Source organism: Erinaceus europaeus, chromosome 13 (genome assembly GCF_950295315.1).
Source record: "Erinaceus europaeus chromosome 13, mEriEur2.1, whole genome shotgun sequence".
NCBI lineage: Eukaryota > Metazoa > Chordata > Mammalia > Eulipotyphla > Erinaceidae > Erinaceus > Erinaceus europaeus.
The window spans coordinates 61,276,912-61,341,087 of record NC_080174.1 but is presented as its reverse complement, the minus strand read 5'-3'; the positions used below and the strand labels follow the sequence as shown (position 1 = coordinate 61,341,087).

Below are 64,176 nucleotides of genomic sequence, written 5' to 3'. Positions count from 1 at the left end.
CTACCCAATCTATTTTTTTTAAAAAGAATGGAACAAGTTCCCGGAGATAAAAAGAAAGAGAGAGAGACCTGTGGAGAAAAGTGGCAAAATGACTATGGTAACATAAGAGAGAGAGAGAGAGACCTGTGGAGAAAAGTGGCAAAATGACTATGGTAACATAAGAGTTTTCTGGGCACTTTTGTTACCTATTAAGGTTGGTGACTGTTAATTACTTTATAGTAGCAAGAAACCTACCTGGCTTTGTGAAATACATACACACACACACACACACACACACACACACACACACACACACATCTGAGTTGACCTGGGTTTGTATTTCATCAAATAGATAATCTAGAAGGACAAAGAAGCTGAGGATCCTGTTGTAAGAGAGACTATGCAAAAGGCTTTCTTGCCCTGGGGGGCCAGGTGGTGGAGCACCTGGCTGAGCACACATGTTATAGTGCGTGAAGTCCCATGTTGGAGCCCCTGGTCCCCACCTGCAAGGGGAAAGCTTCATAAGTGGTGAAGCAGGGCTGCAGGTGTCTCTCTCTCTCTCTGTCTCCCCCTTCCCTCTTGATTTCTGGCTGTCTATCAAATAAATAATAAAAATTATTTTAAAATAAATATATTTTTTAATTTTATATTTATTTTACCTTTTGTTGACCTTGTTGTTTTATTGTTGTTGTAGTTTTTTTTTGTTCCTTTTATTTATTTTTATTTATAAAAATGTAGTTATTGCTGCAGACCTACTTCACCGCTTGTGAAGCGACTCCCCTACAGGTGGGGAGCCAGGGACTCGAACCAGGATTTTTATGCCTGTCCTTGCGCTTTGCACCACGTGCACTTAACCTGCTGCAATACCACCCGACTCCCGTGTTTTTTTTAAATATTTATTTATTTACTCCTTTCTTTTTAATATTTATTCATTCCCTTTTGTTGCCCTTGTTGTATTTACTCCTTTTCGTTGTTGTAGTTAATTGTTATTGTTGTAGTTAATTGTTGTTATTGATGTCGTCGTTGTTGAATAGGACAGAGAGAAATGGAGAGAGGAGGGGAAGACAGAGGGGGAGAGAAAGATAGACACCTTCAAATCTGCTTCACTGCTTGTGAAGCAACTCCCCTGCAGGTGGGGAGCCTGGGGCTTGAACCAGGATCCTTACGCTGGTCCTTGCGCTTTGTGCCACCAGCACTTAACCCTCTGAGCTACCACCTGACTCCCATAGATAAATATTTAAAAAAAAAAGACTTTCTTGCCTAAGACTCTGAAGTCCCAGGTTCAAATCCCAACCCCCACCACAAGCCAGAGCTGAGCAGTGCCCTGGTTTTAAAAAAAATTAGTAGCCTAGGAGTTGGCAGAGTGGATAAAGCATTGGACTGTCAAGCAGGAGATCCTGAATTCAATTTCTGGCATTGCATGTGCCAGAGTAATGCTCAGGTGCTCTGTCTCCACCCTTTCCACCCCCATGATTAATAAACAAGTATCATGGACTTTAGAACCTAACTTGCATAAATGAGTGTAAAAGGGACTGGAAGTTCCCAGTGAAGTCAGAAAGCCCATTTCTTGGACAAATTGGATGAGAAATTTGTGATCAGAAGGTACATGTAGCTTGACTGGCTCCAGGTAGTGATAAAATCCACACTATTACCATGACGTTTGTGGTCAAAATTAGTACAGAAGACATTCAGTTCACTGACATGACCAATGAAAGCCCTCCAGATTGTGGCAGGATTGAGGAGTGGGAAAAGAAAGAGAATACTTGTGAGTTAGGTACCAAAATTAAGCAGGTTGATGCTTGAAAAAGGAGAATAGGGACGGCAAGAGAGCTCTCTTGGATAGTATATTTTATAGGGGCCAGGCCATGGCACACCCGGTTAAGTGCACATAGTATGAAGCACAAGTACCCACTCAAGGATCCAGGTTCGAGCCCCTGTTCCCCACCTGAGGGGGGATACTTCATGAGCTATGAAGTAGGTCTGCAGGTGTCTTTCTTTTTCTTTCTTTCTTTTTTCTTTTCTTTTTTTTTTTTTTTTTAGAATTTATTCATGAGAAAGACAGGAGGAGAGAAAGAACCAGACATTACTCTGGTACATGTGCTGCCAGGGGGTCAATCGAATTCAGGAACTCATGGCTGAGACTTCAATGCTTTTATCCACTTAGCCACCTCCCGGCCCACTCTTCTTTTTTTTTTTAACCAGAGCACAGTTCAGCTCTGGCTTATGGTGGTGCAGGGGCTTGAACCTGGGACTTCGGAGCCTCAGGCATGAGAATCTATTTGCATAACCATTATGCTGTCTACCCCTGTCTGCCCAGTGTCTCTTTCTCTCTCCCTCTTTATCTCTCCCTCCTCTCTCAATTTCTCTCTGTCCTATCCTTTGAGCTTAACCCCCATCACACTGAAGGAAGCTTCGGTGCTGTGCTGTCTTTCTCCCTATCTATCTCTGTCACTGTCTTTCTCTCTGAAAATGTCAACTGGAAGGGTGAAACCCCACTGATGACAAAAAAAAAAGGGGGGCTAAGGGGTGGTGCATTGAGTTAACTGTATAGGTTACCATGCACAAGGACCCAGGTTCAAGTCCCCATTCCCTACCTGCAGAAGAAGTAAACCAGATTTTTAGGTGTCTCTCTGTCTCTTTCTTCTCTCTATCTCCTCTTCCCCTGTCAATTTTTCTCTGTCCTATCGAATAAAGAAAAAGGAAAATGGACACCAGGAGCAGTGAATTTCTTATGCAAGCACCATGCCCCAGTGATAATTCTTTTAATATTTATTTATTTATTCCCTTTTGTTGCCCTTGTTGTCCCCAGTGATAATTCTTTTTAAAAAATTATTTGAAGAAAAAAGAAAGGAAGAAAGAAAAGAAAGAAAGGGGGGTCGGGCGTAGCACAGTGGGTTAAGCGCACATGGTGTGAAGTGCAAAGAGCAGCGAAAAGATCCCGGCTCGAGCCCCTAGCTCCCCACCTGTTGGGAAGTCGCTTCACAGGCAGTGAAGCAGGTCTGCAGGTGTTTCTCTCCCCCTCTCTGTAGTACCCTCCTCTCCCAATGTCTCTCTGTCCTTTCCAACAACGACATCAATAACAACAATAATAATAACCACAACTATGATATAAAACAACAAGGGCAACAAAAGGGAAAAAGGTAGCCTCCAGGAGCAGTGGATTTGTGATACAAGCATCGAGCCCCAGCAAATAACCCTGGAGGCAAAAAAATATATATATATATAGTTTGTTTTGATGAATAAAGCAGGTTAATAGCAGACAATATGAACAAGGGTAAAGATCAGTACAGCTGAATCATAATGACTTTCAAAGAAGCAAGGTGTTTTTTTGTTTTTGTTTTTGTTTTTTCCCCCAAGGTTATTGCTGGGCTTGGTGCCTGCACCACGAATCCACTGCTCCTGGAGGCCATTTTTCACCCTTTTTGTTGCCCTTATTGTTTAGCATTGTTATTGTTGGATAGAAAAGAGAGAAATGGAGAGAGAAGGGGAAGACAGAAAGGAGAGAAAGGTAGACACCTGCAGACCTGTTTCACCACTTGTGAAGCAACTCACATGTAGGTGGAGAGCCGGGGGCTCTGACTGGGATCCCTACACGGGTCCATGTGCTTTGTGCCACGTGCGCTTAACCCACTGCACTACCACCCAGCCCCCAAAGCAAGGGTTTTTATTTTTTAATGGAATAAAAAACTTAAGGAACTGGCTTTGGTTTTGGTAAAACAAAACTAGCCTTTCTCCCAACTCTGAGGTCCTTGAAATAGGAGTATAAGCAGCTTGGGACGGTTGCAGAAGTAGTGCCAGGGGTAGGACCAACTTTTGGAGCAGGCTAGATGTAGGCAGAGCCACTGTGGGAGAAACTAAGAATGAAGGAGACCTTGTCAATCAGAAACAAAGGTTTTTTAGGGTAGAGTCATGGTAAAATTGGGAAGTAGGAAGTCTAAGAAATCAGGTCATGAAAGATGAAATAATGAAGGAGTGAAGAGAATGTGGGTAGAGAGATAATGGTTGGGGACCAGGTGGTGTGCACCTGGTTAAATGCACACATTACTCTGTACAAAGACTTGGGTTCAAGGCCCCAGCCCCCACCTGCAGGAGGAAAACTTTACAAGCAGTGAAGTATGGCTGCAGGTGTGTCTGTCTCTCTCCCTTTTTACCTCCACCTCCCTCTCAATTTCTCTCTGTTCTAGCAAATGAAGTTTGAAAAAGAGAGAGAGATAATGGTTGGTGTGTGGGAGATAGCATAAATATTATGCAAAGAGTGACCTGAGGGGGTGGGTGGTGTGCACCTGATTGAGTGTACATGTTACAGTGCTCAAGGACCCAGGTTCAAGCCCCTGGTCCCCAGCTGCAAGGGGAAAGCTCTGCGAGTGGTGAAGCAGGACTGCAGGTGTCTCTCTATGTCTCCCTTCCTATCACCCCCTTCCCTCTCAATTTCTGGCTGTCTCTATCCAATAAATAAATAAAGATTTTTAAAAGTTTTTTTTTTTAAAAAAAAGTGTGGGGAGTCAGGCGTAGTGCAGCGGGTTAAGCGCATGTGGTGTGGAGTGCAAGGATCCCTGTTCAAGTCCCTGGCTCCCCACCTGCAGGGGATTCACTTCACAAGCAGTGAAGCAGGTGTGCAGGTGTCTATCTTTCTCTCCCCCTCTCTGTCTTCCTATTCTCTCTCCATTTCTCTCTGTCCTATCTAACAACAACGACATCAATAACAACAACAATAATAACTACAACAATAAAAAATAACAAGGGCAACAAAAGGGAAAATAAATAAATATAAAAAAATATTTTAAAAAAGAATGGTCTGGGAGTGGCGCAGTGGCTAAGGCACTGCATTCTCAAGCAAGAGGTCCTGAGTTCAATCCCTGGCAGCACATGTACCAAAGTGATGTCTGGTTCTCTCTCTCCTCCTATCTTTCTCATTAATAAATTAATTAATTAATTAAAAAGATTATGCAAAGAGACTCTGATGTCTGAGGCTTTGAAGTCCCAGGTTCAATACCACCCCCCCAGCACCACCATAAGCCAGAGCTGAGCAGTGCTCTGGGAGAAAAAGAGACAGACAGACAGACAGACAGAGAAAGAGAGAAAGAGAGAGAATGCTTGGCCTGTCTGGTTATATTTTGTGAAGAGAACATGAAGGCCAGTGTATGGAGTAGAGATGGGGGCATAAGTATATCTGGAGAAAGGAAAATTGTGCTTTGGGTAGAGTAAGGCTATGTCTAAGGTGAGGATGAAGAGGGCTTTCTAGGAACGAAATGAGAGAAAGGAAATCTAAAGGGAGAGAATGGGGCAAAGATGGAGACAGAGACAGGTGGAATCTCTAGAAAAGCGATGGGCTGCAGGAGGGTGTGGGAAAGGGTATGGGTGAGCAGAAGGTAGGAGTCTGGAGAAGACAGTGACAGTCTCTAGGGCATATACTGAGATGAAAGTAAAGGTGAAGATATCCTCATTGGCTGGACTTGAAGATTAGAAAGAGAATGTTTCAGGGCCAGGTGGTGGTGCACCTGGTTAAGCATACACATTGCAGTGTGGAAGGACCCAGGCCAGGCCCCTGGTCCCCACCTGCAGGGAGGAAGCCTCAGAAGTTGTAAAGCAGGTCTGCAGGTCTCTCTCTGTCTTCTCCCTATCTTCCCCTCCCCTCCCAATTTCTCTGTCTTTATCCAGTAATAAATAAATAAAAATATTTAAAAAGAGAAATAGAGAAAGCTTCATGATGGGGGAGTTTTGCAAGTAGAACATTAGGCTGGGAGTTTTGCAAGTAGAACATTAGGCTTTCATGACTGAGGTTCCTGGTTTGATCCCTGGTAGGGCATTTTGCTGGAGTGTTGCACTAACTCTTCTCTATCCTCTATCTATCTGTCTATCTATCTATCTATGAAACTATCTCTCATATATAATAAATTAAATCTTTAAAACAAAAAAGAGATATTTTTTCTGTTGTCTCCTCTCTCTGTCTCTCTCTCTCTCTCTCTCTCCCATTCCCTCCCTCTCCTTCCCAATGGAAAACCAAGAATAAGAAATTCAAGAAGGTTTCTGTCCTATCATATAGTGAAACTTGCAGGAGCAGGAGCCAGTGACTTCCTTGTTGTCTCCAAGGCCTTTTGAGTCATTGAGGTAGGTTAGCAACTCATGCCTTGGATACTTTTTTGTTTCAGAAATATTATTTGAAGGGGCCAAGTGTTGGCACACCTAGTTAAGCACACATATTATAGTGAGTAAGGCTGAAGGTTCAAGCCCTTGGACCCCACCTTCAGGGGGAAAGCTTCATGAGTTGTAAAGCAAGGCTGCAGGTGTCTCTCTGTCTCTCTCCCTCTCTATCTTCCCCTTCCCTCTCAATTTCTCTCTGTCTCTATCCAGTAATAAATATATTTTTTAAAAGAAATGTATGTGATTAGAGGGAAGGGAAAGCCCTCTGAGGAACTTTATTCAGAAACAATGCCTAGTAACCTTTTGTTTTTTAATAGTTCCTATTTGTTGTGAGGAACCTTTGGTTTATTGTGAGAGCTGAGGTTTTTAAATTTTTGTGATTTTAGTTTCCCTGCATGAAAAAATAATCATTTGGCTGTCATAGAAGTGACTTATGGCTGAGTCCAGATGTATTAATCATCCCTGAAAATGAAGAGGAAATTAAAGCAGAGAGTCCACTCTCTCTGGGCTAAAGACAGAGTAGATTTGTTGTCCTTGCAGAAGACCTTGCCAAGGTTAAAGGCCACAAACAAACCAATTTGGACTGAGGTTTCTAATCTGGATTTTAATTTCATGTACTTTGATTTTTTTTTTTTCCAGACCATTTTCTCTCCAAGGTAAAATAACGACTATTTTAATTGGCTGCCACTTTCAGAGAGGGATTCCAGTAAGCATGATGGCATGCATATATTTTTCTCTGGCATTCCATGTGAGCTCCAGTTCTTATGGTCAGGTTGGTGAAACTGGCTTTTACTGCATGCTGCCTGCCATGATCAGTTGACTATAAATTAAATACTCTTTTCCAAAAGCCATTTTCCATTAGTGCTAATTTGTTTGCTTCTCATTTCCACTGATCATTAGAGTCTCTAGTTGTGAGCACCAAATTGGAAATAATTTCTTTGACATTTCAATTTTTTCTCCCCTTCTTGAATGCCATTTGGCTGCAGCTAAAGAACATTATGGTTTGCAGAAGAACAGTTCACTCCAATTACAATTTAACTGACCGTTCATGGCACTGAATTCCTGTCCTTAGTGTCCAAAATGACACTGCTGCTGACATTGCTATTTCCTGTCATGGCTGTAAAATGCCTCATAGACTCCACACTGGCCTTAGATGGAGATTCTGCTACTCTGCACATGGAAGCTTTGGGGATTTGGTAGTTTTATGGACCTACATATCATGGACATTCAGATATAACCAACTACACAAGAGCAGGCTGATTTCTTCACTCATTTGCCCAAGGAGCATTTATTAAACATCTATTTTGTGCCAGGCATTATGCCAGACACTGGAGTCACAGAGATAGGAAGGACCAGCCCCTGCCCTTGAGGAGCTCACTCCTCAAGGTCAATTTTAAGGGTTTTTTTTTCTTTTATCTTTCTTTCTTTTTTTTTTTTTTTTTTTTTTACTATCAAAGATTTACTATTTCATCAGAGAGAAGATACTGCAGTATGAGATAGAGAAATCAGAGCAGGGGCCAGGTGGTGGCGCACCTGGTGGAGCACACATGTTACAGTGTGCAAGGACCTGGGTTCAAGCCACCGGTCCCCACCTGCAGGGGGAAAGCTTTGCAAGTGGTGAAGCAGGGCTGCAGGTGTCTCTTGCCTCTCTCCCTCCCTATCTCTCTCTTCCCTCTCAATTTCTGGCTGTCTCTGTCAAATAAAGATAATAAAAATTAAAAATAAAGTTTTAAAAATAAATAAAAGAGAAATCAGAGCAGAGCTGCACAACTCCAACTCCATCACTACCTCAGACTTTCTGTAGATAGATAGAGGGAGAGAGATGGCAAAAGAGAGGGACCACCACTACATGACCCCACCACCTGTGAAGCTGCCTCCTGTAGGTGCTCCCATGTGGTGGCCAGGAGCTCAAGCTCAAGTCTTTGTACATGATAAAAGTGTGTACCTTACTGGGTGAGTCATCTCCTGGCATATATATATATATATGTGCATGCTATGGATACAGCATAATGGTTATGCTAAAGACTTTTTAAATATTTATTTATTTTAATTTTTATTTATAAAAAGGAAATATTGACAAAACCATAGGATAAGAGGGGTACAACTTCACACAACTCCCACCACCAGACCTCTGTATCCCATCCCCTCCCCCGATAGCTTTCCTATTCTTTAACCCTCTGGGAGTATGGATTCAAGATCATTGTGGGATGCAGAAGGTTGAAGGTCTGGCTTCTGGAATTGCTTCCCCACTGAACATGGGCATTAGCAGGTCGATCCATACTTCCAGACTGCTTCTCTCTTTCCTTAGTGGGGAAGGGCTCTGGGGAAGCGGAGCTCCAAAGCACATTGGTGGGGTTGTCTGTCCAGGGAAGTCTGGTTGCATCCTGCTAGCATCTGGAACCCGGTGGCTGAAAAGAGAGTTAACATACAAAGCCAAACAAATTGTTGAACAATCATGGACCTAAAGGCTGGAATAGTGCAGATGAAGTGTTGGGGGGTCCTCCATTTTGTAGATAGCTAGTAGGCATAGTTTAGTTATATTTCAAAGGGCCTGTGGCTATACTAGTTTTTTTTTTTTCTCTTTCTTTTTCTTTTTCTTTTTTTCGCCTGAGCCTGAAATCTGATATGCAGTTGGATCAAAGTTATTGGCTAAAGACTTTTATGTCTGAGGCTAAAAGGCCTCGGGTTCAATCCCCAGCACCACTATACTCCAGAGCTCTGGTGAAAAAATAATAGGGAGTCAGGTGGTAGTCCAGCAGGTTAAGCACATGTGGCACAAAGCGCAAGGACCGACGTAAGGATCCTGGTTCGACCCTCCAGCTCCCCACCTGCAGGGGAGTTGCTTCACAAGTGGTAAAGCAGGTCTGTAGGTGTCTATCTTTCTCTCCCCCTCTGTCTTCCCCTCCTGTCTCCATTTCTCTCTGTCCTATCAGACAACGACATCAATAACAACAACAACTACAACAATAAAACAACAAAGGCAACAAAAGGGAATAAATCAATATTTTAAAAATTAAAAAATAATAATATTAAATAAATAAATTGTGTGTGTGTGTTATAAGAGAAGATCAGAACACTATTCGGTTCTGGCATATGGCACTACCAGGAATTGAGCCTGTAGTCTTCGGAGCCTCAGACATGCAAGTTAATGCTCTAAAAGATGGGCTATCTCCTCAACCTGATCTCATTGAAAGAATAGATCAAGGAGGAAGACGAGCAGCCGTGGAGGTGGTGTAGTGGATACAGCATTGAACTCTGAAGCATGGAGTATCCCAGGTTCCATCCCCAGTATCACATGTGCCAGAGTGACGATTTTGGGTCTTCTTTCTCTAGTGTCTCTCATTAATAATTAAATATCTTGGGGGAAGAAAAGGAGGAGGAAGAGGTGACTACAGGAAAAACGGCAGTTGAGAAATTGAGACTGGCAGAAGGAAATCTTAGGACATTCATGAGCCTATGAGTTGGCAAAACACCTCACCTGGGTGAGTTCTGTACCGGAGGAAGCTCTAGTGTTATGCTGTCTTTCCCTTTCTCAGTGCTTCTCTGTCTGTCTTTGTTTCTATCTGAAAAAGTCAGCCCAGAGTGGTGAAAACCGAATGAAAAGAAAAAAATAAAAATAAATAAGTAAAAAAAAAAAAAAAAAATCTGTGATTTTGGCTCAAAGAGTAACCAGTCCAGGGCAAGAGGGTGGAGGGACTGGGAGATGGGGGTACTAGGTAACTTAATGGTTATACAAAAGACTGTCACTCCTGAATCTCCAAAGTCTCAGTATCAATCCCCCATACCACCATAAACTAGAGCTGAGCAGTGCTCTGGTGAGAGAGAGAAAGAGTAAATTGAAGTAGAAAGAGGTCTGTGGAGCAGAGGTCTCCAGGGAAAATATGAACTGATCAGCTATGGATTAGATATTTGGGGAAAATCATTGTTCTCTGTTTGGAATATTTGGAAATAAATAGCTCTAAGCACTTGGAGAACTAAGCTACTGAAAAATCTGGATAGTATAAGGAAAAGAAAATGTAATAATATGTTTACAGTTTGAGTGAACAATGTTTTCTTGGTCAACAGTGTAAATACTATTGATTTAACTATAAATAATATTGTGGGAAACAATATTGTGAGAAGAAGAGAGAAGTGGGGGTTAGAGTGGTGCTAGAGAGCTAATTCTTCAACTGTCAGAATAAGAAATAAATATAGTCTAAAACTGATAAATCAAGTAATTGTGATGTATTAGTTTGCTAGGATAATTGTGATGTATTAGTTTGCTAGGACTGCCATAAACAGAGTTATCACAATCTAGCTGACTTAAACAACAGAAATTTATTATGTCAACATTCTGGAGACTCCAATCAAGGTGTCTTAAATCCAGATGTCACAGGACTGGTTTCTTCTGAGGTCTCTCTTCTTGGTTTATAAATAGCCACCTTCTGATATCTTCACTGTGCCCTATTGTCATCTTATAAAAACACCAGGTATATTGAGTTAGATTCTGTCCTGATGACCTTATTTTAACTTAATTACCTCTTTAAAGAAAAACCTTCCCCTCAAATATAGTCCAATTTTGAGGTGCTGGAGTTCAGCCTTCAATATCTGAATTTGACTATAGAGAAAGGCACAATTCAGTCTTATAAAGCCATACAAATTCATTATTTGGAAACACAATGGCAAATACCATAAGAATAATGCAGAAGAGTCGAAAGTTGCTGCCAGGGGCTGGGCGGTGGCATACTGAGTTAAGTGTACATACTGCAAAGCGCAGGGACCTGCTCAAGGATCCCTGTCCAAGTTCCCAGTTCCCCATCTGCGGGTGATTGCTTCACAAGCGGTGAAGCAGGTCTGCAGTGTCTATCTTTTTTTTTCCCCCTTTTGTTGCCCTTGTTGTTTAACATTGTTGTGGTTATTGATGTCGTTGTTGGTGGATAGGACAGAGAGAAATGGTGAGAGGAAGGGAAGACAGATAGGATCTCCCCCTCTCTGCCTTCCCCTCCTCTCTCAAATTTTCTGTCCTATCCAACAACAACAAAACTGGGGGAAAATGGCTGTCAGGAGCAGTGGATTTATAGTGCAGGCACTAAGCCCCAACGATAACCCTGAAGGCAAAAAAAAAAAAAAAAAAAAAAGTTGAGGCTTAGGAAATGGTGCAGTGGCTAGAGTACTGGATTTATGAGATCCCAAGTTAAGTTCTCAGCACTGCATGTGCCAGAGTGATGTTCTAGTTCTCTCGCTCTCTTTCTCTCTCTATCCTGTCTCTTTTTTTTAAAAAAAAAAATTTTTTTAAGAGGAGAAAGTGGCTGACTTTGAAGTGAGGCTAGAGATGGCAAAGAGAAAAGCAAACACTATTATTTTTCTTTTTTATCTGTTTTTTAAAATTTATTTCTTTATTGGGGAATTAATGCTTTACATTCAACAGTAAATACAATAGTTTGTACATGCATAACATTCCCCAGTTTCCCATATAACAATACACTATGTCATTTATCATCCTTCATGGACCTGTATTCTCCCCACCCACCCACCCACCCCAGAGTCTTTTACTTTGGTGCAATACACAATTCCATTTCAGGTTCTACTTGTGTTTTCTTTTCTGATCTTGTTTTTCAACTTCTGCCTGAGACTGAGATCATCCCATATTCATCCTTCTGTTTCTGACTTACTTCACTCAACATGATTTTTTCAAGGTCCATCCAAGATCGGCTGAAGACGGTGAAGTCACCATTTTTTACAGCTGAGTAGTATTCCATTGTGTATATATACCACAACTTGCTCAGCCACTCATCTGTTGTTGGACACCTGGGTTGCTTCCAGGTTTTGGCTATTATAAATTGTGCTGCCAAGAAACTATGTGTACACAGATCTTTTTGGATGGATGTGTTGGGTTCCTTAGGATATATCCCCAGGAGAGGAATAGCAGGTTCATAGGGTAGGTCCATTTCTAGCCTTCTGAGAGTTCTCAGACTGTTCTCCACAGAGGTTGGACCAATTGACATTCCCACCAGCAGTGCAGGAGGGTTCCTTTGACCCCACAACCTCTCCAGCATTTGCTGCTGTTACCTTTTCTGATGTATGACATTCTCACAAGAGTGAAGTGGTATCTCATTGTTGTCTTTATTTACATTTCTCTGACAATCAAAGATTTGGAGCATTTTTTCATGTGTTTCTCGGCCTGTGGTGAATATTCTGTCCATGTCCTCCCCCCATTTTTGGATGGGGTTATTTGTTGTCTTGTTGTTGAGTCTGGCAAGCTCTTTATATATGTTGGTTATTAAACTCTTATCTGATGTATGGCATGTAAAGATCTTCTCCCATTCTGTGAGGGGTCTCTTGGTTTGGGTAGTGGTTTCTTTTGCTGTGAAGAAGCTTTTTAATGTGATGTAGTCCCATAGGTTTATACTTGCCTTAGTCTTCTTTGTAATTGGATTCATTTCATTGAAAATGTCTTTAAAATTTATGTGGAAAAGAGTTCTGCCAATATTTTCCTCTAATTATTTGATAGTTTGTGGTCTAACATCCAAGTCCTTGATCCACTTGAAATTTACTTTTGTATTTGGTGAAATACAGTGATTCAGTTTCATTCTTCTGCATGTTTCAACCCATTGTTTCCAACATCACTTGTTGAGACTCTGCTTTCCCCATGTAATAGTCTGGGCCCCTTTGTCAAAGATTAGATGTCCATAGGTGTGGGGACTCATTTCTGGGCTCTCAATTCTATTCCACTGGTCAGTGTGTCTGTTCATGTTCCAGTACCAAGCAGTTTTGATGACAATGACCCTATAATACAGTTTGAGATCTGGGAGTGTGATGCTTCCGGTTCTGTTCTTTTTTCTCAAGATTGTTTTGGTAATTCTAGGTCTTTTCTGGTTCCAGATAAACATTTGTAGCATTTGTTCTATTCTCCTAAAAAATGTGCTTGGGATCTTGATGGGGATAGCATAAATTTGTAGATGGCTCTGGGTAATATATTCATTTTGATGATGTTAATTCTTCCAACCCATCAACATGGAATATCTTTCCACTTCTTTGTGTCTTTTTCAATATCTTTGAGTAATGACTCATAATTTTCAGTATACAAGTCTTTCACTTCTTTGGTTAGGTTTACTCCTAGATATTTTATTATTTTTGCTGCTATAGTAAAAGGAATTGATTTCTGGATTTCAATTTCTTCTAACTTAGTGTTTGCATAGAGGAATGCCACTGACTTTTGAATGTTAATTTTATAGCCTGACACCTTACTGTATTGCCTGATGATTTCCAAAAGCTTCTTTGCTGGATTCCTTAGGTTTTTCCATGTATACTATCATGTCATCTGCAAATAAGGAGAGTTTGACTTCTCTTCCAATCTGTATGCCTTTAATTCCTTGCTCCTGCCTGATTGCTATGGCAAGAACTTCCAACACTATGTTGAATAGTAATGGTGATAGTGGGCAGCCCTGTCTAGTACCTGATCTGAGGGGAAATGCTTCCAGTTTTTCACCATTGAGTATGATGTTGGCTGTAGGTTTGCTTTATATAGACTCCACTATCTTCAGGAATTTTCCATCTATTCCCATTTTTTGTAGTGTTTTGATCATAAAGGGATGTTGTATTTTGTCAAAGGCTTTCTCTGCATCTATTGATATGACCATGTGGTTTTTGGTCTTGCTTTTGTTGATGTGGTGGATCACATTGATTGATTTACGTACATTAAAGCAACCTTGCATGCCTGGGATAAACCCCACTTGGTCATGATGAACTGTCTTTTGATATACTGCTGTATCCGGTTGGCTAGAATTTTGTTTAATATTTTTGCATCTATGTTCATCAGAGATATTGGTCTGTAATTTTCTTTTTTGGTTGTGTCCCTGTCTGCTTTTGGTATCAGGGTGATGTTGGCTTCATAGAAGCTGGCAGGGAGTATTCCAGTGTCTTCAATCTTCTGGAAGACTTTTAAAAGTAGAGGTATTAGTTCTTCTTTGAAGGTTTTGTAGAATTCATTTGTAAAACCATCTGGTCCAGGACTTTTATTTTTGGGGAGATTTTTGATAACTGTTTCAATTTCATTAGCTGTGATGGGCCTGTTCATGGTATCTACTTCCTCTTTACTTAGTTTTGGAAGTTGGTAGGTACCTAGGAAATCGTCCATTTCTTCCAGGTTCTCTAGCTTGGTGGCATATAGTTGTTCATAGAAGCCTCGCATGATATGTTGAATTTCTGCAGTGTCTGTTGTGATATCTCCCTTTTCATTTAGTATCCGATTTATTTGGGTCTTTTCCCTTTTTTGTTTTGTGAGTCTGGCTAAAGGTTTGTCAATTTTGTTTACTCTTTCGAAGAACCAACATTTACTTTCGTTGATCTTTTGTATGGTTTTCCTATTCTCAATGTTATTTATTTCTGCCCTAACTTTAGTGATTTCTGTCCTTCTGGTTGCTTTACAGTTCCTTTGTTGTTCTTCTTCTAGGTCTTTAAGATGTGCAATCAGGCTGTTTATTTGTGCTTTTTCTTGTTTCCTAATGTGTGCTTGTATAGCTATGAACTTCCCTCTTAAGACTACTTTAGCTGTGTCCCAAATATTTTGATAGCTTGTGTCTTCATTTTCATTGAACTCTTGAAACATTTTGATTTCGTCCTTAATTTCCTCTTTGACCCAGAAGTTGTTAAGAAGTATACTGTTGAGCTTCCACATTTTGGCACTGTTACTAATCTTTTGTTGATTGTTAAGTGTTAGTTTAATTCCACTGTGGTCTGAGAAGATGCTTGGGATGACTTCAATGCTCTTGAATTGGCTGATGCTGTCTTTGTGGCCTAACATATAGTCTATCCTTGAGAATGACCCATGTGGATTTGAGTAAAATGTGTATTCCAGTTTCTTGGGATGAATGACTCTGAAAATGTCCAATAGTTCTAGTTTATCTATCTCTTCATTTAGCTCCCTTATGTCTTTATTGATTTTCTGCCTGGATGATCTGTCAAGTTGAGAGAGTGGGGTGTTGAAGTCCCCTACTATGATTGTGTTACTGTTAATATACTGCTGTAGCTCTTTCAGTAGAAGTCTGATGTATTTAGATGGCTTCTCATTGGGTGCATAGATGTTAATAATTGTTAAGTCCTCTTGATTGACTGATTCTCTCGCTATTATTTTTCTAAATAGCAAGTGCGGAGCTGGTCATCAAACACAGCCTGATTCCAAATCTCATACATAGTCTTCCACAAAATTCGGAGCTCCTCCAGGGCCTGGAAACCCTGTATTTACCATGGCACTTTGTTTTGGTTTTGTTGTTGTTGTTTGTTAAATATTTCATTTATTTATTAATGAGAAAGATAGGAGGAGAGAGAGAATGAACCAGACATCACTCTGGTATATGTGCTGCCGGGGACTGAACTCAGAACCTCATGCTTGAAAGTTTAATGCTTTATTCACTGCACCACACCCCAGACCACACCATGGCACCTTCTCGTTTGTTTGTTCTTATTTTGTTTTTTTTTTTTTTGCTTTTTTAAAATTTATTTTCCCTTTTTTGTTGCCTTTGTTTTTGTTGTTGTTGTTGTAGTTATTATTGTTGTTGTTGATGATGTCTTCGTTGTCGGATAGGACAGAGAGAAATGGAGAGAGGAGGGGAAGACAGAGAGGGAGAGACAAAGATAGACACCTGCAGACCTGCTTCACCACCTGTGAAGCGACTCCCCTGCAAATGGGGAGCTGGGGCCTCCAACCGGGCTCCTTATGCGGGTCTTTGGCTTTGCGCCACCTGCACTTAACCCACTGTTCTACCACCCATCTCCCTGTTTTTATTTTTTTTTTTACCAACTTTATTTATGTATTGAATAGATACAGTCAGAAATAAAGAGGAAAGGGGGTGATGGAGAGAGACAGAGAAACACCTGCAGCCCTGCTTCACCACTCTCAAAGCTTCCCCCCTTCAGGTGGGGACCAGGGGCTCAAACCTGGGTCCTGTCCTTGTGCATTGTAACATGTGCACTCAACCAGATGCACCACGTTCTGGCCCACAACAGCACTTTGTATAGTTCCATATAATGGGCCTTCCCAACACACTACTAACCTAGCGCATCACTGTGACATTTAAAGCTGCCATCTTTTGGCTTTATTTTCCTGTTTGAAATATAAGAACACGGGAGTCGGGTGGTAGCACAGCGGGTTAAGCGCATGTGGCACAAAGTGCAAGTACCGGCATAAGGCTCCCGGTTCGAGCCCCCGGCTACCCGTCTGCAGGGGAGTCACTTCACAAGCGGTGAAGCAGGTCTGCAGGTGTCTCTCTTTCTCTCCCCCTCTCTGTCTTCCCCTCCTCTCTCCATTTCTCTCTGTCCTATCCAACAATGATGACATCAACAACAACAATAATAACTACAACAACAATAAAAAACAAGGGCAACAAAAGGGAAAACAAATATAAAAAGTTTTTTTAAAAAATATAAGAACATGGGTTGCAAACAATTAAAATATAAGGACACAGCAGGTGGTGCAACAGCTAGAGAAACTAGACATGTAATGGTGAGGTCAAGTGTTTGAACCCCAGCACCACATATGGCAGTGATGGTCTCTCTCTCTCTCTCTCTCTCTCTCTCCATCTCTCCATTTTCTCTTTCTCTCTCTCTCTCTCTCTCCCACTCTCTCTCTCATTTAAAAACAAAAAAAAAATAAATGATTTTTTTAGTCACCAGCTCACTGGGGCTTAGTGCTTGCACAGTGAACCACCACTCTCATCAGCCATTTTTCCTTTTTTTTTTTTTCCTTTTATTTGATAAGACAAAGAGAAATATAGGGAGAAGAAAGAGGGATAAAGAGGAGAAAGAGAGACACCTGCAGGCCTACTTCACTGCTCTTGAAATGTCCTCCTTGCAGGTAGGGAGCAGGGATTTAAACCTGGTTCCTTGAGCATGATTATGTGTTTAATTAATGCCCCCCACTGCCTAAGTAAATCATTTTCAATAATAGAAAAGAGACCAGGTGATAGCTCCAGTAGAACTGTAATACACAGAGACCCAGGACAAGCCCCCAGCAACACATAGGAGCAACATGCATGGATGACACCAGGAGAAGTTTCACAAATAGTGGAGTAGTGCTGTGCAGTCTCTCCTCCCTCTGCCTCTGTCTCAAATTAGCTAATTAATTTATCTATATTTTACCAGAGTTTTGTTCAACTCTGGGTTATGGTAGTGCTGGAAATTGAACCTAGCATCTCTCTTGCCTTAGGTGTGAATCTCTGTTGTGTAAACTGCTGTGTCATTTCTCCCAGTCACTTTATCTGAAATGTAAAACTGGAGGGAAAAGAGTCTGCCAGGAGCAATGGAATCATGCAAGCACAAAGCCCCAGTGCAAAAATAAAATAATAATAAAATACAAGGAGATAGACAGTCTAGATTTGAGAGAGCCTGGAAGAACCTTAATGTAAAGCATGCAACTGAAAGTTTCCCACCCTTGCTATCCTGGAATTCTGGGTGCATCTTTGAGCTTTGATCTCAGAAAGAGCCCTTCCACATCAGGGCAAGGACACAGAAGACTTTACTGCCTGGGGACACTAATAATGATGCTTCAATCACTCTTCCCTGCAGCCCAGATCACCACACTCATCCCATTTCTTATGACCAGTTTGGCTATTGAGGATGGCCATGGGCATTTGGAAGTTATCCGGCCTAGGGCTATAGTACAATCTCAATGATTGACAGCTGCTCCCAGGGGGCACTTTGGTCATTTTTGTGTTTCGGTTGACCCGTAGCTGTTCACCTCACCAGCGAGGCTGACAAGACTGCATGATTGTCACTGTCCCCAAGGCTACATGGACACCCTTCCTGAGAGCGCATAACCAGTATCCTCGGGGGAGCAGTGGAGGTGGGTGTGTATGCATGTCTGTCTCAGCACACCTCAGATTATTGCTTCCTAATAAAATTCTCATAGCTGGACCCCATCAATATCTCAAATACATGTGAGGAAACGTTAATTTAGAATCAATTTTAGGGTGTTTCAGACTGTAAAGTCCTTTTAACTAGATCTCTGGCGAAGATGTAGAAGCACTTTATGGGACTGTAAATTTCATGTTGAACAGTCTTCGTGAAATACACATCTCCCCTACACACAAGCTGTTCTCTCCATATCAATCATGGCCCCTGCAAGTAATGTTTCACAAATATTCTGTAAACCACAGAAAACCCAATGATAATGTGAAATATGACTTTCACTTGTCTGTTAGACAAAAGAATCACACATGCCTCTCTCCCATCAGCACTAACATTTGTTATGGATAATAACACTTTCAATCACAACTATTTTTTGGAAAATGGGCTTATTTTAAACCTTCCCTCCCCCACTAAAAACACTCTGCCAAGGACACAGGCTCCTACAAACCACAGCTCATTAATCCAACTATGGAATGGGAACTCCTTTTTTTTCCCACTAACTTTTCTTAACAGTTGTTATGAGAGTTACTATGAAAGTCCTCTGTATGCAATGGATAAAGTGTTGGGACTCTCAAGCTTGAGATCCTGTGTTTGATCCTTGGTTTCACATATGCCAGAGTGATGCTCTGGTTCTCTCTGTCTCTCTGCCTCTCTCATAAATAATAAATATTTTTAAAGTCCACTATACAAGATTAGGGAGCAGTTTTAGCTGGGTCTAGGTCCCCAGAGACCCCAAATCTCTGACCCAAAGGAAGCTTTCATGGAACCTGTAGTCTTTTTAGTTGGTGATGTTATCAAAGAAATCAAAGAACTAGTTTTATCCTTCAAACAATGAACATTGCCTACCTTGTTAGTCTTAATTTTATTACAACACAACTAGAGATCCTCCTTGTTGGAGTAGCAGGTGAGCAACCTTAGGGGGTATATTTTGAAAGTCACCAATTCACATGGGTGACAGGATTACCTGTCTCTAGTTGATTGCTGGAAAAACAAAATCCATAGAGGGCTAGGAGACAGCTTAACAGTTATGCAAATGACTTTCAAGCTTGAGGTTCTGAGGTACCAGGTTCAATCCATAGCATCACCATAAACCAGAGCTGAGGTAGAGGGGGGAAGAGAGGAGGAAAAATCCATAGAGTCCTCCAGGGCTTGTATAGTTCTAATCTATCTGTCTTCTCTCCCTCTTTAGCCAACTTCTGGACTGACTAATCATGACTTCTATAAAGGAGCAGGCAGCAATTAGCCGCCTCTTGAGTTTCTTACAAGACTGGGACAATGCTGGCAAAGCTGCAAGAGGTGTCATCCTCAACAATTTCATTGAAGCCAACCAAGGCAAGACTGCCCCAGAACTGGAGCAGGAGTTTTCCCAGGGAGCCAGCTTGTTCCTGGTGCGCCTGACTACCTGGCTTAGACTCAGGTATCCTTTGCTGAACAGGAAAAAAATAAAGTTGTTTTTTTTATTTATGCATTTTTAATGAAAGAGAGAGAGCACTATTCAGCTCTGGCTTATGTTGGTCCTGTGGATTGAACCTGGGACTTCTCTCAAGCGTATATCCTACTCAGCTCCTGGCCACTGTGGGGAGTATGTTGTATGAGTGCAGGAATTGCATCCGTTCAACTCACCTCTGTATTTTTTAACTTTTTTTCCCTTTTTGTTGCCCTTGTTGTTTATCATAGTTGTTGTTGTTGTTGTTGCTACTACTGTCGGTGTTGTTGGATAGGCAGAGAGAAATCAACAGAGGAGGGGAAGACAGAGAAGGGGAGAGAAAGATAAGACACGTGTAGACCTGCTTCACCGCCTGTGAAGCGACCCCCTGCAGGTGGGGAGAGGGGTTGGAACCGGGATCCTGATGCGGGTCTGTGCGCTGTCTGTCATGTTGTTCACACAACTCTTAACATGAACCTACAGTTATCAGTTATAGTGCCTTTGAAGGTAAACATCAACACAGCTTCTTTATGTTTTACAAGATTCACTCTCAGCTACTTCACCCACTTTTCCCCCTCAGTTTCTGATTCTTACACATTCAAGATTCCACCACTCCCAGGTTGGTTTATTTATTTGTTTTTTTCAGATAGACAGAAAGGGAGTGAGGGAGAAACACTGCTCCACCATACCTGGATCTTCCCTCAATGCCATTGCACTCTCATGTGGTGAACCCAAAGCTTCACCCAAGGTAAGGTACATTCCCTGTCAGGTGACTATCTCCCTCACGGCTCCCAAACTTCGTTTTTTAGCATTGAACTTCGAATGGGTTGTTGGAAAAGCTATGACATATTTTTCTGGCTTTCTATGCAAAAATGTGTCATGGCTTTTCCAACAGCCCAATAGAATAGATTAATAAAGCTAAGGATTTATATATTATAACAATTATCAGTTACTATTTTTTGAAATTTTTTAAAAGTATTTAATTTATTCATATTTTGGATAGAGACAGAGAAACAGAGGGAAGGGGAAGACAGAAAAAGAAAGAGAGAGATACCTGCAGCACTGCTTCACCGCTTATGAAACTTCCATTACGGGGGGGGGGGGGACTGGGGCATGAATCCAGGTGCTTACACATTATAATATGTACACTATACTGAGTGAGCCAGCAATGGCCCCCATTTTTTTTTAAATATTCTAAGCACTAAGCTTTCTTTTGTATAAATAGTATCTCATTTAAACATAACACTAAATCTAGAAGGTGACAGAATCCAATTTTTTTTTCCCAAAGTCAGAGCCCCTTGCATGCTCACTTTCTCTGTTCCATGGGTAACTTTTTTTTAGTTCATATAGAGCTAGAGACACACAGAGAGGGAGAGACATCAATGTAGTGCCAAGACTTGATCTGGGCCTGCACATTTGACAAGGCATTCACCTTACCCAGTGAGATATCACGATTTACTTTTTTTAAGTGATAAGGGTATAAAGAAGTCAAGGCCTCACACATGCACTGAGCCACCTCCCAGACCTATTTTCAGTCTGTATTTTGAGAGAAACAGTCCAAAACACAAATCTATGGAATTCCATGGGGTTCCACCCATTTTTTCTCTGTTGTTGTTCTTTTTTTATTTTTAAAAAAATATTTATTTATTCCCTTTTGTTGCCTTTGTTGTTTTATGGTTGTAGTTATTATTGTTGTTGATGTCATCGTTGTTGGATAGCACAGAGAGAAATGGAGAGAGGAGGGGAAGACAGACAGGGGGAGAGAAAGACAGACACCTGCAAACCTGCTTCACCACCTGTGAAGCAACCCCCCTACAGGTGGGGAACCAGGGGCTCGAACCGGAATCCTTATGGTGGTCCTCGTGCTTTGCACCACCTGCACTTAACCCACTGCGCTACCACCCGACTCCCCTCTGTTGTTGTTCTTTGTTTGTTTGTTTAATACATTTTTTTGTCTTAAGGAGAAAGAGACAGACAAGGAGAAAGAGAAAGACTAAAGAGAAAGAGAGACAGAGAGAGAGAGAAAATGACATGACCAGAGCACTGCTTAGCTCTGGCTGAAGGTGGTACTGGGGATTGAACCTGAGATCTCAGGCATGAAAGTCTTACATCACCACTTTGCTGTCTCCTCAACCCTTCTTTGTTGTTTTAATGATTTTTTTTTTTTTTTTAGAAAGAGTGAAAGTGGGCTGGCTGTTGGCACATGGGGTTAAACACACATAGCACAAAGTGCAAGGACCTGCCTAAGGATGCTGGTTTGAGTCCCAGTTCCCCATCTGCAGGGGGGGGTTCCTTCACAAGTGGTAAAGCGGGTCTTCAGGTGTCTATATTTCTCTCTGTCCCCCTCTATCTTCCCCTCCCCTCTCAATTTCTCTCTGTTCCCCCCCCAAAAAAAAAAGAAAAAATGGCTACAGGAGCAGTGGATTCATAGTGCAAGCACTGAGCCCCAGTGATGATCTTGGAGGAAAAAAAGAGAGAGAGAGAGAGGCCACAGAAATGAAACTTCCTTTCAGTGCAGTAGTGGTAGGTAGGGCTTAAACCTGGGTTAAGTGCATACCAATACAGTGCCCGGCCCAAGTGAGCTATTTTGCTGGCTCTTGACCCATTTTTACCCTTGGCACTGTCCATGACATTCCCATGTGGTACCAGGGATTGAACCCAGGGCTTCAAGCTTGGTATGGTATGTGCTGTACTATTGAGTCACCCCTCTGATCACTTGAGCACTAAATCACCACCCTAGTGTGATATCATTCCATTTTATAGCTTATAAAGATGAGCCTTGGGCACAGTGGAAAAGGCATTGGACTCTCAAGAGCAAAGCTGCACAAGTTCCATCCCCAGCACTGTATTGCCAGAAAGATGCTCTGGTTTTCCCTCTATCTTTCATAAATAAGTCAGAAAGAAAAAGAATGAATGAGAGGAAGGAAGGAAGGAAGGAAAAAAGGGAGGGAGAGAGGGAGGGGAAGGAAGGAAGGAAGGAAGGAAGGAAGGAAGGAAGGAAGGAAGGAAGGAAGGAAGGGTAGGTAGTATAGAGACTCTCATGCCTGAAGCTCCAAAGTCCCAGGTTCAGTCCCCCACACCACCATAAGCCAGAGCTGAGCAGTGCTCTGAGAAAGGTAAAAGGGAAGAGAAGGAGGAAACGGAAGAAAAAAGGAAAAAGGGGAAAGGGGAGAAAGGACTGGGCAGTGTGGTACACCTGGTTGAGCAAATGTATTACTGTGTTTGAGAACCCAGATTCAAGCCTCTGTTAACATCCACAGAGGAAAAGCTTCATGAGTGGTGAAGCAGTGCTGCAGATGATTCTCTTTCTCTCTTTTTCTCTCCCCCCCTCTAAATTTCTCTCTGTCCTATCAAATTTTAAATATATATATCTATTTATTTATTTTGGATAGAGATAGATTGAGAGGAAAGGTGGAGGGAGAAGGTGGTGGTGCACCTGATTGAGCACACATGTTATAATGGATAATCACTGGGTTCAAGCCCCTGGTCCCCACCAGCAGGGGGAAAGCTTTGTGAGTGGTGAAGCAATGCTGCAGGTATCTCTCTGTTTCTCTCCCTATCTCCCCACTGCTTTCAGTTCCTGGCTGTCACTACCCAATACATAAATAAAGACTATAAAAAATTTAAAGAGAAATGAAAGGGGGAGATAGAGAGGGAAAGAAAGAGGCATCTGTAGCCCTGCTTCACCACTTGTGAAGCTTCTCCCTGCAGGTAGGGACCAAGGACTTGAACCTTGGAGCTTGTGCACTGTAATGTGTATGATTAACCAAGTGTGCCACCACTAGCCCCTGTCCTCAGAAAAAAAGAAAAAGATAGAAGGAAAGAAGGAAGGAAGGGAAGGAGAGAGGAAGGGAGGAAGGAAAGAAGGAGAGAGAAGGAGCAAATAAGCAAAAATGACTGCTGGGAGTCATGAATTCATCATGTAGGCACCAAGCCTGGAAGGAAGGAAGGAAGGAAGGAAGGAAGGAAGGAAGGAAGGAAGGAAGGAAGGAAGGGAGGGAGGGAGAAGGGAAGGGAGGAGGGAAGGAAGAAAAGAAAGAAAGAAAGAAAGAAAGAAAGAAAGAAAGAAAGAAAGAAAGAGGGAGAGAGAGAAAGAAAGAAAGAAAGAAAGAAAGAAAGAAAGAAAGAAAGAAAGAAAGAAAGAAAAAGGGGAGTTGGGCGATAGCAGGGCGGGTTAAGTGCAGGTGGCGCAAAGTGCAAGGACCAGCTTAAAAATCCCTGTTCGAGCCCCCAGCTCCCCACCTGCAGGAGAATTGCTTCACAAGCTATGAAGCAGGTCTGCAGGTGTCTATCTTTCTCTCCCCCTCTCTGTCTTCCCCTCTCTCTCCATTTTTCTCTGTTCTATCCAACAATGACAACATCAATAACAACAACAATAATAACTACAACAATAAAAATAACAAGGGCAACAAAAGGGAATAAATATGGGAAGAAAGAAAGAAAGAAAGAAAGAAAGAAAGAAAGAAAGAAAGAAAGGGAAAGGAGAGAAGAGAGGGAGGGGAGTAAGCAAATGAACAAGCCTTGGGGACTGAGAGGTAGCTCACCCAGTACACTCTTTAATTTTTTTATTATCTTTATTTATGAGATAGTAACAGCCAGAAATTGAGAGGGAATGAGGTGATGGAGAGGAAAAGAGACAACTGCAACACTGCTTCACCATTTGCAAAGCTATCCCCCTGCAGGTGGGGCTCGGGGGCTTGAACCCAAGTCCTTGTGCATTGTAACATGTGCACTTAACCAGGTGCACCACCACCCAGCCCTGTAGAGTATACTCTACCATGCACAAGGACTTGAGGTTCAAGCCCCCAGCCACCATATAGAGTACCATGCAAAGGGGAAGTTCTATAATCAGTGGAGCAGTGCTGTGGTATCTCTCCTCCTCTATCTCTCATGTTCTATCTTGAAAAAAAATGGTTTTGTAAGTTTGACCTGAAAAAAATGGACCCACTAAGGTGCAAAGTATGGCAGAAAAAAAAAAAAAAGAAGAAGAAGAAAAGAAAAAGAATGAACAAAAGAAAGAAGGGAAGGAGGGAGGGGGGAAGAAGGAAGAATAATCTCAGAAAGGCTGAATAATTGAATTATTTACTAGTAGGTGGCTGAGAGAAAATTTGAAATGGGTCTTTCTGGCTCAGCACCCAAGCCCCTTCCACTACACCTCAATGTGTCCATGCAGTGGACAGTACAGACCCACTGCTCCACCCTCAATACCATCAAAGGAGTCTGTCTGCAAAAATTGTCCCACTCCCTCCCTATGTCTGTAGGCCAGAAGGCCTAGCTGTAAGAACTCGGACTGAGTCAGACTGTCTCACTCCAATCCCAGTTAACCTGGGGATTTTTGGCAAATTATTAACCTGATACAGTTTCCTCGTGAGGTAAATAGAAATACTAATAATACCCACTGCAGAGTGTGGTGAGGATTAAATGAGACGCTGAAAGTAAACCATTTAGCACAGTACCTGGCACACAATAGCTGTTTCCAACTTGATAGCTACCACTAATATTCTCGAACTAGTTGATGGAAATAACAGAGCAAAAATCTGCATGGCAACTAGTTATGAACACAAGGTTAGCCTAGGACAAAAGGAAAAAGAAGGTGGCAAAAGTTGGTCTACCTAGCTGGGAACTGAAGAGATGAGGAAGACACACTGCAGCAGGGTTCAGAGGGAGCAAGATGGAGGACAGTGCAGGGCCCAAGAGATCCCCTAGAAGGGCCCCCACTGTCTGAGGTAACTGGCGACAGACCCAGTTCCAGAGCAAACACAGTTTTCACAGTGAAGAGCCTTTCCTAATGAGCCAATCTGTCTCTACTTCTATTGGCATCCTGGGAACCAGGGTGTAGCTGAGCTAATTTGCCTCATACCCCCTCCCTTCCAAACCCCCCCCCCCAACAAAGCACCATTACCTCCAAACCATTACATTAGCCTTTATCAGTCTTGGAAGCTCTCAGTCATCCTCCATGAGCTGCAATAATTTCAGCTAATTTCTTAAGTGTTCTAAGAGCCTGGATGTGTTATGAGCCTAGTAATTGTTGACTTTTTCTTTTCTGTTGTGTGATTTCATACCTTGTATCTGAGCTGATGCATGCTCTGGGTACTTTATTATCGTTGAAGCCCTTTGCAAAGGCTCACATTAAAAAATAACATTAACTGATGAGTTTGTTTTAAATCAGAGGCTAATTTTTCCACGAGCTCCTATTTTTCCTATTAGAGAGACATGCAATTCTTCATAAAGATAGTGACCTCCATATAAAGCTTTGAGCAAGTATGAGATTGAGAATTAATGATGAAACTGGTTATGTTTAGAGTCATCTAAGAATGAAGCACAAAGTAATGAACTATACTGAGCCCCCAGGGTGCAGTGGTCAAGGCATAGAAAAGCTTGGAAAGGGAGTCGGGTGGTAGCTCAGCAGTTAAGCGCAAGGACCAGTGTAAGGATCCAGGTTCAAGCCCCCGGCTTCCCACCTGCAGGAGGGTCACTTCACAGGCGGTGAAGCAGGTCTTCAGGTGTCTTTCTCTCCCCCTCTCTGTCTTCCCCTCCTGTCTCCATTTCTTTCTGTCCTATCCAAGAACGATGACATCAACAACAGTAATAACTACAACAATAAAACAGGGGCAACAAAATAAAATAAATAAATAAATAGAGAGAGAGAAAGAAAGGAAGAAAGGAAGGAAGAAAGAAAGAGAAGAAAGAAAGAAAGAAAGAAAGAAAGAAAGAAAGAAAGAAAGAAAGAAAGAAGAGAAAGAAAGAAAAGCTTGGGAAAATTGACCACCGCTTTCTCCACGCCACTTTCACTCATCAGGGTGAGAAGTCAATGACCCAGAGTGACTGAACTCACCCAGAGGAGCTTCCTAGCAAACCATGAATATGCCTACCAGTGCCCCCACCCCCTACGCCATGATGCTACCTACCACTTCTCCTTCCACCTAGTGGCTCCTCTCAGGTAAAAGGCACAATTCAGTGACCTAGGATGTGCAGTGGGTAAAGCGCTGGACTTACAAACACGTGATCCCAAGCTCAGTCCCCATCACTGCGTATAGTGAAAGCTGCTCTCATTAGTCCTCTCTCTCTCTCTCCTTCTTTCTCTCTCTCTCTCATAAATAAATCTCTCTTCTTTTTCAATATTTATTTATTTATTCCCTTTTGTTGCCCTTTTTTTATTGTTGTAGTTATTATTGTTGTTGTTACTGATGTCATTGTTGTTGGATAGGACAGAGAGAAATGGAGAGAGGATGGGAAGACAGAGAGGAGGAGAGAAAGATAGACACCTGCAGACCTGCTTCACCACCTATGAAGCGACTCCCCTGCAGGTGGGGAGCTGGGGCTCGAACTGGGACCCTTACGCCAATCCTTGCACTTCGTGCCATGTGCACTTAACCCGCTGCACTACCGCCCAACTGCCAAATAAATCTTTCTTTTAAAAGGGTGGAGGGTGGGGAGACAGCATGATTATTATACAGTTTCCACACCTGAGGCTCCAAGGTCCCCAAACAATAAACCAGAGCTGAACAGTGCTCTGGTAAATTAATTAATTAATTAATTAATTTTAAACACTCAGTTCATTCACTTAATCACTCTGGGCCATAGGGGATATCAAGAATAAGACAAAGTGTCTGGTTTCTGTGTAAAAAAAAAAAAATGCCTTGAAGTTCACTCCTTAACATGTCATACAGCTATATGACTGGTTCATGTTTAGACAAGCTTCTACAGTCCATTGGCATCTTCTTATCAGCTGTCAGCAGGTGAGTTCAGTCCAAGAGGGGTTCTAGGACCCCAATTTCACATTATGCCCAGAATATCTTTGACATTCACACCATATGAGACCATGACCTCTAGTTATCTTTGGGCTCCTAGTTACCTTCAAGATGGATCCAGAAGTAGTGTCAGCTGTGGCCCTACTCTGACTGTTTCTCCATCCCATGTTCCCTGATGGTACTTTCCTTCAGCACCCTCTTTGTTGTGAATTACAGAAAACCAGCTCCTACTGAACTTGTGAAAGAGAGGAATTTATTGACTTGCTTAATTAAAGAGCTCAGATGGCATACTGTCATCTCTTCACCTTGCCAAGACCATGGGCCCATGAGTGGAAGAGGTGATTCCAAGGAACAGTTGAGATGATATTTCAAGAAGACAAGCATGCTGGAAAGTCAAACTCAGGAAATGTCTATATATTTAACTTTGGCATTCCCTGATGGAAGAATTTCCAAATTATTATGTCAATTTACCCATCATTTCTTGACTAGGGGACAAAGTATATAAAGGAAGGACACTAAGATTCCTTAGAAAGGTTTTTTATCAGAGTCAGGCAGTGGCACACCTTGTTGAGCACAGATGTTATGATGCACAATGACCCAAGTTCAAGCTCCAGCTCTCCACATACAGGGGGGAAGCTTCACTAGTTGTAAAGCAGTGCTGCAGGTGTCTCTGTCTCTATCTCTAGCTCTATAACCACCTCCCCTCTCAGTTTCTCTCTGTGTCTATCCAATAAATAATTTAAATTTTTTAAAGTTCTATACCAATCACTTGACAAGTGTTTTGTTTCTATTTGTTTATCCCTCTGGACAGTAATCGGTACCTTTTAGAATTTCTTGAGGTTGGCGGTGTCCTGACACTCTTGGAAATACTTGGACTGGAGAAGATCAAAGAAGAAGACAAGAAGGAATCCATCAAACTACTTCAGGTTATTGCAAACTCTGGCAGGAAGTACAAAGAGCTCATTTGTGAAAGCTATGGTGGGTACTATGTATGACAGTATATCCCAAAGGACCTGGGGGAAATGATGGCAGCACCACCACCCCCTACCACTGTAGGAAAATGCACCATTGAAAGTGATTTCTTGGGAAACATTTTGCATAGTGGACTCAGCTCCTGCCCATATCACCACCACTCAGCCATAAAGAGCTGAGTTCAAGGCCTGTGTACCCTATATTACTGAGCAGCTTCCTAGATCCAGACCCTCAAGTATGAGAATCTCTTTGCATAACCATTATGCTATCTACCCCTGCCCCATCCACGGATCCATGGTTTTGTTTTGTTTTGTTTTTGTCTTTTGGAGGGGAAGGGTGGAGCTAGGAGGAGAGCTACCACACACCACTCCATCATTTGTGGAGCTCCCCCTTGGTGCTGTCCATGGTGCTCCCATGTTGTTACCAGAGTTCAAATCTAGGACCTCACACATGGTAAGCTGTGCACTCCACCAAGTGAGTTATATTCTGGCCCTATTTTTTATTTTATTTACTTTTGCACCTGGATTTTCACATGTGCCTATATGATTCCAGTCCTCTCAGCAGATTCCTTTTTTTTTTTTTTTTGATAAAGGGTGAAAGAGAGATATAAAGAGAGAGAGAGGGAGAAAAGAGAAGGAGAGATGCTTCAGCACTATTCCACCATTCATGAAGCTTCCCCTTGGCATGGTGTGACCTGGGGCTCAAACCCAGATCCCTATGAGAGAATGCCCTCTGTCATGTAAGCAATCTCTCTGTCCTTTTATTTTTGTAATGCAGTGCTAGAAATCAAACTCAGGGTCTTCTGCATGTGAAGCATGTGCTCTACCAATAAGCCATCTCCCTAGCCCAATTACTTACTTATTTATCTTTGAGAGAGAGAAAAAAAGAGTGAGAAATCAAAGCACTGTTCTACCTTCTATGAAATTCCACTTGTTTTTGTCATTGTTGCTCTTTTTTTATGGTGCCAGTGACTGAACCCAGGACTTCAAGAAGGTAAGGCATGTGCTCTACCAGTGAATCACCTCCCAGAGTCCCTCTTGATTTTAAATATATGCTCCTTCATGGAAAATGTGTTGAGTCACTGCCTAAACCTTTTTCACAGTTAGGTGAGTTGTGGATAATTCTAGACATAAAATTGAAACAAGATTATTAAATATAGGTGCTGGATATATACTTGGGAGTTGGAAATACAGAGGTGAATAAAATACATTCCTGGAGGCAGGTGGTGGTGTACTCAGTAGAGCACACATGGTACAGTTTGCAGGGACCTGAGTTTAAACCCCCAGTCCCTTCACCAGAAAAGCTTCAAGGTTATTGAAGCAATGTTGCAGTTCTGTCTTCTTCTCCTTTTTCTCCTTCTTCTTCTTCTCCTCTATCTTCTTCTCCCCTCTCAATTTCTTCCTATACCTATACAAAATAAATAATATTTTTAAATGCACTCCTGCCCTCAAAATGTTTATGATATGGTAAAAAGGATAACTAACCTAGTTGTTTTAGGATGATCTACTAAGTATTCTCATTGGCACATAAAAAGGAAATGCCATCTCTTTTTCAAAGGACTTTCTTCTCTGCACCTTCAACATAGTTTTCTCTCTGTATTCCTATGCCCTCTCTGAGCCTGACTGTATTTAGTCGTAAGATGGGACCAACACAGGATGACAAAATAGTTCACTTGGATTGTGCACTGCTTTGGCATGTACATGACCAGGTTCAAGCCTGGCACCCATCACATTGAAGAAAGCTTTGATGTCATGGTCTCTTTCACTAATCTCTTTCTCTCTCTCTCTCTCTCTCTCTCTCTCACCCTCTCCCTCTCCCTCTCCCTCTCTCTCTTTATTTTAAGGGGTGGGGTGGTGGAACTGGGGTGGGGGAGATAGCATAATGGTTATGCAAAGAGATTATCATGCCTGAGGCTCCAAAGTCCCAGTTTCAATCCCTCAATAGCACTATAAGCCAAAACTGAGCAGTACTCTGTAAAAGAAAGAAAAAAAAGAGGGGATCGGATGGTAGCACAGTGGGTTAAGTGCATATGGCACAAAGCACAAGGACTGCCTATAAGGATCCTGGTTCAAGCCCCCGACTCCTTACCTGCAGGGGGGTTGCTTAACAGGCAGTGAAGCAGGTCTGCAGGTGTCTATCTTTCTCTCCCCCTCTCTGTCTTCCCCTCCTCTCTCCATTTCTCTCTGTCCTATCTAACATCAACATCAATAACAACAGCAATAATAACTACAACAATAAAACAACAAGGGCAACAAAAGGGAATAAATAAATATATTTTTTAATGTTTTGGGAGGACCAGGTGGTGGCACACTGAGTTAAGTGCACATAGTCCTAGGCTCAAGAACCCACACAAGGATCCTGGTTTGAGCCCCCAGCTCCCCACTTGCAAGGAGGGAGTTTCACAAGCGGTGAAGCAGGTCTGCAGGTGTCTATCTTTGTCTCTTCCTTTCTATCTCCCCCTCCCCTCTCAATTTCTCTCTATCCTATCCAATAAAATGAGGGGGAAATGGCCTCCAGGAGCAGTGGGTTTTTGTTTTTTTTTAATTAATTTTTTTTCCCTCCAGGGTTATTGCTGGGAGGAGCAGTGGGTTTTTAGTGCTGGCACCAAGCCCCAGCGATAACCCTGGAGGCAAAAAAAAAAAAAATTGTTCTGCAAACTACTAAACAGGATATGTATTGGTTACCAAAGAGAATTTTAAAGTGCATGCTTTATGTGTACATTTTGCAAAGTCACTTTCAATTGTCAAACAGACTAATAAATAGGCATGTGGGCCGGATGGTGGCTCACCTGGTTGAGAGCACATGTTACTATGCTCAAGGACCTGGATTCGAGCCCCCGGTCCCCACCTGCTTGGGGAAAGCTTTGCAAGTGGTGAAGCAGTGCTGCGGGTGTCTCTCTGTCTCTTTCCCTCTTTGTCTCCCCCTTCCTCTTGACTTCTGGCTATCTCTACCCAATAAATAAAGATAGAATTTTTTAATTTAAAAAATAATAATAAAATAAATCAATAAATAGGCATGCTTGTGCTAAAACAAAGTCCTCCAGCCACATGTCCTTAAGGTAAACAAGACAGGGGTGCAAGCCTAGGGAGACAGCATAACAATTATGCAAAAAAGACTTTAATGCCTGAGGCACCAAAGGTCCCAGGCTCAATCTCCAGTACCACCATAAATCAGAGCTGAGTTGTGCTCTGGTTAAAAAAAAAAAGGGGGGGGGGTCGGGCGGTGGCGCAGTGGGTTAAGGGCATGTGGCGCAAAGCGCAAGGACCGGCGTAAGGATCCCGGTTCGAGCCCCCGGCTCCCCACCTGCAGGGGAGTCGCTTCACAGGCGGTGAAGCAGGTCTGCAGGTGTCTATCTTTCTCTCCCCTTCTCTGTCTTCCCCTCCTCTCTCCATTTCTCTCTGTCCTACCCAACAACGAATTGCGTCAACAAGGGCAATAATAATAACCACAACGAAGCTACAACAAGGGCAACAAAAGAGGGAAAAAAATGGCCTCCAGGAGCAGTGGATTCATGGTGCAGGCACTGAGCCCAGCAATAACCCTGGAGGAGGAAGAAAAAAAATAATAATAATAAAATTTTAAAAAGGGGGGGGTCGGGCAGAAGCGCAGCGGGTTAAGCAAAGGTGGTGCAAAGCACAAGGACTAGTGTAAGAGTCCCAGTTCGAACCCCCAGGTCCCCAACTGCAAGGGAGTCGCTTCACAGGCGGTGAAGCAGGACTGCAGTTGTCTCTCCCCCCTCTGTCTTACCCTCCTCTCTCCATTTCTCTCTGTCCTATCCAACAATGACAACATCAATAAGAACAATAATAACTACAACAATAAAAAAAATAAGGGCAACAAAAAAGGGAATAAATATTAAAAATATATATATAATTTAAAAAAAAGACAGGGGTGCAATGTGAGAACTGAACTCAATTCCACTGTAATTGAATAGACTGGATTAAATAGACCTTTATCCTGTTACCTCATGTTATGTAATCTTGAGTGAGAATAATTTTGATAAATCCTCTCCACTCTGGCATTTCCTTTCTCCTTTGTTCAGGTGTACGATCCATTGCAGAATTTTTGGCAAAGTCTAAGTCAGAAGAGACCCAGGAAGAAGTACAGGTTCTGTTGGATTCTTTGATTCACGGTAATCCCAAGTACCAGAATCAAGTGTACAAAGGTCTAATAGCTTTACTGCCCTGCACGTCCCCGAAAGCTCAGCAGCTGTCCCTGCAGACTCTCAGGACTGCCCAGGTGAGCCCAGGCTGCACGCTCCTGTGCTTCAGATTCAGCCACTGTCACTGGACAATTATTTTCCACAGCTGTAGTCCAGGCAGGCATGCGAAACAGAGCTCAGCTCCCACTGCATTACTTCCAGAAGGCAGGCCAGAGAGTTCATGTCTCCCAGCAGAATGATTTCTTCTGTTTACTTAAGGCTCAGAAGGATATTGGCAGACTTAACAGTGACTGAGACAAGCAATAGCATGATAAAAGGACTATAGAAAAGATTAGAGGGGTCAATCTGCTAGGGAAAGAAGCGTGTTCAATTTGTGGACAGCAGGCAAATGAAGAAGCCAAAGGTCCAGTGCCAGGGAAAACTGTTTCTCCTGATAGCTCTGCCTTCCTCTCAGACTATACCCTGCATTGTATTCAAAGACAGATGGGAGACATGGTGATCACAGGAAGACTCCTTACATAATAAGGAAGGACTAGAGGCCCAAGGAACAGTTTTGAGATGAACCATCAGAGGCTTTCAAAGGGCAGCTGGGGAGGTGGGCTAGTAGCTAGAGCTCTGGATTTATAAGCATGACGTCCCAAGTTCGATCCCCTGCCCACCCCCTATACCCCCAGCATTGAATGTACCAGAGTGATGTTCTGTCTCTTTCTTCCTCTCTCTAATTAATAAGTAAACAAATTTTTATAAAAAAAATAAATAAATGCAGCTGGGAGTATAGATCGACCTATCAATGCCCATGTTCAGTGAGGAAGCAATTACAGAAGCCAGACCTTCCACCTTCTACATTCCACAATGACCTTGGGTCCATACTCCCAAAGGGTTGAAGACTAGGAAAGCTATCAAGGGAGGGGTTGGGATACGGAATTCTGGTAGTGGGAATTGTGTGGAATTGTACCCCTCTTATTCTATGGTTTTGTCAGTGTTTCCTTTTTATAAATAAAAATAATAATAAATAAATAAATAAATGCTGAGTCCATGGTGGTGGGAATGGTGCCAGACACCTATCACAGGGAGATAAGAATTGAACTCACATAGGGGCTGAATGATATCCCAGTGGTAGAATTTCTGCCTTATAAGAATTGAACTCACATGACAACAACAATGAAAAACAACAAGGGCAACAAAAGGGAAAATAAATATAAAAAAAATTTTAAAAGAATTGAACTCACATGATAATAGCTGTCTTGTAAATCAATATGTCCCCAGTAAAGAAAGAAAGATAATAAAGCTGAGTCCAAGGACAGGTCAATGATTCAGCAGTAAAGCATATGTCTTTCGTTCGTGAGGCCCTGGGTTCAATCGCCACTACTGAAATAATTAATTAATTAATTAGGCAAGCTAATTTTAAAATACTGATTTCTCACATAGAACCTGGCAGTTTTGGGGGCTGGGCAGTAGTGCAGTGGGTTAAGCGCACATGGTGCAAAGCACAAGGACCAGCGTAAGGATTCCATTTCGAGCCCCGGCTCCCCACCTGCAGGGAGGTTGCTTCACAAGCGGTGAAGCAGGTCTACAGGTGTCTTCCTTTCTCTCCTCCTCTCTGTCTTCCCCTCCTCTCTCAATTTCTTTCTGTCCTATCCAACAACAGCTATAACAACAATAGCAATAAGAACCACAACAAGAGCAACAAAATGGGAAAAATAGCTTCCAGGAGCAGTGGATCCTTAGTGCTGGCACAGAGCCCCAGTGAGAACCCTGGAGGCAAAAAAAAAAAAAAAAAAAAGAACCTGGCAGTTTTAGGAGCTAAATGGTGGTATACTTGGCTGAGCAGGTGTTACAATGAGCAAGAACCCAGGTTCAAACCCCCAACCCCCACCTGCAGGGGGAAAGCTTCACAAGTGGTGAGGCAGGTGTTTCTCTGTCTCTCTCTCTATCTATCTCCTCCCCTAGCTATCCCCTCTTAATTTCTCTCTGTCTCTATCCAATAAATAAATATATAAAAAAGAATCTGGCAGTTTTCAGGTGACCTTTGGTAATACTTTTTCTTTTTAAGCTCCTCAAATAGCTCGTTCCTAGCTTTATTGAGGATTTGCTGCTTAGGATATTTAAGGGAGATACCACTGATTAGTAGATAATGGCCATGGCCTGTGCGCTGCTATGTTCCATCACTGGGGAGCCAGAGACGACCCGAACTGCCCCTGCGGCTACAGACAGACTATGACCCACATAGTCAACGACTGCCACCTCTCCAGATTCAAAGGAGGTCTCGAAACTTTACATCAGGCTCAACCTGACGCTGTTGACTGGCTACGGAAGAAGGGCAAACGCTAGAAGAAGAAGTAGATAATAAAAGTCTGGGGAGTTGGGCGGTGGCACAGCGGGTTAAGCACAAAGCACAAAGACCGGCTTAAGGATCCCAGTTCAAGCCCCCGGCTCCCCACCTGCAGGGGACTCACTTCACAGGCGGTGAGGCAGGTCTGCAGGTGTCTCTCTTTCCCTCCCCTGTCTTCCCCTCCTCTCTCCATTTCTCTCTGTCCTATCCAACAACAATGACATCAATAACCACAACAATGTTAAACAAGGGCAACAAAAGGAAAAATAAATTTAAAAATATATATATTAAAAAATGTTTTTTTAAGTCTGAGATGTCAAAGATGATAAATGCTGATTAATTTCCTGAGCAGAGAAGTGATAACTGAAGCAACAAGTAAACAAGGCTATCTAGGTAAAATGTGTCTAGTGGGAAGAGAAGAAACACCACCAGTATTTAAGGAATGAGCAGATGGGCCAAAGAGGTAGCATAGCAGATCAAGTGTTAGACTCACAAACCTGAGATCCTAAATTCAACCCCTGGCATCCCATATGCCAGAGTGGTGATCTAGCACACACTCTCTTTCATTAATAAATAAATCTTTTTATTTTCATGTTTTATTAGTGATCGAATATTGATTTACAAGATGGTAAGATAAGGACATTATTACATTTAGTTCCTACCACCAGAGTTCTGTGTCCCATCCCCTTCACTGGAAGTTTCCCTGTTCTTTAATCCCTCTGGCAGTATGGACCAAAATTCTTTATAGGGTGCAGAAAGTGGGAGGTCTGGCTTCTATAATTGCTTCTCCACTGGACATGGGTATTGGCAGGTTGATCCATACTCCCAGCCTGTTTCTATCTTTCCCTAGTGGGATAGGGCTCTGGGGAGGTGGGGTTCCAGGACACATTGGCGAGATCATCTGCCCAGGGAAGTCAGGATGGAATCATAGTAGCATCTGGAATGTGGTGGCTGAAATGCAGTAAGCTGGAAAGCAGGATGAAATTTTTAATAAAGAGGAACCTTAAAGTAGATGTAGAGCAATTGAAAGTAGGGACCCTAGGGCACAAGAAAGCTAGGAAGTCTATTTTAGGAATGTTCTTAGGAGCTCATGTCTTAATAATCTTTTGCATGATATTTAACATGGGGTGGATTGAAAATATTGTCTGGGGAGTCAGGCGGTAGCGCAGCGGGTTAAGCGCACGTGGCACAAAGAGCAAGGACCAGAATAAGGATCCGGGTTCCAGCCCCCCGCTCCCCACCTGCAGCGGAGTCGCTTCACAGGCGATGAAGCAGGTCTGCAGGTGTCTATCTTTCTCTCCCCCTCTCTGTTTTCCCCTCCTCGCTCCATTTCTCTCTGTTCTATCCAACAACAAAGACAGACAACAATAATAACTACAACAATAAAACAACAAGGGCAACAAAAAGGGAATAAATAAATATTTTTTAGAAATTGTCTGAGGGAGTCAAGTGGTAATGCCCCGGGATAAGCGCAGGTAGCACAAAGCAAAAGGACCTGCATAAGGATCCCGGTTTGAGCCCCCGACTCCCCACCTTCAGGGGGGTCACTTCACAGGCGGTGAAGCAGGTCTGCAGGTATCTACCTTTCTCTCCCCCTCTTTTTTTTTCCCCTCTTCTCTCCATTTTTCTCTGTTCTATTCTGTTCTATCCAACAACGATGACATCAGTAACAACAACAATAATAACTACAACAATAAAACAAGGGCAACAAAAGGGAATAAATAAACAAATATTTTAAATATATATTGTCTGAGAAGATGGTGTCAGAGTTGGGAGTAGAAGTAGGAAGCAGGATTAGGACAAAGAGTTGCTCACAAACGTGAAGGTAAACACAATCAACTGTTTACACAGTAATCTAGTCCAGGGCCCATATCTATTCATATTTAGCAGAGGAATCTGCACAACCTCTTGAGTTCTTGTTCACAGTCCATAGTCACAGTTGGTAACATTCTAGTCTGCTCTCATTTTAGAACCAGGCAGAATAGGATGAAGCAGCCTCCCTTTGGAGAGTGGGGCAGTCCCTACCATTGCTATTTCATATAAGCAAGGGCTTATAATGACATTCCCAATGGATATGATTAGTGAGGCAGAAAGAGGGATCTATCAGATGTCTAGACCCTTATTTTCTATAGGGGAATCCAAGGATTCCCTGTCTAGGATCCCAGGTGAATAAATAAATCTTGAGGGGAAAAAGAAAAATGAGCAGATGGGTGGATGGGTGATGGCTCAGCAGGTAGAGAGCATGCTTTGCAAGTGTGAGACCAGAGGTTCAATCCCCGGCACCACATAAGATGGAGCAGTGCTCTGTTCTTATCTCTCTCTCTCTGTGTCTGTGTGTGTGTGTGTGTGTGTGTCTCGCCACAGTTATTACTTCTGTGCCTGCATGACAACACAGCCATTCCTAGTAGTCATTTTATTAAGAATTTATTTATTTATTAATGAGAGCAAGAGAGAGAACCAGAACATCACTCTGGCACATGGGTGCTGGGATTGAACTCCATGACTCGTGCTTCCAAGTTCAACACTTTGACCACTGTGTCACCTCCTGGGTACCTTTTTTTTTTTCTTTTTCTTTCTTTTTTGATAGAGGTAAAGACAGATGAGGGGAGAGAGAAGAAGAGAAGGAAGAAAGGAGGAAGGGGAGAGAGAGAAAGAGAGAGAGAGGGAGAAACCTGTTCCATTGCTCCAACATTAATGAAATGAAGCTTCCCCCCTTTGAGTTGGTACTGGGGACTTGAACCTGGGTCCTCAAGCATGTTAATATGTGCACCCTATAAGTAATTAATCTTTAAAAAAAAAAAGCCAATGCAGGAGTCAGGCAATAGCACACCAGGTTAAGCGCAGGTGGCGCAAAGCACAAGGACCAGTGAAAGGATCCTGGTTCGAGCCCCTGGCTCTCCACCTGCAGGGGCGTCACTTCACAGGCGGTGAAGCAGGTCTACAGGTGTCTATCTTTCTCTCCTCCTCTCTGTCTTCCCCTCCTGTCTCCATTTCTCTCTGTCCTATCCAACAACGACATCAATAATAACTACAACAAAACAAGGGCAACTAAAGGAAATAAATAAATATATATAGAAGAAAAAAAAAAGCAAATGAGCAGGAGCCAGACATTGGCCCACCTAGTTGAGCACATACTTTACCATGCACAGGACCCAGTTTGAGATCCCTCAGATCTGCAGGTGTCTCTCTGTTTCTCTCTCTGTCTGTTTGTCTCTCCCTTGCTCTCTCTATCTTATCTAATAAAATGGGGAAAAAAATAGCTGCCAATAGCAATGAATTTATAGTGTTGGCACCAAGTCACAGTGATAACTTTAGTGGCAAAAAAAAAAAGTAAATGAGATGAGGAAGAAGTCCAGCAAAACAGAATCACTTATTTCCGGTTTCCATTAAGTTTCACCTACATGTCATGTATAAGGCCAAGTATAAGGGACTTATTTATACTATTTCCTCTCTTGGGTTTCATAACAGCTGACAGAGAGATATATAATCATCCCTATTTTTATTCTATTTTTATTTATACTAACTCCTCTCTTACTCTTCATAATAGCTGGTGGAGAGAGATATCATCATCCCTATTTTTAAATTATTATTGATTTTTATAAAAGAGAGATTAGAGCACTGCTCAGCTCTGGCATATAGTTGTGCCAGGTATTGAATCTGGTTCTTCTGGGGCCTCAGGCACACAAGTTCAATGCAGTGCCACTGTGATAGCTCCCCAATGCAATTATCCCCATTTTAAAGATGATATAGCTGACTGAGCAGCACCAGCTGTCCCCATTGATGGTATAATAGGGTCTCTTCCTCTCTTCTTTGTCTGTCTCTCCTGCTCTCTATCTCTAAAGATATAGAATGAGAAAGGGATCAAGGGTAGAAAGCACAATGATTATGCAAAGAGACTCATGCCTGAGGCTCCAAAGTTCCAGTCCCCTATACCATCACCAGCAAGAGCTAAGCAGTGCTCTGGTAAAAAAAAAAAAAAAAAATTAGAATGAGAAAAGTTGACCAGGGAGTCCACTCAGTGCATCATGCATGAGCAAGGCTCTGCTCTAAGTTCATCCCCAACACCACATAATATATATATGATGTGGGGACTGGGAAATGGTGTACCTCATTGAGTGTACATTTCCACATGCAAAGACCCAAGTTCAAAACCCACACACCCTGGCGTAAGGAGCCCTCGGTTCTCCACCTACAGGGGAGTCACTTCACAAGGAGTGAAGCAGGTCTGAAGGTGTCTTTCTCTCCTCCTCTCTGTCTTCCCCTCCTCTCTCCATTCTCTCTGTCCTATCCAACAACAAAGACATCAATAATAATTACTACAACAGGGAGCTGGGTGGTAGCATGGCGCGGGTTAAGCACAGGTGGCACAAAGCACAAGGACCAGTGTAAGGATCCCGGTTGGAGCCCCCAGCTCCCCACCTGCAGGGGAGTTTCTTCACAGGCGCTGAAGCAGGTCTGCAGGTGTCTATCTTTCTCTCCCCCTCTCTGTCTTCCCCTCCTCTCTCCATTTCTCTCTGTCCTATCCAACAACGACAACATCTATAACAACAAAACAGTAATAACTACAACAATAAAACAACAAGAGCAACAAAAGGGAATAAATAAATATTAAATAATAATAATAATAATTACTACAACAATAAAACAACAAGGACAACAAAAGGGAATAAATATTAAGAAAAAAAATCCACGCACCACTCCCCACCTGCAGGGGGAGTTTCACAAGTGGTGAAGCAGGTCTGCAGGTGCTTCTCTTTCTCTCTATCAATTTCTCTCAAGCAAGAGTCAGGCTGCTTGCTGTTTGGAAATCTGCTTGTTTGTTTCCTCCAGGTACAAGGGACCTAAAGGTAATCAATCACCTTGTCTCGTTGTCTGTCTTGCCAGTCAATCGTTGGAACCACACACCCTACCATCGTGGAGTGTGTGCTGAAGGTGCTGAGCACGATGCACCTGGAAGTCCAGTATGAAGGTAAGGGAGGCAGTCAGGCCTGCTCAAAATTACAGAAGGTAGCACAGAGAGCTAAGCAAATTATCTCTCTATACAAATACATCCTACTACGTGTGAGGCCCTAAGCTTGAGCCCCAGCACCACAGGGGCACCATGAATTATACCAGGGGAATCTTGACAGATGGCAGGGCAGTGCTATGGTGTTTCTTTCTTTTTCTCACTCAACCTCTCTTTTTTTCTCTTTCTCTCTCTCTTTCCTTCCATTGAAAATTTAAAAGGGGGCTTCTTGGCATCACACTCACTAGAGTGCATATACCCTATGTTACCCTGTGCGAGGACCTGGGTTCAAGCCCCAGTCCCCACCTGCAGGAGGAAAGCTTCAAGGGCTATAGAATAGTGTTTCTGGCCTCTCTCTCTCTCTCTCTCTCTCTCTCTCTCTCTCTCTCTCCCTCTCTCTCTCTCAAAAAAAGGGGGTAAGTGGCCAGTGGGAGCGGTGGAGTCATGCAGGCACCAAGACCCAGTGAGTGAGAAAACTCTGCTGCTGTGGTGCCTTGTGTCTCTCCCTCTCCTTGTCTCTCTTTGTGCATGTGTCTCACTCTGTCTCTCTACCTGAATGAAAACATTGCCCAAAGTGGTAAAGCTGTGTATATGCCAAGTCACAGCTTTATTAAAAAAAAAAAAATGTGGGGGGTCAGGCGGTGGCGCAGTGGCTTAAGCGCATGTGGTGCAAAGCGCAAGGACCGGCGTAAGGATCCCAGTTCAAGCCCCTGGCTCCCCACCTGCAGGGGAGTCGCTTCACAGGCGGTGAAGCAGGTCTGCAGGTGTCTGTCTTTCTCTCCCCCTCTCTGTCTTCCCCTTCTCTCTCCATTTCTCTCTGTCCTATCCAACAATGAAGACAGACAACAATAATTATTACAACAATAAAGCAACAAGGGCAACAAAAGGGAATAAATAAATAAATAAATAAACACTTTTAAAAAATGTGTATACTTTCAGTCACAAAAGCCCTTCTTTGAGAAAAAAAAAAGAAGAAGAAGAAGAAGAAGGGGGGACTTGGGAAACAGCATAATGGTTATGCAAGAGACCTTTGTGCCTGAGGCTCTGAGGTCCCAGGTTTAATACCCAGCACCACCCACCATAAGCCAGAGCTGAGCAGTGCTGTGATCTTTCTCTGTGTGTCTTTCTGTACTTCTAACTATGTCTCTGTCTCTTTCTCATTAAAGTAAAATAAAAGTATTTTTTAAAGTGGGGGGGGAAACATTTTTTTTCATCTCTGTGGCTAAACCATTGTGATATTACTTTTCTCATTAAAGTAAAATAAAAGTATTTTTAAAAAGGGGAGAAACAGGGTTTTTTTTTTCATCTCTGGGGCTAACCACTGTGAGATTACTTTTCAGATAGAGGCAGAGAGACAGAGTGGCTGGGGGTGGAAGGGAAACCACAAAACCAAAGCTTCCTTCGGTGCAGTGGGGGCTGGGCTCAAACCTGAGTCACAAACTTAGCAAAGCAGTGCACTACCCAACTGAGCTATTTCACTGGTCCTACTATTTATTAATGAGAGAGAGAGAGAATGAGAAGGAGAGAGTGGGAAGCAGAGTATTACTCTGCCATATTTAATGTCAGGGATCAAACTCAGGACCTCATGCTCTAGAGTCCAATGTTTAATCCACTGTGCCACCTCCCAGGCTGTACAAAAAGGCTTCTTTCAGAATATATAGATATAAATATAGTTGTTTTTTTTTACCATAGCACTGCTCAGCTCTGGATTCTGATGGTGCAAATGATTGAACATGGGACTTCAGAGCCCCAAGCAGGAAAGCCTTTTACATAACCATTATGCTATCTCCCTATCCTGATAAAATATCTTCTTTCAGTTACAAAGAGCCTTGCTATTGAGTGTCCTTGGCAGATGAAAGATACTTGTTCAGTATTGATGAACAAGATATTCAGAAAATACTAATCACATTCTGTGCTTTGAATCAGTCACTCCGTGCTGTAACCATTATTAGGATGACTCTGGTTCCCAGTCTTAGAACTTCCCCTCTGAGCCGAATTGTACCCTGAGGAATGCCTTCTTTCTATGGTGCTAGATAAGATAATGGTAGCATTTGTGGAGTATACCTCTTGCCAGACATTTTCTGCACGTCATTGTTTTTCTTTTGCCTCCAGGGTTATTGCTGGGGCTCGGTGCCTGCACCATGAGTTCACTGCTCCTGAAGGCTATTTTTTTTCCCTTTTGTTGCCCTTGTTTTTTAATTGTTGTTGTGGTTATTATTATTGTTGTTATTGATATCATTGTTGTTGGATAGGACAGAGAGAAGTCAAGAGAGGAGGGGAATACAGAGAGGGGGAGAGAAAGATAGATACCTGCAGACATTCTTCACAGCCTGTGAAGCCACCCAGTCGTGGGCTGGAACTGGGATCCTTGCACCCATCTTTGTGCTTTGCGCCATGTGCACTTAACCCGCTGCGTTATTGTCCGTCGCCCATCTGCACATAATTTTATTTGATTCTCAAAATATCATAAGTATATAGAGCCTGACAGTAAGTTTTCTAGTATTTGGATGATTGAGTGCGAAGTTTGTTTGCATGGTTTTCAAGCTAAAGCATTGAAGCACAGGAAGATTTAAGTATGCTCCCCAAGGTTATACAGCTAACTAAATTCAACCCAGATCTAACTCCAAAGTTTCTACATTTAATAAAAAGCATACAGCGGGATGCTATGTCCTCCCCTGTTCCTCTAACAGCTCAGAGAAGGGAGAGCCTATTTTCAAAAGGAAAGTGCTGTTGAGAAGATGGTGTCTGAGCTAAACCCTGGTGAGTGGGAGGATTTGGGGGGTAGAAAGGAGTGGAGGAGGCCACTCTGGAAAGGGTAACAGTATACAGGAAAGCCTAGCACTCCTAAAGCCCCAGATGGAGGAAGATCATTTGGTGGAGCTTTGTTTAAGGTCTCAATTTAGGAAGGTGTAGAAGGGCAAGGGCCAGGCTGAGGAGCCCCTGGGAAGCAGGGGGATCAGTGGCCACTCTTGGCAGCAGCATGGAGCCCTGACAACAGGTGAGTGGCCCAGGAAGTCTGCCTGGATGTGGCATACTAGATGGCCAGAGCCATGGGGATACATGAGGCTAGATGTTAGTTGGAGGTTCAGTCCTGGTATGCAAGTGGGATTCTGGGGGAGATAACAAGGTCTGCAGGCTCACTTCTCATCTAGCTTGTGTTTGGGAGACAGTGTTGAAAGCCAACAGGGGGCCAGGTGGTGGAACACCTGGTTGAGTGCACATGTTACAGTGTGCAAGGATCCTAGTTCGAGCCCCGGTGCCCACCTGCAGGGGGAAAGCTCTGTGAGTGGTGAAGCAGTGCTGCAGGTGTGTCTCTGTCTTTCTCCCTTTCTGTCTCCCCTTTCTATCTCAATTTCTGGCTGTCTCTATCCCATAAATAAAGATAATTAAAATTAAAAAAAAGCAAGCAGTACTTTCCTTCCAGCCGTATTGTCAATAGTGTGTGTGGGTGTAGGTGTGTGTCCTCTGTAACACACGTGAGTGTTGAGAAATAATGCTCTGTTGAAATCAGTCCCTTCTGGAGCAGAGTTCCAGTTGGAGAGGAGTGACCAGTGGTGGGGTGTGGGGATGGGAGGAGGGAGCCTAAGGGAAGATCTGGCATCTGGCCTAGTAACAAAGAGCTGAGACTCTGTTGGAGCAAGGGCATGGTGTGGTAGTGGCACTGTGTTGGCAAGTTCAGACAGCTCTGAGAAGACAGACAGTGACAGGGATACCATCCCCTCTCTCCCCAGCTCACCCCCATGTGGCAAAGTCCTACCCATCTGCCCTTTCTAGTTTAATCATTTCTTCTCTAAGACCATCCCTGACCTGCCTTCAACTCCCACACAAATGGAAGCCCTCCTTCCTTCCTTCCAGTTGTCTCCAAAATAGAAACTGTCTTCTACATAGTACAGCTCTCATGGTTCTGGTCCTTATCTCCTCAGCACCCTCTGGCATATGTTGGATCCTCTCTACATGTTTGTTGGGTGAGATTGAACAGAATGAGTTCTGCACATACACTGTACTAGTGATCATTTGCTTTGCAAAGCAGGGACCTTCCTAGGTGAGCTATTTTGCCAGCCCAATTGCTAACCTGGATCTTTTCTCCTCCAGGCCTCTGAGCAACTTCCAGGCAGGAACTAGATCTGTTCACTTCCCAGCTCAGGGCCTGGAATAGAATGTGTACTCAGAGGAAGTGTGTTGAATACATTTATGAGGGAGGGAAGGAGGGCTTATCTTTAACTATAAGCCCTTCTAGAGTTGTAACTATTCCCTGCCTCTTCCCATATCAGACCCAGTTTCAATAATCTATTATTTATTTAAATTTGTTATATGACAGTTAACACAGTAGCCATAGAAACAGGATAATGGGCTTTGACACTGCCTTTTCAGAGGGTTGGTTGGGGTGGAGTGAGGTGGGGAGGTAGTATTTGCCAACAGGTTTTTTTGTTTGCTTGTTTGTTTTTTATCTATTTACTTTCCTTTTTGTTGCCCTTGTTTTTATTGTTATTGTAGTTATTGTTGTTATTGATGTCATTGTTGTTAGATAGGACAGAGAGAAACAAAGAGAGGAGGGGAAGACCAGGGGAGAGAAAGAGGGACACCTGCAGACCTGCTTCACTGCTTGTGAAGCAACCCCCCCTGCAGGTGGGGATTTGGTGATTCTAACCAGGATCCTTATGCCAATCCTTGCACTTTTGCGCCACGTGCGCTTAACCTGCTGTGCTACCATCTGACTCCCTGTTTTTTATTTTTTAGATAGAAAATGACATACAGGGGAGTCGGGCAGAAGCACAGCGGGTTAAGCTCACGTGGCACAAAGCGCAAGGACCGGCGTAAGGATCCTGGTTGGAGCCCCTGGCTCCCCACCTGCAAGGGAGTCGCTTCACAGGCAGTGAAGCAGGTCTGCAGGTGTCTGTCTTTCTTTCTCCCTCCTCTCTCCATTTCTCTGTCCTATCCAACAACAACGACATAAACAACAACAATAATAACTGCAACAATAAAACAAGGGCAACAAAAGGGAATAAATAAATATATAGTGAGAAGTTACATACAGAGATAGAGAGGGAGAAACAGAGACAGTCACCTGCTCCACCCTTCACGAAGCCCTCCCCCTGCAGGCTTTCTCATGTGGTGGCCAGTGGCGAGAACTCACCCCCACATCCCCACTATCCTTTTGGTTTAATGTCTGTTTATGCAATAATAGTGAAACCATGCATCTCAGAATTATTCCAAATGAACTAGACTCACACAGGTGGGCCCAAAAATGTCTGCTGGATGAATGGAAATGAATTACTCTTTTTTAACCAGGAAGTAGAGATACATTTTTCAATGTATGTGGAATATAGAATAAGAGAATGTATATGTGATGAATGTCCACTGGGGGACCTATTAATCTCAATGGCTGCAGTGGGAAGTCACAGGACAGGCCACAGTATTCAACTCAGGCTGAAATTCCTCCAAAGACGGAATAGAAAGGCATGACAGGTCTTACATGTGGTCCTAACAGTGGAGACAAGAAAGGATCAGAGGTGAATTTCTCTGAGATAAAGAAGTTGTACTCTAAGACAAGTCCTGGAAAAGGATGGCAGAGGACCTAGTGGAGATTGTATTGTTATGTGGAAAACTGAGAAATGTTATGCATATACAAACTATTGTATTTACTATCAACTGTAAAACATTAATCCCCCAATAGAGAAATTTAAAAAAAATAAAAGAAAATAAATAAATTGAACTCTAAGACAGGAAATGCAGTGCTAAGTGCAAGACCAGGAGTAAAGTCCCTGGGGTGGCTACTGCAGTCAAGACCAAGCCTGTGACCAAGGAGAGTCTGATGGCAGTGACAAGAGCTAGCAGGTGATGCAGCTGAGTGGACTACCTGAAATGAATGACTTACTCTCTCCCATGGTGTGTGTGTGTGTGTGTGTGTGTGTGTGTGTGTGTGTGTGTGTGTGTGTCTGAGAAGTTATAGGAAAAATGGGATTCTCAGAACAGTCCAGTGGCAGCCTGGGAGATGACTCATCAAATATGAAATTCTGAGTTTGATCCCTGGCATCAAATATACCAGAGTAATGCTCTTGTTCTGTGTGTGTGTCTTTCTCTATCTCTTCTTCTTTCTAAATATTTATTCATTTGTCATTATTATTTATGATTATCTCATTAACAAATGAATAAATAAATATTTAAAAAGAGATGGAGGGAGAAAGAGACCTTCAGCTCACTAAGCTTCCCCTCTGCAGGTGGGGACTGAGAGCTTGAACCCAGGTCCTTGTGTATGATGATGTGTGCTCTACCAGGTGCACCACCACCTACCCTTTAACAGCAGTTCCTATTGGGTGTGTTAGTAGGACCTAAAGAGCTGGGAGAAGCCAGAACTTCAGGCTCCCCTCTACCTTTCAGTACCTCCTTCTCTGGCTTTTGAATTTTTTCATTTTTAAATACATTTCAGAGGTCTACTTATTTATTTATGTGAGAGAGACTAAGAAGGAGGAGGAGGAGGAAGAAGCCACCAGAACATTACTGACACATGCAATGCCAGGATATAACTTTGAGACTTCATCCTGGAAAGCCTAAGGTTTTATCCACTGTACTATCAGCTGGGTCAACTGAGTGGCCTCTTGACATGGTAGTTGACTTCTCCCACGGCAACACTGGGGATGGAACTTGGGGCTTCTTGTATGCAAGTCCTTTGCACCACCACTGTACTGTCTCCTTGGCCCTTCAACCATATTTTTTTATTTTCCCCTTTGTAGCCCTTGTTGTTTATCATTGTTGTTGTAGTTATTGTTGTTGTTATTGAAGTTGTCATTGTTAGATAGGACAGAGAGAAATGGAGAGAGGAGGGGAAGACAGAAAGGGGGAGATAAAGATAGACACCTGCAGACCTGCTTCACCGCCTGTGAAGCGACCTCCCCCTGCAGGTAGGGAGCAGGGGGCTTGAACCAGGATCCTTACGCCAGTCCTTGTGCCATCTTTTTTTTTTTTCTTTCTGATATATTTTTTTAATTTTTTATTTAAGAAAGGATTAATGAACAAAAACATAAGGTAGGATGTTGTTTTCGATGGGTTATGTTGTTTTCAATGGGCTGGCTTCACGGGCGGGTAACAGACGACCAGGGACTCATGGTTGAGCTGTAGGCAGAATCTCTTTATTCATGCAGGACGCAGCGCAATCTAAGCCGAGCTGAGCTAAACTAAAGGTACTGTAAAACTCACAATGCTGTCATTATATATACTTGCGAAGTAGGGTGGAAACAGGATGTGACATAGAGAGGGTGGAGAGAAAAGTGACTGGTGAAAATCAGAGTGTGACAAAGAGGGGCCAGATTAGGCGAGAATCCTATCACTGAACCACAAATGCCCTGGAGGGAGGGTGGAACTTGTTAACAGTGGTTATGTAAATAGAATGAAGTGGTTATGTAAATAGAATAGTGTTAAGCAGGGAGGATTTAAACCAAATGAAACAGAAGGGGTCTCATGCATACCAACAGTAGGAGGGGTACAACTCCACACAATTCCCACCACCCAATCCCCATAGCCCACCCCCTCCCATGATAGCTTTCCCGTTCTCTAGCCCTCTGGGAGCATGGACCCAGGGTCATTGAGGGTTGCAGAAGGTAGAAGGTCTGGCTTCTGTAATTGCTTCCCCGCTGAACATGGGCGTTGACTGGTGGGTCCATACTCCCAGTCTGCCTCTCTCTTTCCCTAGTAGGGTGTGTCTCTGGGGAAGCTGAGCTCCAGGACACATTGGTGGGGTCTTCAATCCAGGGAAGCCTGGCCAGCATCCTGGTGGCATCTGGTACCCGAGTAATGAAGCTGAAGGGTTGTCATTCCACACGTGAAGTCTCTGGATACAGTCTGAGGTGAAGCATGTTGAGGTGGCAATCGTTGCGTTGGTTAGGTTGTGATCGGCGGATGCAATATTATTTGGTTTGGATTGGGAGATGCATACGGGAAAGTGGGCCCTATCCAAGGGTTCCAGGACTGGGGGAAGTAGGGGCTCTATAGTGGAGATGTGAGGTTCCTGCTGTCTTAGGGTTCAAAAAGACAATCGATAGTTAATATTATCATCACATTATTTGTTAATTGGGTTAACTTTGAAAAGTCCCTTTGTTATGGTTTGCTGTACAGTATCCAGTATCTTGTATATAGCTGTGCTATTGGATGCTTTCTGATATTTTTTTTAATTGGGGAATTAATGTTTTACATTCAACAGTAAGTACAATAGTTTGTACATGCATAACATTCCCCAGTTTCCCATATAGCAATACAACCCCCACTATGTCCTCTATCATCCTTCATGGACCTGTATTCTCCCCACCCACCCACCCCAGAGTCTTTTACTTTGGTGCAATACGCCAATTCCAGTTCAGGTTCTACTTGTGTTTTCTTTTCTGATCTTGTTTTTCAACTTCGGCCTGAGAGTGAGATCATCCCATATTCATCCGTTTCTGACTTATTTCACTCAACATGATTTTTTCAAGGTCCATCCAAGATCGGCTGAAAACGGTGAAGTCACCATTTTTAATAGCTGAGTAGTATTCCATTGTGTATATATACCACAATTTGCTCAGCCACTCATCTGTTGTTGGACACCTGGGTTGCTTCCAGGTTTTATAGGCTATTACAAATTGTGCTTCTAAGAACATATGTGTACACAGATCTTTTTGGGTGGATATCCATCTTTTTTTAAATATTTATTTATTTCCTTTTGTTGCCCTTGTTGTTTTATTGTTGTTGTTATTGATGTCATTGTTGTTGGGTAGGACAGAGAGAAATGGAGAGAGGAAGGGATGACAGAAAGGGGGAGAGAAAGACACCTGCAGACCCGCTTCACTGCCTGTGAAATGACTCCTCTGCAGGTGGGGAGCTGGGGGCTCAAACCAGGATCCTTATGCTGGTCTTTGCATTTTGGACCACGTGTGCTTAACCCGCTGAGCTACCGCCCGACTCCCTTCAAGCATCTTTTTTAACTTGTTTCATTAGCTTCATGCCCCTCACAGGGTTAAGAAAATATACCAGGGGGGCGGGTGGTGGTGCACCTAGTTAAGTGCACACACTCCAGTGTGTGAGGACCCAGGTTCAAGCCCCTGGTCCTCACCTGTAGGGGGGAAACTTCACAAGCAGTGTAGCAGGGCTGCAGGTGTCTTTGTCTCTCTCCTCTCTTATGACCCCCTCCCCTCTCAATTTCTAGCTCTCTATCTAATAAATAAAAATAATTTTTTAAAAAATTAAAAAGACATGTTTTAAAGAAAATACACAGGAGTCGGGCGGTAGCGCAGCAGGTTAAGCACAGGTGGCACAAAGCGCAAGGACTGGCACAAGGATGCTGGTTCGAGCCCCCGGCTCCCCACCTGCAGGGGAGTCACTTCACAGGCGGTGAAGCAGGTCTGCAGGTGTCTATCTTTCTCTCCCCCTCTCTGTCTTCCCCTCCTCTCTCCATTTCTCTCTGCCCTACCCAGCAACAACAACAGCAATAACAACAAAAAAAAATAAAGGAGAAAATGGGGAGTTGGGCGGGCGGTAGCACAGCGTGTTAAGTGCACATGGTGCAAAGCACAAGAACCTGCGTTGGTATCCTGGTTGGAGCCCCTGGCTCCCCACCTTCAATGGGGTCGCTTCACAGTGGTGAAGCAGGTTTGCAGGTGTCTTTCTCCCCCCATCTCTGTCTTCCCTTCTTCTCTCGATTTCTCTGTTCTATCCAACAACAACGTCAGCAATAGCAACAACAATGATAACAAGGGCAACAAAAGGGGGAAAATAGCCTCTAGGAGCAGTGGATTCCTAGTGCAGGCACCGAGCCTCAGTGATAACCCTGGACTCAAAAATAAATGAATTAAGTTTATACTTTAAAAAATATTGAGGGCCGGAGAGTCAGGCAGTAGTGCAGGGGTTAAGCGCAGGTGGTGCGCAAAGACCGGCTTAAAAATCCCAGTTCGAGCCCCAGGCTCCCCACCTGCTGGGGGGGTTCACTTCCAGGTGGTGAAGCAGGTCTGCAGGTGTCTGCCTTTTCTCTTCCCCTCTATCTTCCCCTCCTCTCTCCTTTTCTCTCCATCCTATCCAACAACAATGGCAACAATAATAGCTACAACAAGGGCAACAAAAGGGAATAAATAAAATAAATATTTATTTATAAATAAAAATATAAAAATTTAAAATATTGAGGGCCGGGCGGTAGTGCAGCAGGTTAAGCGCTTATGGTGCAAAGCGCAAGGACCGGCCTAAGGATCCCGGTTCCAACCCATGGTTCAAGCCCCCAAGCTCCCAACCTGCAGGGGGGTCGCTTCACAGGCAGTGAAGCAGGTCTGCAGGTGTCTATCTTTCTCACCTGATCTTATTTTTCAATTTCTGCCTGAGAGTGAGATCATCCCATATTCATCCTTTTGTTTCTGAATTATTTCATTTAACATGATTTCTTCAACCTCCATCCAACATCAGCTGAAAACAATGAAGTCATCACTTTTTATAGCTGAATAGTATTCCATTGTGTATACCACAATTTGCTCAGCCATTCATCTGTTGTTGGACACCTGGGTTGCTTCCAGGTTTTGGCTATTACAAATTGTGCTCCTAAGAACGTATGTGTACACAGATCTTTTTGGATGGGTGTGTTATGTTCCTTACGATATATCCTGAGGAGAAGAATTTCAGGATCATAGTGTAGGTCTATTTCTATCCTTCTGAGAGTTCTCCAGACTGTTCTCCACAGAGGTTGAACCAATTTACATTCCTACCAGCAGTGCAGGAGGGTTCCTTTGACCCCACAACCTCTCCAGCATTTGCTGCTGTTACCTTTTCTGATGTATGACATTCTCACAAGAGTGAAGTGATATCTCATTGTTGTCTTTATTTGCATTTCTCTGACAATCAAAGACTTGGAGCATTTTTTCATGTGTTTCTCTGCCTTTGGGATCTCTTCTGTGGTGAATATTCTGTCGATGTCCTCCCCCCATTTTTGGATGGGGTTATTTGTTTTCTTGTTGAGTTTGGCAAGCTCTTTATATAGTTTGGTTATTAGGCTCTTGTGTGATGTATGGCATGTAAAGATCTCTCATTCTGTGAGGGGTCTCTTGGTTTGGGTAGTAGTTTCTTTTGCTGTGCAGAAGCTTTTTAATTTGATGTAGTCCCATAAGTTTATGCTTGCCTTAGTCTTCTTTGTAATTGGATTCGTTTCACTGAAGATGTCTTTAAAATTTATGCAAAAAAGAGTTCTGCCAATATTTTCCTCTAAGTATCTGATAGTTTGTGGTCTAACATCCAAGTCCTTGATCCACTTGGAATTTACTTTTGTATTTGGTGAAATACAGTGGTTCAGTTTCATTCTTCTGCATGTTTCAACCCATTTTTTTCAACATCATTGAAGAGACTTTGCTTTCCCCATGTAATAGTCTGGACACCTTTGTCAAAGATTAGATGTCCATAGTTGTGGGGGCTCACTTCTGGGCTCTCAGTTCTATTCCACTGGTCAGTGTGTCTATTCATGTTCCAGTACCAAGCAGTTTTTATGACAATGGCCCTATAATACAATTTGAGATCTGGGAGTGTGATGCCTCCAGTTCTGTTCTTTCTTCTCAGTATTGTTTTGACAATTCTAGGTCTTTTCTGGTTCCAGATAAACATTTATAGTATTTGTTCTATTCTAAAAAATATGGTTGGGATCTTGATGGGGATAGCATTAAATTTGTATATGGCTCTAGGTAGTATATTCATTTTGATGATGTTAATTCTTCCAACCTATGAACATGGAATATCTTTCCACTTCTTTGTGTCTTTTTCAATTTCCTTGAGTAGTGACTCATAATAGTCAGCATACAAGTCTTTTACTTCTTTGGTTACGTTTATTCCTAGATATTTTATTGGTTTTGTTGCTATAGTAAAAGGAATTGATTTCTGGATTTCAACTTCTAACTTAGTGTTTGTATAGAGAAATGTCACTGACTTTTGTATGTTATTTTTGTAGCCTTCGGTATCTATCTTTCTCTCCCCCTCTCTGTCTTCCCCTCCTCTCGATTTCTCTCTGTCCTATCCAACAACAGTGACAGTAATAACAACAATGATAAACAACAAGGCCAACAAAAGGGGGGGGAACCTTCCAGGAGCAGTGGACTTGTAGTGCAGGCACTGAGCCCCAGCAATAACCCTGGAGACAAAAAAAAAAAAAAAAAAAAAGCTGGGAACATCATGGGACGTGAGCAGTCCTTTGGTGTGTCTCCCTCTCTTCTTGCTGTCAAAGTAAATCTCAATCCGGGGTTGGGCAGTGATGCTCCCCAGTTAAGCATACATATTACCAAGAGGGAGGACCAGGTTTGAGGCCCTGCTCCCCACCTGCAGGGAGGTGCTTCTCAAGAGGTGATTCTTTCTCTCTCCCTCTCTCTCTCCCCTTCCCTCTCAATGTCTGCCTATCCTATCAACTATAATAGAAAGGGAGAATAAAAGAAGAGAAAAGAAGGGAGTCGGGCTGTAGCGCAGCGGGTTAAGCGCAGGTGGCGCAAAGCACAAGGACCGGCATGAGGATCCCGGTTCAAGTCGCTTCACAGGCGGTGAAGCAGGTCTGCAGGTGTCTGTCTTTCTCTCCTCCTCTCTGTCTTCCCCTCCTCTCTCCATTTCTCTCTGTCCTATCCAACAACGACAACAACAATAATAACTACAACAATAAAACAACAAGGGCAGCAAAAGGTAATAAATAAATAAAATAAATATTAAAAAAAAAAGAGAGAGAAAAGAAAAGAAAGAACAAGGGGGAATGCTACTGATTCCCAGAAACAACCCTGGTGGCAATAAAAAAATTTTAATTAATTAAAATAAGTAAATAAATAAACCTCATTCTGAATTTACAAAATCTTATAGCTTTGCTTTACTCTCTGAGTCAATCTGGACTATGGGTTCAACTTGCCCTGTAGAACCTTGCATAAGAAATCACCTGTCTTGTGTAATATTACTGAACAGCAGACTCTGGCACAACAGATAGTTTTACATAGAGACCTGCCCCTTTTAGGGGTCAGCAAAGTAACTCACTTGGGTAGTATACAGCTTTGCCGTGTGTGCAGCCCAATTTCTAGCCTGACCCCCACTGCACTGAAGGAAATGTCAGTGCTGCAGTCTCTCTACTCCTCTGTCTCTATCTAAAGATGGAAACATCTTTTTACTTTAATCTTTTTTTTTTTTTTTTTGTCTCCAGCATTATTGCTGGGGCTCGGTGCCTGCATCACAAATCCACTGCTCCTCGAGGTCATTTTTCCCTTTTGTTGCCCTTGTTGTTTATCGTTGTTTTGTTATTATTGTTGTTGTTGTTGTCATTGTTGTTTGATAGGACAGAGAGAAATTGAGAGAGGAGGGGGAGACAGAGAGGGGAAAAGGATAGACACTTGCAGACCTGCTTCAGTGCTTGAGAAGCTCCCTACGCAGGCCCTTGCACTTCACACCATATGTGCTTAACCTGCTGCGCTACTGCCCAGCCCCCTTTAAAATGTTTTTGAAGATACTTTAAATGTTTTGAAAAATTATTTGCTTGGGCTGGGGAAATAACATAGTGGTTATGCTTGGATCCTTTCATGCCTGAGGCTCTGAGGTCTCAGGTTCAATCCCCAGCACCACCATAGCCAGAGATGAGCAGTGCTCTGGAAAAAATAAGTAAACAAAATTTTCCAGAAATTATATGAGCACTTCAACTATTTTGTTTATATTGTATTCTTTGAAGGAGGCACACTTCTCACATGTAACCACGTGGTGGCAGTCTTATCTAGAAATAAAGGAAGAACTGAAACCTTGGGTTTCCAAGGCTCTAGAAACAAGTAATTGTAAAGTAAACCTTACCAGTGCTGGGCTTTGGAAAAAAACTGCTTGAATTGCCAAAATTCCCAGGTGCATTTCCATTTCCAGGACTTCTTACAGGAAAAAAAATGCTGCTACAGCTCTGCTTTTCAGTATGAATGCTTGGATAAATCATCTGTTGAAGGTTTCATCAGTCGGATACCTGACCACATTGCTTTAATCAGTGCTGACAGGTTGCAGTTTCTATGCTCCATCCTTGGAAAAGAGAGTCTTTCCTTTTGTATTAAACTGACCACTAGTGTCAATAGTGTGCTCCTTATGACCTTGTTTTGTTCACTGCTATTCTGTTACTGCACTAGTATTGTAGCTACCCTATATCCCGTCAATATTTGTCAAAGGAATTAGCATGGGTTCCCCAGAGCTGCTTCCCAGATTCACTGAGTATGGACTATCCATTACTCAAACCCTACTAATTTTTCTTTTCTTTTCTTTTCTTTTTTTTTTTTTTTTTTTTTTTTTGCTAGAGCACTGATCAGCTTAGGCTTATGGTGGTATGGGGGATTAAACCTAGGACTTCAGAGAATCAGGCATGAGAGTCTCTGCATAACCATTATGCTATCTCCCCAGCCCTTCTATTTTATTTTATTTTATTTATTTTATTTTTGCCTCCAGGGTTATTGCTAGGGCACGGTGCCTGGACTAGGAATCCACTGCTCCTTGAGTGGAGCATTACCACCACCACCCCCATTTTGTTGCCCTTTTATTTATTGTTATTGTTGTCTTTGCTGTTGTTGATGTTTAATAGGACAGAGAGAAATCAAGAAAGGAGGGGAAGACAGAGAGGGCGAGAGAAAGACACCTGCAGACCTGCTTCACCACTTATGAAGCGACCCCCTGCAGGTAGGGAGCTGGGGCTCGAACTAGAATACTTACGCTTTGCACCATGTGCGCTTAACCCGCTGTACTACCGCCCAGCCCCCTCTACTATTTTTCAGTGTGTTTCCTGGCATGTTCCCAGGGTCACCCACATGCTAAGCTGCTTCCCTGGCCCATGTTTTTAAGGATACAAAGAGACTCAGAAAAAGAGAGACACTAAAGCACTAAGTCACAGTTTCACCTTCATGGCACTCGACCCAGTTTTCCTCCTTGCTTTTGTTCTTAATGTTCCTGTGTGGTATGGGGATGGAATCCACAGCTTCATGGTTTGGCCTCTGAGCTACCTCCTGGGCTCAGATGTATGTGCACAGCTTGGGAGGTGGCACAGTAAATAAAGTGTTGGACCCTCAAGCTAAATTCAATCCCTGACAGCACATGTATCAAAGTGATGCTCTGATTCTCTCTCATGCTAATAAAATATATATATATATTAAGAGGTGGTATAAAGGTGGAGCATTTGACCTATAAGCATGAGGTCCCATGGTCTTTTTTTATTTGTTTTGTTCTTTACCAGAGCACTGTTCAGCTCTGGCTTATGGTGGTGCAGTGGGGACTGAACCTGGGGCTTTGGAGCCTCAGGCATGAGAGTCTGTTTACATAACCATTATCCTATCTACCCTCTGCCCCCAAGTTTTTGTTTTTTGTTTTTAGTGATTTAATAATGATTAACAAGATTGTAAGATAATAGGCATACAATTTCATACAGTTTCCACTACCAGAGTTCCGTGTCCCATCCCCTCCATTGGAAACATCCCTATTCTTTTTTTTTCAAATTTTTTTTATTAATTTTATTTTTGAGAGAGATGAAGAGAGAGAGAGAGAGAGAAATACCAGAGCACTGCTCAGCTCAGGCTTATAGTGGTGCGGGGGATTGAGCCTGGGATTTAGGAGCCTCAGGCATGAGAATCTGTTTGCATAACCATTATGCTGTCTCCCCCGCCCGGAAACATCCCTATTCTTTATCCCTCTGGGAGTATGGACCAAAATTCTTTGTGGGGTACAGAAGGTGGGAAGTCAGGCTTTTTGATTTGCTTCTCCACTGGACATGGACATTGGTAGGTCAATCCATACCCCCCAACCTATTTCTATCTCTCCCTAGTGGGGTAGGGATCTGGAGAGGTGAGGTTCTAGGAAGCACTGGTGAGGTCATCTGCCCAGGGAAGTCAGGATGGCATCATAGTAGCATCTGTAACTTGGTGGCTAGAAGGCAGTAAGATATGAAGCAGGACAAATAGTTTAATAAACAGGAGGTCCAAAGTTTTGTCTATGCCAAATTTATGCTGATTCTCTCTCCTCATTAATAAAACAAAAAAAATTTGTGTGTGTGTGTGTGTGTAGGGTTGGATAAACAGAATAGTAATTATGCCAAAAAATTATATATAGAGCTAGATAGATAGATTCCTAGTTGACATAGTACCCTTTTTATACACTATAGATTTAATTTGCTAGTATTTTGTGTAGATGGATGAACAGGCTCACATCCTGGAAACACATCGAGAGATGCTACGGCAACAGGAAATTTTGGTGCTTGGTGTCCCATCCCCTCCTGACTCTCCCTCTTTCTCTTTATCTGAATGGAAAAAAAAAAAAAAAACTGGGCCATCTTAGTCCTCCCCACCCCACCCCAGGCCCCAAAAAAGATGCTATGCAAATACAGATAGTGTGCTGGAATGAGTGTGACTCAAGCACAAGTTAGCCTGATGAGGAGACACCACCTGTCACTGGGAGTGGGAAGGAAGAGGGAAATCAAGTCAGAACTATTGTTGTGAAATGTTAGTCCAAGGCAACCTTGGAAAGTTACTAGATCCTCAGGGCTGGGTGGTGGTGCACCTGGTTGAATGCTCACATTACAGTGAGCAAAGGACCCAGATTCAAGCCCCTGGTCTCCACCTGCAGGGAGAAAGCTTCGTGGGTGGTAAAGCAGGGCTACAGGTGTCTTTCTGACTCTTTCCCTCTATATATCCCTCTCCCCTCTTAATTTCTCTCTTGTCTCTATCCAATAATAAGTAAACAAATAAAAAATTAAAAAATTAAATAAATTTTTAAAAAAGAAAGATACTGGGCAGAGGGTAGATAGCATAATGGTTATGCAAACAGACTCTAATGCCTGAGGCTCCAAAGTCTCAGGTTCAATCCCCCGCACCGCATCACCATAAGCCAGAGCTGAACAGTGCTCTGGTTAAAAAAAAAAAAAGTTATTGGATCTTTGAGCTAGTACCTGACCTCATGTTGTGTTAACCCTCCTAGGCCTACAGAAAAGAAAGTGAGGAGTTTGCACCTAACTTGCAGAGTACAATCCCTAAATAGAATGTTTACAACCTGAAAGGGAAAAAACTGCAGGGGAGATAGGAAAACTTTCAGGCATGAGGTCCTGAGGTCCTAGGTTCAAGCCCTAACACCACCAGAAGTCAGAGCTGAGCAATATCCCAAGGAAAAAAAACTCCAGCCCAGAAGATGGCACAATAGATAGTGCTAAAATCTCAGGCATTGGCGTACTGCACCAAAGTAAAAGACTCTGGGGTGGGTGGGTGGGGAGAATACAGATCCAAGAAGGATGACAGAGGACCTAGTGGGGGTTGTATTGTTATATGGGAAACTGGGGAATGTTATGCATGTACAAACTATTGTATTTACTGTAGAATGTAAAACATTAATTCCCCAATAAAAAAAATAAAATATATAAAAAAAAAAAAAAGAAAAAAAAATCTCAAGCATGAGGACCCTGGATCCTGGAATTTTTTTTTTTTTTTTTTTATCACTAGCATTTCATGTTCCAGAGTGATTCTCTGGTTCTCTCCTTCATTAATAGGTACAACTTTTTTTTTCTACCAGGGTTTTCCCTGAGGCTCAGTGCCTGCATAACTCCACCACTCTCAGCAGCCATTTTTCTTCCCTCTAGAGAGAGCAAGAGAGACAGAAGAGACACAGAAAGGATAGAAGCTTCCACACTTCATGAAGCTTCCCCACAGCAGGTGCTGCCATGTCCAGCTCTCAAATCTGGGTCCTGGCACATAGGAACCTGTGTGGTCTACCAGTTGAGCAACCTGTCCCCCCCATTAGGAAGGTAAATCCTTTTAATTTTTATTTATTTATTTATTCCCTTTTGTTGCCCTTGTTTTATTGTTGTAGTTATTGTTGTTGTAGTGAAGCAGGTCTGCAGGAGTCTATCTTTTTTTTTTTTTAAGAATTTGCTTATTTATTCATAGGAAAGACAGGTGGATAGAGAGAAAGAACCAGACATCACTCTGGTACATGTGCTGCTGGGGATTGAACTCAGAACCTCATGGTTGAGAGTTCAGTGTTTTATTCACTGCACCACCTCCTGGACCACAAGAGTCTATCTTTCTCTCCCCCTCTCTGTCTTCCCCTCCTCTCTCCATTTCTCTCTGTCCTATCCAACAATGACAGCAATAACAACAACAACAATGATAAACAACAAGGGTAACAAAAGGGGAAAAAATAGCCTCCAGGAGCAGTGGGTTCATAGTGCAAACCCCAGCAATAACCCCAGAGGCAAAAAAAAAAAAAAGATATTTTGTAAAAGGCAAAGGCTTTATCTGCTCTAGAGAAAAACAGGCACCTGGGGCCAGAAGGGAGCTCCTTAGGAGGAGGTGCTTTTCATGTGCAAGGCCTAGGCTTGAGTCCAGCCCTTCTCAGCACTGGGGAAGCTATGGTTCTGTGGTGTCTTTCCCTCTCTGCCTCTGCCTCTGTCTCTGTCTCTGTCTCTGTTTCTGGTTTTGTTTTGTTTTTTTTCTTTTCTACCTGAAAAAAAGAAGGAAAAAAAAAAAAGCCTACTTGGAGCAGTGAAGCCCCATCAAGGACACACACACACATGCACACATCAGTGGGCTAGGAAAATAGTTCACCTGGATAGTGCGTTGCTTTGCCGTGTTTGTCCCAGGTTTAAGCCCTGTTCCCACTGCACTGAAAGAAATTCAGTACTGTGGTTTCTCAGTCTCTCTCTCTCCCCTTGTCTCTGTCTATATCTGAAAAAGTCACCCCAGAGCAGTGAAACCCTGATGATTAAAAACACTGAATTGAACCTTTTTTTCAAAGTTTTGCTTTGTTTTGTTTCCCCCACCTACTTGCTGTGTCTTCCTCCCACTCTTCATCTCCTACACCCTTGTCCCTCATCCCTCATTATTCTTCCAAGAGGAAACGGGCCCACCTTTATGTATGCCTCTGAGCCTCTCTGATGGTCTGACTCACCCTCCAACTCTTCCTCCAGCCGCCCCACTGGGAGGTAGATAATCTCTGCCATCTGGAGGCCACACTGGCCAGAAAAGTGTCAGAAAAGATGGGTGAAGTGGGTGGGGAAACACTGACTAAAATCTCGGGCTTCCTGGCTGGTGGTTGGGGGGCCTCTTCAGCCTCATGCGGTTCCCCAGCCATCAGATTGATCAAGGACCTGGCTAATTACGACGTATGCCCAGCCCTGCTCCAGGGCCTCGTAAAGCTGCTGATCCCATCTGTTGAGGAGACCAGAGAACTGGAGTCCAAGATCCTCAGCGGTAAGAGTTGTCTCAGGTGAGGGAGGACACACCTGTTGTGGGGAGCGAGCAGGCAGGGGAGAAGGTGTCCTCATGCCTCTCACCAATGCCTCTGCCAGATGTGTCAGTTCTCCAGCTCACCTCCCAGCTGCCAGTGTTCTTGCAGCAGGCCGCAGCCGCCAAAGCCATCAGGTAGTGTGTGTGTGTGTGTGTGTGTGTGTGTGTGTGTGCGCGCGCGCGCGCTCAAATGCAGTGAGCTAGAGCCTGCTCTGCCCATGGGGCCCAGGGCTGGACACAAGATCCAAGATAATCTCAAGGGGTCACTGCAGCCCCTGCTTCCCCGGTCCAGGATCCTGGCTACCCACAACATGTGCCTGGCAGAGGATATGCTGCACCTGGGGGTGGTGCACAGCCTGATGGTTGCCATGGGAAACATGGACCACAGCAACAGCCAGAGGCAGGCCAGCCTCACACTGGAGGTGAGAAGGAAGCAGGAGGTGGGTTGGGGGCTCTGGGCACCACAGTCACACCTGCCACCCTGCAGTTCTTTGTGCAGACATTCCCGGTGGTGGAGGAGCACGTGAGCAAGGCCATGGGGCAGGAGCTCTACTCACTCTTCATGGTGAGAAGAGCTTGGGCTCAGCCTTGTGGCCAGCTTCAGAGGCCACTGCCCTGGGTGGGTCCTCTGCCTTCTGCCTCCCTTCCTTTCCATTCCCTTCCCTTCCCTTCCCTTCCCTTCCCACTCCTGACCCCTCAGCCCATGCCCGCACCTCCATCCACAGAGCAACGCTGAGGACTTGTACTTGAAAATGGATGCCATTCAGGCTGACATCCTGGTGGCCAACAAAGTCAATGTTGCCAAAGGTAAGCAGGGAGGTGTTGGGGGGCCGGAGAAGAAATGCCCGGAGACACCCCAACTCAGGCTGGCCTTCCCCACCCACCCCCAGTCATCCACCTCAGTGGCCTCTCCTACAACCAGAAGTTTCACCTGGGCTCTCTGGATGAGGACCCTCTGGCCTACATCAACCGCTTCCAGGAGGACGTGGAAGGAAAGAACTAAAGGCACCACGGGGAGCCTGGGACACCACTGAGTATGCAGGGACACCCAGCAAGAAGGGGGCCTGAGGCTGAGCTCAGGGCAGCTGCTGGGCCCCAGACGGAAGTTAGACACAAGGGGTAACTGGGAAAAGTTCAATAAACAGCCTTGTTCTCTGCCTACTCTGTGTGTTCAGCCAGGAGGGAAATTAAATGAGAGCTCCGGTGATTAGCTGGAGGCCTCTGCTCACCAAGGAAAAAAGCAGAAGATCAAGACATAGCTCACTGGAAGGGCGACTATGCCTTGCCTTGCATGCCACCCAACTTCCAACCTCAGCACCACATGGGAGTGCCTCAATGCTGGAGAATGCTCTGGTCCTGTGCCTGCCCCACCCCTTATGAAAAGGTTGGCCAGAGGAGCCAGGCAGTGACACACCCAGTGGAGCACAAACATCATCATGTGCAAGCACCCAGGTTCAAGTTCCCAGTCCCTCCCTTCAAGGGTTAAACTTCATGAGCTGTGAAACAGGTCTACAGGTTTCTCTACTTCTCTCTCTATCTCTTCCTCCTCTCCCAATTTTTCTCTGTCCTATGGAAAGAAAAAAAATAGACCAGGCTCAATGGATTCATCACCCTGGTGGAAAGAAAGAAAGGAAGAAAAAAAAGAGGGAGTTGGGCGGTAGCGCAGTGGGTTAAGCACAGGTGGTGCAAAGCTCATGGACCGGTGTAAGGATCCTGGTTCGAGCCCCTGGCTCCCTACCTGCAGAGGAGTCACACAGGTGGTGAAGCAGGTTTGCAGGTGTCTATCTTTCTCTCCCCCTCTCTGTCTTCCCCTCCTCTCCATTTCTCTCTGTCCTATCCAACAAAGATGACATCAATAACAACAACAATAATAACTACAACAGCAATTTTAAAAAGGGGCAACAAAAGGTAAAATAAAATATAAAAAAATCAGAAAGAAAGAAAGAAAGAAAGGAAAAGTGTTGGCTAGATTGGGGAAGTATCTTAACTGGTAGTATGCAGCTGAAGCCCCAGTTCAGTCCCAGGCACAGCATGTACCAGAGTAATGCTCTAGTTTCTGTCTGTCTGTCTGTTTATCTATATATCATGTGAAACTCTCACTCAAAAGAAGATTAATGGGTCTTCCAGGTTCTGGAGGCTCTTGAGCCTCACCTCAGCTCTCTGCCAGCCCTCAAGCTGCTCCTACCTCTTTGCTTACTTCTGCTGATTCTCCACCTCATCCTCACTTTGAGATTGGAGTAAGGTGGGAGTCTGACCTTGAGGCTCTCATCTAGCTGCTTTTCTGGCCTCTTAACCTCCTCCAGCCTCAGAGCTTACTTAACCTACCACTTCATGACATCAATTCTCACTTTTCTTTTTTTTCCAAAAGCACTACTCAGTTCTGGTTTATGGCGGTGTGGGCATTGAACCTGGGACTTTGGAGCCGCAGACATGAAAGTCTGTGCACAACCATTACAGTATCTCCCCTGCCAACTCTCACTTTTCTATAATGAATTTCTTTATAACAAGGATCTGTTTATTTTTCAGCCTTATTACTAAAAATCTGTGTGTGTGTGTGTGTTTATTACTGAACAATTAAAAAATATTTAAAAGAGAAAGTTGTAAACTAGGTAAAAAGACTCGTGGCTGAGAGAAATCCCAGGTTCAATGACCAGCACCTTAAACCAGGGCTGAGCAGTGCTCTAGCTAAAAAAAAAAAAAAAAAAAAAAAAAGCAGTCGGGCCTCGGGTTAAGCGCACGTAGCGCAAAGCACAAGGTCCGGCGGGAGAATCCCAGTTCAAGCCCCTAGCTCCCCACCTGGAGGGGAGTCGCTTCACAAGCGGTGAAGCAGGTCTGCAGGTGTCTGTCTTTCTCCCTCTCTGTCTTCCCCTCCTCTCTCCATTTCTCTCTGTTCTATCCAACAACAACAATAACAACAAGGGCAATAAAAGGGAATAAATAAATTTTAAAAAATGAAAAATGAAAAAAATGAAACAGTAATTCTCCGGACTACCACAAGAGGGCATCGCTTATCTACTATTGCTCTAATTTTTTTTTTTTTTAAAGAATTTATTTATTTATTCATGAGAATGATAGGAGCCAGACATCACTCTGGTACATGTGCTGCCAGGGATTGAACTTGGGACTTTACGGTTGAGAATCCAGTGCTTTATCCACTGTGCCACCTCCCAGACCACTGCTCTGATGTTCTAATGTAGCCCAGCCTAAACAGATTTTGAACCTCAGTCTTCCTCTATTTGGACTGAGAGAAAAGTTTACAAGAGAAAAAAGTAAAACATCCCCTAAAGTCTCATTTTCTATTATAATTTCTTTTTTTTGCCTTCAGGGCTATTGCTGGGGCTCTGCCTGCACCATGAATCCACTGCTCCTGGAAGCCATTTTTCCCCCCTTGTTGCGGCCTTGTGTGTTTATTATTATTATTGTTGATGTCGTCGGTTGTTGTATAGGACAGGAAAAAATGGAGAAAGGAGAGGAAGATAAAGGTTGAGAAAGACACCTGCAGACCCGCTTCAACGTTTGTGAAGGAACTCCCCTGCAGGTGGAAAGCGGAAACACTACTCCGAAAACTTCACCCTGACAGAACCAAGGATACCAATCCTAAAACTCTACAATGCAACTTGCGCGTTTGGGAGATATACCCCCATACCAGTCGCCGCTACAAGCCTCTATAGAGCTTTATCATAACAAACCTACTAAAACAAGTCTAATATTAAACACTAATAGTAGCCTTGTAAGAACAAGGCCTCAAAAAATTAGGTATAAACTCAGAATTGTTCCTCTCCACGGAAATCTTTAGTAAAAGGCGAAAGATTTGTACGATCTGAAGAGAAACCAGAGTATGCCCTTGTATTCTAGCACACAGTCCTCAGATAAATGCAACTCCTAAAACGACAGTGGTTACTATCTACACAATGAATCCAGTGACTTATTTTTTATTGCAGAACATTATTGTGTCATATGTCTTGTATTCACATAAAAATGTCAAAATAAATAGAATTTATCTTTTATAAAAAATAATAATACATAGTGCAGTGCATTGTGGGTATGTAAATTAACTGAGTCTGCATTCTAATGTTCCTTCTAGGCCAACAATTACCACCAGGGGGCAGAGCATATGCCAGATTAACAGGACTACAAATAACCCACTCAAACCAGTCAAATGAAAAATCTTTCTTGAGAGGCTAAGAGAGAGGCTTAACAAGTGGAATACACACTTTCTTGAGAGTGGAATACACACTTTCTTGAGAGGCTCAACAGTACACACTTTGCCCTGAGCCTAAACGAGGACGGGAATTTAAATCCACAGATCCATATGCACTACACTGAAGAGAAACTCCTTGAATGGTGGAGCAGAGCTGTAGTGTCTTAGTAAAAATAAGTAATAGTAATAATAAAAGACAACTGAAATAACTCAGTTGGCAGAGCTCAAGACTTGCATACCTGAGGCTGTGGGAACAGGAGAATTAATCTGTGGGAACAGGAGAATACTACAAACTTGAGGCCATAGTGGCAAAAAGAAGAAAAAAAATTAATATTTACTGATCATGCAGCCCAAGAGGTGGCACAATGGCTTGAGGGTTGGGCTTTAAAAGCATGAATCTCAAGCATGAGGTCCCGAGTTCGATCCCCGGCCGCACATGATCCAGAGTGATGTCTGGTTCTTTCTCTCTCTTCCTATCTTTCTCATAAATAAATTAAAAAAGAAAAGAAGAAAAAAAAAAGCAGGAGTCAGACGGTAGCTCAACGGGTTAAGAGCACGTGGCACAAAGCACAAGGACCTGCATAAGGATCCCGACTCCAGCCCCCCCTCCCCACCTGCAAGGGAGTCGCTTCACAGGCGGTGAAGCAGGTCTGCAGGTGTCTATCTTTCTCTCCCCCTCTCTGTCCTTCCCTCCTCTCTCTATTTCTCTCTGTCCTGTCTAACAATGACGACATCAATAACAACAACAACAATAAAAAACAAGGGCAACAAAAGGGAAAATACAAATAAAATAAAAAGCATGAGGTCCTAAAAACAATAAATAATAATAATTTAAAAAGCATGCAGTCCTAAATTCAATGTACACTATCACATGCCAGAGCGGTGCTCTGGTTTGGTTTTGATTTGTTCTGTTTCTCTATCTCTCTCTCATGTTAATAAATAAATCTTTAAAATACTAAATCACAAATTGAATGAAAACTAAAATAAATTGTGTGTGGTTTTGTTTTGTTTTGACCAAACTACTGCTCAGCTCTGATTTATGGTGATATAGGGAAATTGAACCTGGGACTTTTGGTGCTTCTGGCATTAAAG

At 43.1% G+C, this 64,176-nt stretch overlaps 1 protein-coding gene and 1 non-coding gene across 8 annotated transcripts; one reads left to right on the top strand and one right to left on the bottom strand.

Moving 5' to 3' along the window:
- Nucleotides 1-17,813: 17,813 nt before the first annotated feature.
- ARMH1 (armadillo like helical domain containing 1) lies at nucleotides 17,814-60,045 on the top strand. Of its 7 annotated transcripts, none has more exons than XR_009553836.1 (12): nucleotides 17,814-17,938; nucleotides 19,193-19,420; nucleotides 27,100-27,168; nucleotides 27,992-28,158; nucleotides 32,195-32,391; nucleotides 39,531-39,615; nucleotides 58,725-58,863; nucleotides 58,946-59,018; nucleotides 59,176-59,305; nucleotides 59,383-59,448; nucleotides 59,609-59,690; nucleotides 59,774-59,839. XR_009553836.1 is itself a non-coding variant. In XM_007530991.3 (12 exons), exons 2-12 carry the CDS (start codon nucleotides 19,215-19,217, stop codon nucleotides 59,884-59,886), a joined length of 1,323 nt encoding a protein of 440 aa, XP_007531053.1. In that variant the 5' UTR covers nucleotides 17,814-17,938; nucleotides 19,193-19,214; the 3' UTR covers nucleotides 59,887-60,045. The 7 variants fall into 7 exon arrangements, 4 of the variants coding, with proteins under 4 accessions (XP_007531053.1, XP_060062004.1, XP_060062003.1 ...); XR_009553835.1 differs by having other exon boundaries at nucleotides 59,371-59,448; XM_007530991.3 differs by having other exon boundaries at nucleotides 58,725-58,847; nucleotides 59,371-59,448; nucleotides 59,774-60,045.
- A 2,562-nt stretch (nucleotides 60,046-62,607) lies between these two features.
- Nucleotides 62,608-62,723, bottom strand: LOC132532472 (U5 spliceosomal RNA). The gene has a single exon (XR_009544426.1). It is a non-coding gene; the product is annotated as a U5 spliceosomal RNA (small nuclear RNA).
- Between the last annotated feature and the right edge of the window lie 1,453 nt (nucleotides 62,724-64,176).

Coding starts and splice junctions, on each gene's coding strand:
- ARMH1 (XM_060206020.1), top strand. CDS start 19,215: ATGACTTCTATAAAGGAGCAGGCAGCAATTAGCCGCCTCTTGAGTTTC. Junction 27,169..27,991: donor TTCTTATCAGCTGTCAGCAG/GTGAGTTCAGTC, acceptor CCCTCTGGACAG/TAATCGGTACCTTTTAGAAT. Junction 39,616..58,724: donor CCTGGAAGTCCAGTATGAAG/GTAAGGGAGGCA, acceptor GCGGTTCCCCAG/CCATCAGATTGATCAAGGAC.